Source organism: Chionomys nivalis, chromosome 1 (assembly GCF_950005125.1).
Source record: "Chionomys nivalis chromosome 1, mChiNiv1.1, whole genome shotgun sequence".
NCBI lineage: Eukaryota > Metazoa > Chordata > Mammalia > Rodentia > Cricetidae > Chionomys > Chionomys nivalis.
In genome coordinates, this window is record NC_080086.1 from 51,134,267 (window position 1) to 51,206,355 (window position 72,089).

At 45.0% G+C, this 72,089-nt stretch overlaps 1 protein-coding gene across 1 annotated transcript; it reads left to right on the forward strand.

The window, feature by feature from the left end:
• The first annotated feature begins 15,415 nt into the window (after positions 1 to 15,415).
• On the forward strand, positions 15,416 to 58,247 carry Eif4e3 (eukaryotic translation initiation factor 4E family member 3). Its single transcript, XM_057790981.1, has 7 exons — positions 15,416 to 15,614; positions 30,290 to 30,362; positions 42,112 to 42,206; positions 43,606 to 43,666; positions 47,231 to 47,297; positions 51,359 to 51,514; positions 56,516 to 58,247. Exons 1-7 carry the CDS (start codon positions 15,490 to 15,492, stop codon positions 56,560 to 56,562), a joined length of 624 nt encoding a protein of 207 aa, XP_057646964.1. The 5' UTR covers positions 15,416 to 15,489; the 3' UTR covers positions 56,563 to 58,247.
• Positions 58,248 to 72,089: the final 13,842 nt, after the last annotated feature.

Below are 72,089 nucleotides of genomic sequence, written 5' to 3' on the forward strand. Positions count from 1 at the left end.
GTTTATGGCCTGGAATATGCTGTGTCTTGGCTAAAAAAAAAACTTCACATGCACTTGACAATAATGTATTATGTGTATATTGAGTGGAATGCTGTATAAATGTCAGTCAGATCAAAGTGATTGACATTTTGTTAAAATCTTTCTGTTTGTTTCTCTACTTTATTGATAAGTGCAAGAGGAGTGTTAAATCTCTAACTCTAGATCTCCACATTTCTTCTTGACTGATAACCATTTGGTTGTGCAGTCTAGAGAGCTGCTGTCAGGGCACTGGCGCTTCTATGTCACTGGTGGCTTCATTGCTGGTATGAAAACAAACATCCTTAGTTCTCACACTTTCTTATGTGGCATGACACGAGAAAAGCTATTGCTAGAGCAAATATTGGTCACATGTGCGCATGTATTGGTCACACACGTATACACACGTGCACACACATGCACATGCATTGGTCACTCACACATACACACACACACACACACATGCAGAGAGAGAGGGAGAGGGGGAGAGAGAGAGGAGATTGAAATACCAGGCCTAAATTGTGGACAAAAATAAAAGTTACATTGATTTGTTTCTTGTTTTTTGATCATATTCTGAGTGTTTTCCTGCTATAAAACTATTTTACAATAAATAAAACTGAGAAAAGTCTCATGTCTGTAAAGTTGAAAACTATGGTAATTAGTTTTTAACTGTCTTTTTTTTTTTTTCAAATGACATCTGGCAGGTAGCTTTCTACTGAGTCTTGTTTGTTATCCAGTTCACCAGTCACTACCATGCAGTTGGAATGTGGTCTGTTTCCATTAATGAGAATACTGATATCATAACATTTATTATTTATTTATTTAAGATTTCTGCCTCCTCCCCACCACCACCTCCCATTTCCCTCCCCCAACCAAGCCCCCCCTCCCTCGTCAGCCCAAAGAGCAATCAGGGTTCCCTGCCCTGTGGGAAGTCCAAGGACCACCCACCTCCATCCTGGTCTAGTAAGGTGAGCATCCAAACTGCCTAGGCTCCCACAAAGCCAGTACGTGCAGTAGGATCAAAAACCCATTGCCATTGTTCTTGAGTTCTTAGTAGTCCTCATTGTCCACTATGTTCAGCGAGTCCGGTTTTATCCCATGCTTTTTCAGACCCAGGTCAGCTGGCCTTGGTGAGTTCCCGATAGAACATCCCCATTGTCTCAGTGTGTGGGTGCACCCCTCGCGGTCCTGAGTTTCTTGCTCGTGCTCTCTCTCCTTCTGCTCCTGATTTGGACCTTGAGATTTCAGTCCGGTGCTCCAATGCAGGTCTCTGTCATAACATTTAAATCCGTCTTCTTGCTATTTGTTTTCTGCTTGCTTTACTTGCTCTCCTTTTCTGAACTTCAGTCTTTCTTTCGATTTCTTTTTAGAGCCTTGGTTAGATTATTTGCTATACTTGGCTGTGATGTTAGCATTTTCCTTAGGGTCACAGCATGCATCTGTAACTTATCACAGCCTCTCCTTGCACTGCAAAAGAACCCACAGCATCCCCAAGCATCGCCTGTGTGTGGCTCTCACAGGTTTCTGTTATGAAACTCACAACCCACCGCTGTTCCAGAGAAGTTCTAAATATCATTTGTGGGCTTGTGTTTCCTTTCCTCGGAAAGGCTCAGTGACATTCTCATAGTGCTCATCTCCTGGGGACGACACCTTTAAGCCTTTGGCATACTTCAAAGTAGCTTTCTTGTTTCTCCTGTTTTTGTTTTTGTTTTTTTAACTTGATTTTTATATTTCTCTCTTAATATCTCTACGGATGCCACATTAACTAAGTTTTGTTGATATTTCCTTATTTTTTATGCTTTTTATTTTTTCTTTTGTCTGCTTTGGGTTGACTCCCTTCCCCCTCTTCTCTTCTTCCTTCCATCCACCCTTATTTTTAGGAGGCAGGGTCTGAGACTGGCTTGGTCACTCTGGATGGATTCCCCTGCTATTGGGCTTCTGAGTGCTAGGATGATAGGTGTGAGCCACCATGCCCAGCCTTGAGTCCCTTGATGGAGGGATTTATGCTGTTGGTGGAGGTCTTTTCACTTTTCTGGTATAGGCATCTCATGCTGTGAATCCCTCTCAGCAGTGACTCAGCTGCTTTGACAGATTTTTCTCGCCTTGCATTAATTCTGGTTTTTGTATATTTTCAATTTAATTGATATTTTTCTCAGTGTGAAAACCGTTTAATTTTCAAGCATTTGGAAACATCCCGTCTGTCTGTCTGTCGTATGTATGTATGTGAGTTATGTACATACTGATGTGGGAGTGTGGACATGTGGGAGTGGTGTACATGCATGTGTGTACATGAAGGCTGGCAGCTGACATCCCGTATCTTTCTCAGTTATTCTCCACTATTTGGGGAGACAGAACTCTTAGTGAACCTGGAGTTCACTGATTTGGCTGGGCTGGGAAGCCAATGACTCTCAGGATCAGCTTGGGTTATTTATGGTCTGAACCCTGCTTTATGCCGTCCACCAGGTCCTTATGCCTGCACATCAGCCACTGACTGAGCTGTCTCCCCAGCTCCCAAATTTTCTTACTGCCTTTCTGTTACTGATTTCTTTTAAATATCGTAAGGCTTGTTCTATTGTTTAGTACATACTTTATGTTATTGAGCCATTGGAAATATTGTCTAGTCTGTAAAAATGCTGTGTATATCAGCTAGGTCGTATTGGCTGGTCTTGTTCTTTCCTTCTATACCTTTGTTGGTTTTCTTCCTTTTACCAGGAGTGGGAGGCCCACATCCCCAGTTGTAATTGTAGGTGGCTGTTTCCTCTCCTGCCCATCAGGCATAGCTTCATGTATCTTAAGGCTTTGGAGCCCACTTGCTTGGAGCACAGGTATTTAGGTTGAGACATCGTCCAGGCAGGGGATGCTTCCCAGTGTGCTGTTCTCATTCTTGTTGCCAACAAACTTTGCTCTGCATTCCCTGACATTAATGTAGCCACTTCCATTGCTTTCCCTTTCACATTGTTGTGGGGGAAGAGTGTCTTGTAAACAGCATTTTGTTGGGCTATGGTTATTTTAATTTGTATGTGTTGTACATGAGTGGATATACGTGTGTGTGTGTACCTGTGGAAGTCAAAGATCAACCTTGGGTGTTGTTATTCCTCAGGCACAGTCCACATGGTTTCTTGACATGGAGTCCCTTGCTGGCATGGAACTCACAGCTAGGCTAAGCTGGCTGGCCAGACAGTCCCAGTGTCAACCTGTTTCCACCTCTAGAATGATTGGCAGATATTCCAGATATCTGGCCATGCACCGTCTCCCTGCACGGGGATTACAAACATAGGCCACCGCTCCTCTCTCTTTTCTGCCTAGGCTCTGGGGATTGAACTCACACTAGCAAGGCAAGCTCATTACCGCTTTACAGACTGCAGTTTCCTCAGCTTTTTGTTTCGCTCATGCTGCTGCTTGCTGGTTTCAGTATCTGAGCTCCCCGCTGGTGTTGCTGGCTCGGGTGGCTGCACAGTAACAGCTGTGTCCTTTGTGTTTGGCTGGTGGTGCTGTCTGTGAGCTTCCTCTCTTGTCAGCTCCTCCCTTCCTGGTCCTCTGGCTAGAGAAAGCCCTTTCTTGCAACTCTTCTTTCTGTGCTCACGGTCAATCCTGGGTGCCACTGTCTCCAGCTCCAAGAGTGGGGAGTAGGAAGCAAGGAAAACCTAGGGAGCATCCTGCCATATCAACCCCGGGTGTTGAGGCTGCCTCCTACCCAGCCTCACTGTCATCTTGTGGTTTATTTATGGCAGTTAGGGGCTCTGGTGTGCTGGATGAGAAGAACTGGGAAAGCATGTTCACCCTGTCTTTCTGGTAAAGATTCCTCGCTTTTGCAATTGAACAGTGTTTCACTTGATGCAGAGTCCCAGATGGGCAGTCTTGCTTTATCTTCTCATTAAGTTGCAGGCATTGTTCTTTTATTCCACTGTCTTTGCACCCGAATTATCTTCCCTGAAAAGAACTCTCTAACTTTGTTCGTGCTCTTTTCCACATAATTTTTCTGGTATTGAGCTACTTGATTATGTTTTGGTGTGATTTTTTTTCATTTGTTTGTGCTTGGGCTTCATTGAGATTTTTAAAAATTAATTGATTGACTTTTAATATGCTGAAAACATAATGTAATTTTTACACAAATCTATAAATGAACTCTGAATATATTTCCCCATTCTGCTTTTATGCCAGGCAAGCACTGAGCCATACCATTAAGTCCTACTAATTGAGATTGTATCTGTGGGCTTACGATGTGTAAACAATCCTTCTCCAACAGCAGATGACTCAACTGAGTCTATGATAAATAGCAACTTTCTTTACCTTGTAGCCTGATGTGTCCTCTACTGTTTAGAAGGTGGGTATCCACGTTCATCAGGTATAGAGAGGTGTGTTCCTCCACCATACTGTTTCAAATGCCCAGAGACACAGTTGAAATACGTGACCAAGTCAGGAGCTCAGAAGACACAGAGTTACTTAAGGAAGGGAGGCGTGTGGAGGAATGGGCAGGCTTGGAAGCAGGGAGTTGAGTTTGAAGACCGCATCTGTTGCTACATGTCAGAAATGTTATTAAAATCTGGAGAGTCCAGTGTATCCGACAGGGTAATGTTACTTGCCCAATAAGCTGATATGTGGATTATGTAAGTGAGTACAAGACATGGATGGCTAAGTACTGGTGAAAATGGAGGTGTGTGTGTGTGTGTGTGTGTTCACACACCTGTGCATACTCATGTGAATGCAGAAGAGGGCATTGGGTGCCTTGCCATAATTCCTTGAGATTTGGTCTCTTACAGAACCTTGATTTTGGGGGGGAGGAGGCTAGGCTTCCTAAACAACATGCTCCCACAATCTACTTGTCTGTGCCTCTCAGGGCTGGGGTAACAGTGCTCAAGTCACCCCAGAATTTACCAGGGACTCCAAACTCAGGTTTTCATGCTGGTGTGGCAAGTACTCTCTTAGCCACTGTGTCATCTCGACAGCAGACCAGGCTGGCCTCTGATCCATGATCCTCCAGCCTCTGTTTCTTCAGAATATCCTCTGGCACACACTGTCGTGCTGACAATTATACTTATTAAAATAATTTGAACTTCACAGCAAAATTTGGTGGAAAATACAGGGATCTTCCTCCGCATGCATGCCACCCCTCCCCTTAATGCCTCGTCTCACACCAGAGTGCATCTGTAGAGCGGAGCTGTGGGTAGGCCTGCTTTTCATCCCGCCCGGCTCCGGCATGGTTAGCTTTACAACCGAAATAACAACACACAAATTGTATTCTTTTAAACATTGTCTGACCCATTATATCTAGCCTCTTCTTGTCTAACTCTCATATCTTGATTAACCCATTTCTATTAATGTGTAGCACCATGAGGTGGTGGCTTATTGGGAAGATTCTAACCTGCGTCCATCTTGGCTTGGAGAATCATTGCGTCTGCCTTCTACCCAGCATCCTGTTCTGTTTATTCCACATACCTAATTTTCTGTCCTATCAAAGGGCCAAGGCAGTTTATTTATTAAACAATGAAAGTAACACATAGACAGATGACCCTCCTCCATCATGCATCCTCTGAAATAACGGTTGTTGGAGCATCGCCACACATCACCACCTTAAGCTCTGCTCTTAGTTTTATGTCTGCTAGTTTTTGGCAGATACGTAATGACATGTGTCCACCATTGTGGTAACATAGAGAATAGTTTCATTGCTGTAAAAGTCCCCATGTACTACTTGCTCATCTCTTTCTTCCATCCATGAGCCCACTGATCTTTAACTGTCCCCATAGTTTCCTTTTCCAAAGTGTTACGAACTTGGGTTCACACAGTGTGTGGCCTTTTCAGGTTGGTTTCTTTCAACAAATAAAGTGTGCTTAATGTTCTTCCATGTCTTTTAATGGTTTAAAAACAAGCACACTTCTCTTTAGCGGTCAGTACTAGTCCACTGTCAACTCACCCACTGAAGGTTACCTTTTCATTTGACTTATGGCAGTCACGAGTATAGCTGCTGTAAGCGTTTGTCTGTGGCTTAGTAACTCAAATAAAGAACTGGGGTGCCATTGCTGGGTCTTCTGAGAAGAGGACTCCTTGCTTCATAGGGTGCTGAGGGTTCTTTCAGAAGGCCCAGGAACGAATGGGAGTCCCCGCTGCTCCGTATCTTGGCCAGCATTTGTTTGTATCAGGGGTCAGTTTTGAGGTTTTAGTCATTCTAATAAATTATGTCATTGTTTAAATTTGCGGTTTCTCAGTGACATAGGATGTTGGGCATATTTCCATATGCTGCTTGCTGCCTTTATGTCTTCAGTGAGATGTCCACTGTTTGTTCTCTTTCTAGTTCATGTTCATATTGAGTTTAAAGTGTTCTTTATATATGTTGGAGCAGTTTCTATTTTTATTGTAATATGTTATTATTGTCCTGAGTGCCCGCACCAGGGATGCTTTGAGACCTGTGCATAGGTGAAAAAGAAAATCCACATATAAATATTTCTCCTTTTTTGTGAGAGAGATAGAGAAATTATTTTTCACTTGGAAAAGACAAAGAAAAGAAACATTGTTTTTCTAGGTTGCTTTGATCGAGAAAGATCTTCAGGCTGCCTTGTATAAACAGCCTGTACTCCATGCTTCCAGCCATGGATAACGAGTGGAAACTGCCACCCAGCCCAACATTCCCTCCCTTTTATGGATCCACTAGGAATTCAGGGCTGACATGAGACCTGTTAGCAAGTCACCTTAACTTCCAGACAGCCATTCAAATTAGTTGCTAATGCTACTGAAGAAGAGCTTGCCCTGTAGTGGGTAGGAGGCTTTATATTTTACTGTCTGACTCTCACTCTTCCAGCTTCACAGTGATGAGTTTATATTACAGGGCTCATTTTCATTTTATGTCTTTTTATTTACACACCAATTCTTTTGGAAGTAATTTTAATTCTCTGTTTTATGAGAGAGGTGCTCTGTGTCTGTGCATTCTTATATAAAAGAAAGAAAATGATTGTTTTTAATGCAGATTTGAAGGAAATATAATGGATTTCAGCTACAACAATTTCTCCTCATTTAGAAGAGATGAACACCTAGTTAGATGAACAATGTCATTCCTCCTATAATCGGAATACGTCCTGTTTCCATGACAACCTGTACTTACCAGATTGCCTGGTAAAAGTATTTTGATTCTGTCTTTGATAAAGGACTTGACCACTTTCTTCATTCTGACAATTTAATTCTATTCTGGTCTTTCCCCCCTACCTTTAACATGGGCTGCTTTTGAGAGTTAGGGCCTCGAGCCCATTTTAGAGGTGAATCTCCTCCAAAATGAAAGGAGAGGCCTCCCCAAGCAAATGCTGATGACCACAGGAAATGACGATGCTGCCAACGGTCAAGTCATAGTCATTTTCTGGAATCTTCCCATTAAATTAAATCAACAGGCACAATGCCCCACTTATTAAGATGCTGTTTGATCTGTGAAGGAATGAGTCTACTGTTCATTTCCATTTGGGCTCTCTAAACGGGAAGCTCCTCTCTCTGCTACTAATTTATGTCTGTCTTTATGAATGGTCTGTGTCCTCTTACAGCTAAATTCTGTTCTTGAAAGTGCTATTAATGATTTTCTCTCAAAATGAAAAATAGGGAATTATTTGCATCATTAACAATGCTTTTTCAAAATTTGAGAAATAACAGCCCTACATTTTATCGACAAGATTATGTTTAATGTAACATAAAATATTTAAGTTCAATATGGTAAGAAAACATGATCCTTGGGCATTTTAGGAATACAGGGAATTGAACAAAAACATGGGAGTATTCAGTCTAGTTCTGAGGGGTCTATTGGGTTTGGGAGAACAAAGTGATTACTTGGTATCCCCAAATAATTGTCAACTATAGCAGTTTTTTATGGCCTGAAAAACTCAATATGAAGTCACCAGAGGGCCACCAGGTATCTCATTGTCTATCAGACCTGATGTTTTGTAACAGACCTCCTTTGTTAATAGGTACAGGGTGATAGCCTCTGAGAGTTACTAAGAAACTTTTAAAGCAATGGTGCAACCCACAATGTAACAGTATGTGTATATTATGTAACGCAGGAAAATAAAAACAAGTGAGACATCAACAGGCCTCTCTGTATCTATCATTCCTGTTGGTATTTGCTCCAGGTCAGGAGACTTCCTAACTGTAGAGGTTCCCCCAACTGAACTCTTTGTCAGCGTCTTCATGATTAGCACTTAGTAGGGAAGTTATAGGTCTGAAAATGTTGCACAGATATATTATTTTTTAAAATGTTGCTTCATTTTAAATCTTGCTTTTTTTAAACTTATTGATTGCCCATCAAGTTGATGATGAATCCTCAAGCTTTAGTGTACTCAAAATTTCAGAAGTAAATGACTGGTCTGGACAGATGACTTGAACGTTAAGTATTTGCCCACACAAACAATCAAGTTCTGAATCCTCAGTATCTACATAACCATCTGAGCACGGACATCTGAGCAGAGACAGGAGGTCCCTGGATCTCTCCTCTCTGGCCTCCCAACCTAGCTGAATTAGTGAGCCAGCTCCAGTGAGAGACCCTGTCTCAAAAAGGTGGACTGGACTGAGGACTGCATATGTGTACCTATAGTTATAAACACACATTAACATATACACACTCACATAATATACACATGCTACCACCACCACCACCACACCAAGCGGGGGAAAGAAGACACGTGATTTAACAGGATATTTAAACAGGTGCTTTGATGAAGGAAGGTATCCTCCTCCTGCAGGGGTCACTATTCAGACATTTTCAAGTGCCTCGCCATAAATATTACTTTATAGTATTTTTTTTTTTTGAGGTCTTCAGAGGCAAGCTCTCACTTCGACTAACTGACCTACAGGCTGCTTCTAGCTGATCAGCTACTTCAATTTGTCAGGTTTTCCAGAGCAGGATACTAGGACATACCATTCAGTGCTCAAACCAGCACAGTCTTGGGCAAATAAGAAGGTCAGAAGACTTAGTAACTCTAAAGTAACTAACAGTTGATAAAATAGCTATGAACTGTTATTCACACTATGCAGCCTTTGCCAATTCCTCCAACATGACAAAGGAGAACATGTTTATCCCATCCACCAAGACTATAAAAGACTGGCCCCAGCAGCAAGAATGACAATGACAGACCACCATGCAGTCACAGCACAGGTTCCTTCCTTCTTTAAAGTTCCTAAGGCTCGGCACATGACCCTTATTAGTACAGCAACAACTCAAACAGCGTTAATTCCCAGCATCTCTTGTGCCAGTGTAAGTGTTTCTAAATTGAATATTTTGTGTCCCTGCTTGGCAATCCTCTGCATCTCTCTGTATCTCACACAATGAATGGAACTTTCCCAGACCCTCAGAGGGTGGTTAGAGATTGTGAATGGCAGAAAGGAAAAGTCTCAGGTATGGAGGAGATGTCAGAACCACATTGTGGGGACCAAGTGTAGAGTGGGCAAACTGGATCAGTAGATCTGATTCTCCCATGAGCCAGGCAGATGCTGGGAACTGGGCTGCAGGAGTGGGGAGGGGCCAGGCCTGTCCCCATGAGCTCTCATGTTAAGGCTAAGCTTAGACACACCAAGGGAATAGAGGCGGGTTTGCTTGGATTGTGTATATTTTCAAATATATTCAATATATGTTTACATATTTCCAAGAATATGTAAATAGAGGTATGTGTATGCACCTCTATTTATATACACACATGAGTATATATCCACATACATTTAGAAATAGACTTCCAACTGTGTTTGGAAAGGTGGGAGGAGGTACGGAGGATTCAGATGCTGGACTGGAGAATTCAGATCTCAGCCAGGGAGAGACAGCCATTTGGGGCCTTGGACAAAGAAGGAATAAAACAAAGCACATTGTAGGAGGTGAAAATATTGTTCATGGACAGGAGGAGGAGTAGACTGAGAGAAGACTATCACCATCCTTTATATACCTTTTTCAGTTCCTTACCAAATCTTGGTGGTGAACCAGCAGGTGGCAGACCTGTGCAGTGTGCTGGGACAGACAGAGGAAGAAGAGGGTCCCAGCCTTCCCCTCCGGGACCAGATACTCCCATGTGGCAGAGGCACTGTAGATTCAGGAAGCTTGTGGCATGGGCTCTGAAAGAAATAACCAACAGAAGGTGAAGTGAGAGACAGGGCAAGCTATGAGGAGCAGAGAGAGGGATGGTCAATAGAGGGACAGATACACTGTGCAGTCCTGGAGAAGTTCTGAGCTCAGGAAAGAGGACAGCTCTGTCATGGAATCGGTGTTTGGAGGCTTGGACCTAGGCTGCTGTGTTTGTTGTTCAGAAGACATGGGTTGGAGGTCGGAAGGCTGGCCAAGGGAGTGTAGCTGGTGCCCTTTCTGTTCTTTGTTGAAACTCAAGAAATGAAGAGCAGGAGTGGGTGGCATCCTCGAGAAGGAAGGAGCACCAACTCAGAAGGTGTGGTGAAGACAGGACATGGCCCACAACTGGCACATGGGTGGCGATGGAGTTCAGAATGCCCTGGCTTCGTTGCCCCATTTTTCTAGGCTCAGTGATCAAAAGACCACGTTCTTCAAGTCCAGTGTGATTTTCTTTATGCCTCTTTTCATTTGCCGCTCAGAATCAGACCCTCGGGGGCCATTAGAACCTCTAACAGTGGTTGAGGTCCATAACACTGGTTGAGCTTTTACTGTGTGCAGCTTATAACGAGGACACTCATACCAAAGGGAACTCATGTTAGCATCTCTTTTTCTTGGGTGAGACATATGGGCCCAGCAAGTTTAATGTCCATGGAGTGAAGCTAAATCCTAGTTCAAACCCAAGTACAGCCACTGTTGTTAAAGTACACTGTAGTCTTCCCTCACCCCATTAGAGTCCCCAACTAGTTTCATGCCCCCACCCCTCAAAGCTATGCCTTTAAAATCAAGCAACTGTGGTTTTGCTGGAGGTTCTTTGCAGGTCAATGCCCCAGGCTTGTGTCTTCTTTCACCTTGTGTCTGGAGAGTCTGGGGCCCACCACCTAGTGGCCACAGACATTTTTTTGTTTGGAGTTCCTAGGTGGAAGCAGATCCAGGTATTTAAAGCAAGCACCACAAGCTATAAACAGGAAACTTCTCAGCCTCAGAGAAGGAGCCCGGCAATGTAAACAGCATATTGCCAATGCGGGCTGCTGTGGGATTCCCCTCTGTATGCTGTGAATACCATTGGTTAATAAGTAAACTGTCTTGGGCCTGCGCAGGGCATAGAGGTAGTCAAGGGAAGCTAAACTGAATGTTGGGAGAAAGGAGGCACAGTCAGAGAGAAGCCATGTAGCCCCACCGGGCACAGATGCTGGAACTTTTCCCGGTAAGCCACAGCCTCGTGGTGATACACAGATTAATAGTTAATTAAGTTAAATCAAGACGTCTTAGCCAATAAGAAGCTAGAGCTAATGGGTCAAGCATTGATTTAAATATAGTGTCTGTATGATTATTTCGGTTCTTGGTGGCTGGGACAAACAAGCGGGCTCCTTACTACAGAGGGCCTGCACCCATCCAACAAACACTTAACCTGTGACTACAGATCTAGCCATATACTTGCACACACCCTGGTCACTGGGACACAGGTTTCTCCTGTCCATATTGTTCCCTGGTGATCTCAAGAGCCTAGGATGGTGGTATTTGCAGATGTGCAGGCATTCACTGGGTGGAATATTGGCGGCATCTTTGTGACTGCCCTGTAATGTGTGCGTTTTCTCGTTTAATGATGGCTTATGGGATCAATGGCTTAGAATGCCCATTGCTCACATGTGGAATCTCGGCACATGGGACTCGGACTTTCTAGTCTCGGAGACTCCAAGTTTAAGTGCTGGGATCTACTCTGTGCTGAGTTTTATGTGTAGCATTCCCATTATGTAGACACACGGTAGAACTGTCTCCCATCAAAGAAACCACCAGACATTTACACTCGCTTTCTGACTTTGGAGTAGAAGGTTTACCTCCTGGTGCTGTGACAGCATGTGTAAGTGAAGGGACTGTCACTAGTTTGCCTTCAACGGTATGACTTGCACAGTCTCTCCATGCATCCTTCATTGTTCAAAGGATGGGACTGAGTTAGCATCCTTGCCTTTCCTTCCCTGCCAACTCCAACATTCTACTGTTTCTGTGCCTCCCAGGGAGCCGGATATGAGTGGAAGAGAGAGGACCACTTGTTACTAGGCAACCAGCACTCGCCTCACCCATGTTGCCATGGTGATGATGAAAGTTGGGCTGATGGGATTACCAGCTCCTGCTAATTGCACATGAGCACTCAAGGTCTCTGTCTTTTTCTTGCTTGCTCACTGGCTTCGACTCTCTTGTTCTTCTAGGAACCATAGAAAGAGCTTCTCTCTCATCTGTAGTCCTCCTGGGGCATCCCTGGTACACTAATGGAAAGCCACTGGAAATGGAGCTTGGCTGTGCCTCTGAGCAGCTGTGTGACCTTGGGCAAGTTACCCAGCTTCTCTGGGCCTCCATTTCCTCATTTGGAAAATGAAGGGGTTGGAATGCTGAGCCCTGCTGAAGGTTCTTCCTAGCTCTCCAATCCTTTGATGCCTAGGGAGCATGTCAGGGGAACAGACCACACTGTTACCAGGCAACCAGCAGGCACCCTGCCCAAGTTGCCTTGGTGACTGGATACTGGAGGGGAGGGGAGTCACTGCTGCAGCTAATTGCTTAATTATTTATGAGTGCCTCAAGTCCTCTCTGTTGTTTTTGTTGCTAGGGGCTGTGGGGTCACCTTCTCCTCTCTTCGGCCACCCCAAGACATCTGCATTGTGTGTTAAGCAATGAGAGAGCACCTTGGCCTGGACCTCAAGCGACCTGACCCACGTCCTAGTTCTGCTTTTGTAATGTCCTAGAGCAGTGGCCTCAGGTAAGTCAGTTCACCTCCCCAGGCCTCGAGTTTCCTTTCCTGTAGCAGTGCGTTTGTTTAGGGGAACCCTAAGTGCCTCATCAACCCAGAGGTTCTGGCTCCTGCCATCTACTTGTGAAGCAAGGAATACAAGTGAAATGTTCCTGATTTGTTTTCAGCGAAGTATGATTGTGAAGCTTAACGAGAATCAACATGTGTTCTGTGGGAAGGGGACAGAAGTGCTCGCCGTTGCCTGTCCTTGCCTTGGTTGTGTTGCCTGAATTCCTTACTCAACTGAGGCCACTTATATTTTACTCATTATGTATCACCAACTTCCCGAATAGATTTCAGGCCCTCACAATATAAGATACAGTTAGGCCATTATAGGATAAGTAGAGACTAATGTAATTTTGAGCACCTTAGAAGCTAAGGCAAAAGAGTGATATATAATGCAGAAAAACTTTCAGACTTCTTCCAATCCTAGAAGGGGATTTATCATGTGACTTTTTATTTCATAGGAACTGCGCATAGACATTTAAAACTAGACCTTTCTGGCTGAGTGATTGTCACAGGGGGTGGGGAAGAACCAAACTGCGACAGTCTGGCTAGTTCCGATCATTAGAAAGCAGCCATCCTTCCTACTGACATCTTAGAATTTCATACAGATAAATGTCACTTAGTAAGTCTGAGTCCTCAGAGTCGGGAGCTATTTATATCTCACATGCATGAATATGTGCTTATCTTGTACGACTTGGCAACATGTATCAGATTTTTAAATGCAGGCAGCTGTCCCCATCCCCCGAACTCATTCTGAAGTAAGCCTGTACAGATGAGGTTGTGATTATGAAGATGCCCATGGTGAAGTGAACTTAGAAAAGAAAATGGCTAGCAAGTACATACTGTTGGAGGCTACGTCTTTACAATAAGTCCTGGTGACACCCTGGTGGTGGAGTAGATCTGTGTGTTTTGATATGGAAAAAGGTTCCGAGACATAATGTTGAATAAGAAAAGAAAGTGCAGCATTGATGTTAAATGCATATTCTTCTCTATAAAAAGACTGGGAGATACGGTTTATAAATTGAGATGTATGTTTGTATGCACAGATGTGTATTTTTCCAGAAGCTGTGAGCAGCAGTTTCCTCTGGGAGGCAGATTGATTGCCTTGGGAGGGAAAAAGACCTCTCTCTTCTACGACTTATGTTTACTCTCTAGACCTTTATTTTTCATTTAGACAGGCAGGAGAGCCTGGCGGTGGAAACCCTAAATTCTAGCGTCTCAACACACCTGTTTAAACCCCGGCTCTGCCATGTTCTAGTCATGTGACCTGGGGTTAACCTCCCTACTCTGTCTCACATCTATAAGATGGGTGGACGGTACCCTCCTCACCACGTTACTGAAGGGGTACACAAGCTCATAGGGTAGAGCTCTCAGAAAGGCTCTAACAATGCAGTGTATGTGCTCTTGTGAAAAGGTTAAAGGAAGATCAGGCAACAGATGCATCTGGTCGGGTGGATCCTAGTACCTCAGTGATGGAAGACTCAATCAGATAGTCACATTTTCAGAATCTTGCGCTACATGGAAGTTGCATTTCAAGAAGGGATCGCGAAGCACGCAACATGTTCTGTTGTCATTCGATCTTACCTTGGCGAGTTCATGGGGAAGACTGAGGTCCTGGGTTCAGGACAACCTGTCATGAACCTATAAAGCCCCCCTCCCATCATGTTCTCCCTCAAGCAGGACGCAAAATGAATGCTGTCAGGTAGAAAATGGCTGGGTGACCAACACCGTGTCCCCAGCTGTTGGAGGCCAGAAAGGTACTATCTCCAAATGTGTGTTAAAGAAGTTGTCCGGGGCTCCTAGCATGCCTCCAGGCCTTTGCCTTTCTCGTGGAGAGAGTAACAGAGGCCTAGGAGGAGCCTTGTTAGAAGGTTCCTCTTATTGTGAACTCAGGAGTCTGATGGCTACAGTGACTTCCTGGATTTTCACACGTGTAGGCTGTTGTGTACAGAACTGCAGCTTCTGCTCCCTTCCTCTGCCATGCTTGGAGGCAGACCTGAAGAACTTTGACCGACTCTGAGGAGAGGGAAGGAAGATAGCCCTGGTCCCTTAAACACACAGATAGGCAACTTTATTCTCACCACTACGTATGTAAAGCTTCAATACTCCACGGTCTCAGTGTTGCCAGATTCCATCTTTGTCTAATACCTTGTTTCTGCACTCTCAGACGTTGGAGCCTCTTTATCTGTTCGGTCATTGGTCCTCTCTCCATCTATCTGCCATTTCCAACTGTGCTTCCATCTGCCCTTCCATCCGTCCGTGCCTCCTCTAGCCATCTGCCAGCCTTCCCATCCATCCAGCCTTCAGATTGTTGGTATGTCAAGCCCGCTCTCCTTCCTCGTTCGCACTGTTGGACTCTGAGACTCTATCCGCGCTGATCCATTGACCAGACCTTCCATCTGCCCTTGGTCCCAGCTGTGCGGCCAGCCGGGTGACTGTTCTTCTGCCCTTCTCCCTCGGGTCCCCTGCTCGGCCCGGGCGGGCTGGCCTTTGTTGGGCTGGGGCACGGCCGAGGCCGGCCGGGGCGGGGCGGGGCGCGGGGCGGGGCGGGGCTGGCGCCGGGAGACTAGCAGGCTCTCGGGTCCTCGCGTCCGCGGCCTGGCCGGTGGAGAACATGGCGCTGCCCCCGGCCGCCGCGCCCCCCGGGGCTGGCGAGCCTCTCGGCCTGCCGCTGTCGGCTCTGCAGCCCGAGGCGGGCGGCGTCCCGCTGCACTCGCCCTGGACCTTCTGGCTGGACAGGTGAGGGCCGCGCCCCGCCGCTTTGTCTCGACCGCGTCCTCGCCCCACGCGCGCTGCTGCCGGGGGGGTCTCGCGCGGGCGCAGCCAGAGTTTCGCACGTCCCGGATAGTATCCAGCCAGCCTGGCCCAGAGTCGCGGCGGACCGGGAGAGGCTGCCCCGCGTGTCCCCCGGGGCGCTGGGCTTGCTGCGACCTTTGCGGCGACTGCAGTCAAAAGTCATGAGGGCCGGGCTGGGACCTCGCTGCGGGCACCTGCGCCTCTGGCCCAGGCAGGGGGTCTGGAGTGGGCAGGGGCTTCAGTGATTAAGGACAGGTTTGTGGGGGGACAGCTCAGGTACCCTAGCCTCCGAGAGGCCTCAGCGGCATCCCTGTCTAAAATAGAAACTTCTCTTACCATCCTGGGTCTCCATCCTGCCTTGTTTTTCTTAACAGTGTTCAACGCCATCGTGGTCTTCCAGCGTAAAAATAAGTTCTTCAAACTTATTTTCAGTTTGTTCCCAGTCCTTCATTGCTTGCCCTGAGCGAGATGCACAGAGCAGGGGCAGACTTTTAATGTATGCAGAGTCCCGCACCTAGTACTGTGCCTGAGTGGTGGTAGGATACCTCGTCTTGTTGCGTGGATAGATGCGTGGATATCCTGTCAGCTTAACACCTGTCATCTGTGTGAGTAATGATAGCTCAAGTTGTTTCCAAAAGTGTGTGGGAAGTTTTGGTAAAAACTGTGTCTACCATAGTTTCAGAGTTAGGAGGAAATGTATGTGACAGTTTCCGGAGAGACTTCGTCTTACAGTCTACACTGATATTTTTTTAATTAATTTTTTTTCAGCTTAGCACCAAATGTCAGCCAGTTTCTTTTTAACTGGTACTGCTGTTTTAAGTGAAGACATTTCTTTTCCTAATGGATTAACACCTACCTCAAAGAATTGACACCTAGAGCCAGTTTGTTTTCCTGGGACCCAGAAAAGTTGGGGGTGGGGGGGTGAGTCTCGTTTGCAAAACATTTTCACTTTCATTCTGAGATTCCAGCATTTTACTGTCATAACAAGAGTGACTTGGGGGTTTAGCAGTCACTAGCAAAGTGAAGTCATGTCTTTGTTTGCAAATGAGTGCTCTTACAGTGCAGTTGTTACCTGGGCCTGTGGTCCAAACTTCAGACTGGCTGACCAGGAGAAAGATGACCAGGATGGAGAGAACTCCATCTTCAGTAGATTTAGTCTACTTAGAGTGGCACATTTTAGGGCTAGTCTAAGGTATCAATGCTGTATTCCCAAATGTGCTATACAAAAACATCTAATGTCTTTTAACACAAGAATATGTAGGCTGGTGGTGTATCTTGGTGGTGGGGCACATGTGCATCACGAACCAGGCCCTGGGTTCAATTCCTAGCCCTGGGGCAGAGAGAGAATAGCCCTAAGAATAGGTAGCTCTAATAAAAGCACAAATTATGTCTTATATTGATTTGCACTTTCCCCCCTCTAAAAAGTCAATAAATGAAATGTGTTCTTTCTGTAGTGCCTGAACCTTTAATAGAGACGCCGCATTCATTTAGAAATTATAACTAGTTTCAACATTATGCCTAATCCGTCATCTCATAATTTTTATTGAACTTTATTTTACTTCTCTGAGACTCTATGTATTTATAGATGCTCCACTCACCCGCAGGCACACTCAGGGCTGTGAAAATCTCAAGTTCTAGAAGCTGGGATTTTCCCTCAGGGAAGTGACATTGTAGAGTGGGGTGAGAGGCCCGCAGGAAACCCAGCCTTCCCCCAGTCTGGAGATGCACAGCATCCAAAGGCCCTGCCACCTGGAGCTTTCTTCTGGCATCTACCTCCTAGCAATTCCCACCATCACCTCGCCCAGGCTCACCTAGCTGCACTCCATTGTTAAGGAAGTACGACTGTGGCAGTTGTCACACAGGGCTATTGTGAGCTATGTGTCAACTGATGGGGCAGAGGAGCTAGCTGGGCTGGTAAGATGCACGGGAGGTCCTGCATTCCCCTGCCGCTCCCCAGGCATAGTGGTGCAACCCTCACAAGTACTCATGCAGTGCTCATAGTCTGACAAGTACTCGTGCAGCACTGGGGAGGCAGAGACCATTGGATCACTAGTGCTCACTGGCCAGCCAGACTATCCTCACTTGGTTTATGCTCCAGCCTAGTGAGAGACCCTGTCTGGGAAAGTCCAAGGCAGACAGCATTACTGAGGAAGGACACCTGGCATTGACCCCTGGCCTCTATATGCATACACATGCATCACGGTCTGCAGGACACCTGATATGAATTCAGTATTAGGAAGCCAACATCCTACGTTCATTTCCTCACTAGGCAAATTGGAGGACCCTTCAGAAGTTATATGCATGAAGTCCTTACTTGGTTGAAAACCAGTGGGCTATGTGACTAAAGATGTAAGTATGTGGGCCAGGACACCCAATGAAGAGACTTCTTGCCCTTCAGTGGGTGTTTAGATCCTCTGTCCCCTCTGTTCTTGCCTTCACTCCCACTAGTGTCTGTGTTTCCTGGCCATTGTATGGCGACCTCCTTCCTTGTGTTTCTCACAGGACCCGACCCTCGGGCCTGTCCTGCGCAGGGAGGGTTGCCACCCAGGCTCGAGGCAGGCTTGCAGCTCCTGCTGGGGCAGATGACAGAACACCACAGATAGAGCCTGCAACCCGTCTCCACTTCCCATGCACCATGCCACCTTCTCAACTGCTCGCACAGCCGTCCCCTGGGGTCCTCTGAGCGTAGATATGAGCAGTTAACAGTTAATGCCATCTCTGTCCTTCCAACTTCTCAGCCCCCGAATCCTGGAGGCGCTCTCACCATCCTTGCCCAGCATAGAAACTGAAGAGTAACTGGGAGACTACGCTCTTCAGCTCCCACTGAGCACTCTTACTGCCCGGCTGCCCTCCCTCCTGCCTCTGCCCTGCACTCCTTGGCTGCCTCGCTCTTTCTCTGATATCCCAAGCATGGGCCTTTGCCAGTGTTGCTGCTGTCCTGCTGCTGTCGCTGACTGGACTACCTTCCCAAGTCTGCTCTTGGTGTCCTTCCAGTTTCTGCTCCTGTGTCACCTTCTGGGTGAAACCTTCCCTGACCACTGATGTGGAAGGGCACACATGCCTCCCCATGTGTGTCCCTGGTGTGTTACATTTTGTCTTTATAATCTTCACCACTGGCTGGTCTCTCTCTAGAATGTGAGCCTATGAGGGCATAGCTCTGATTCTGTCGCTCACTTCTTGGCTTCTAGACCTGGCGTAGTGTTCACGGTGGCATCGAATTCTTACCACAGCAACTGTGCTTTCCTAGGGTGGCTCATTGCACTCTTTCACGTCTGTCTCTAACCCTTAGTTATCTTTTCAAGTCTGGACACGTACAGCCAAGAACCAGGAGGTCCACAGTCTGGATGCTCTCTTGATTACTCCAAATGGAGCTGATTTCTCTCCAGCGGCTTCCTCCTCTGCTCCCCTGTATTGCTTCACATCCCCATACTACTATCGGCATCTCAGTGTTGTCTTCTGTCTGGTCCTTAAATCTTTTTTTATAAGTACCCTGTTCTATCCATAGCTATAATTTTGTAGTCTTAATGACCCTTAGCAAACTTACTAAAGTCTAAGACATCACCCCTCACTCACTCTTTCTGCTGGCCCTGGTAATCTGTAGCTCCTGCCTAACCCTCTGGAGTGCTGGAATTTCAGGCATGAGCCACCACACCTGGCTTTATACATGAGCCAGATTTGAAAAAAAAATTACATGTTTTTAAGAAAAATCTTACTTACAGGTTATGGTACCAATTTGTGTTTTGCTGTTTTAAGTTCAAAACTCTCCTTTTGGCCTGGCCATCACCTTCTCCAATTCCAAAGTACTGCCATTTATTTCCCCCGCCTCCCAGTAACAGCAAACTTCTGGTGCTTGTCTTGCTAGGGACTTCACTGCTAATGACCTTTGTCTCTTAGGTTCCAGCTGTTTGGGATGCAGGATGACTCCTGGTCTACCTAGAGGTCCTGGCTGACACAGTGTTCCTGAGTCATGGTGCTTACAGATTCTGTTACTCTTTGTTTCCTCCACAGCATTTCTTTCTAGGCAAGCATCTTATTATGGTTAGTTTATCTTTTGTCTCTTATTCTTGATGGTGATATGCTAATATCTTCAGGTCTGTGACCAAAGGGAGTGCCTGGGACATAGCAGGTGTTGTATATTTGTGGACTTATTGTTGTTGCTTTATTATTATTGCCGCTGTTGCTGTTGTTGTGTATATGAGCCTTTTACTTAATACATGTATGTCTGTAGAACACATGCGTGTCTGGTGCCCACAGAGGCCACAAGAGGTTAAAGCTGCAATGTGAGTGCTGGGACTTGAACCCAGGACCTCTGGAAGAACAGCCATTACTCTTAACTACTGAGCAGTCTCTTCAGCCCTGAGCTTCTGTTTTGATCACAAACATGAACCATTATCTACATCTACCACCCTGTCCAGCTTAGCTGCACCAAATTTGTGTGTCTAAAGGTAGAATCCTCTCACTCACATCAGAATCCCCAGCCTGGGCTGTTAAAATATTAGTTTCCACCCTGCCCAGGACCACTCAGTACGACCTCTAGGTACATAAGATGATGAACTTGTCACAAATGGTCCCTGTTTCTAAACTGGAATGTCACTTCTCTATGCATTGATTCTCTGAACTGAACACATTGAAGGGAATCACTGATAGATGAGAATGAAGCCATGGCCACAGTGTGGCCGTCCCCCTAGTGGGCCACCTCACATGCCACCTACATCGGGAGCATGAGTGAGTGTTCAGGAGGATGGCATTCTAAGGAACCTGCCTTAGAGTGTGTGACGCGTCCTGATGCCTTCTCATGGTGTGGACCATCACCATGAATCTGACACACGGAGGTGGTGCCAGGCTTGAAAAGGAGACCCCCACATAATCTCTCTTCATTGAGTGACTTGTATGGATGAGGTCAGGAGAGGACACAGGAAGAGAGTGACTCACATTGAGTTACTCCTCCTTTCCCCTTCTTGTTCTTATATCTCCACAGACTCTCTGAGTGGCTGTGGGTTTTATTTTTGTAGAAGGTTTTGGTATTGATCTGTCTGGCAGTCAATGTCTTTCCCTAGGGGATGCATGGCTTCTCCACATGTGGACAAGTGGATACTTCTTGCATAATAGCCCAGAGCCTTCAATATGAGCTTCATCCTCACTTTGAAAAGTTACTCATCCTTGGCTGGTAGTGACGGTTCATTAAAAAAACAAAAACAAACAAACAAACAAAAAAACCTGTCTTCCCACTTTGCATATTCTAGATGCTATTGACTTATTCTTAAACCCGAGGCAGCGGGCAAGAGTAGCGATGCTGCGTGAAGATGTCTCAGGAGTCAGTCAGTCCTAGCGGGGTCCGTGAACTTGTATTGTCTGCACCTGACTTCTGGCCTCAAAGGATTAATTGTAAGTCGAGATGAAAAGATCCCCATGGCTACTGTAGAACAGGAGTGACAGCATTTGGAGGAAAGGAGAAATCAAAGCCAGATAAACATGTAGAATGCTGGGCTTGCGTGGACAGTTTCAGCAGATGCATTGCTGTCAACAAGCTCAGCCCCTTTTTATGTGTGACTCTCAAACAGAAAACTGATGTAGCCGCAAGCCACAGATCTATCTAAAAGTGATTACAATGAATTCATCTTTAATGGGGTGAATGATGTACGAGGGGCGTACTTAATCATGGTGCTGGGCCTGGGTGTGTTTTCTGACAGCTGAGCCTGATGTTGATGGAAATTGCTTGGGAAGGGTGGATTTCGGCGGCGCGCCCCGGCTTTGAAGCCTTCCCCCTTCAGATTTGTTCTAAAATGAAATAATCTCCTGCAGGACGTGGAATATTGTCATCAGCCATGTTTTTCACCAAGTGTATGTGCAGTGGGCATATAATTGGAGACATCGTACTATACAAAGCTCTAAACTGTCTTTCCCTGTCTTAGCCTGTTAATATGACATACATAGTACTCCTGTATGTTAAACAGTGACCCAAGTGCTGTATTAAGTGGGAAATCCTCATGATACTGCATTCGATGTCCCAGTGACATCTTACAGATGAAAATGCCGAGGTCCAGAGACGTGTCCTGCCCGAGGTCACGTAGCAGTGCAGGAGAGACACGGGACTGGAATAGAGTACTGGGTGGCCACTGGTGATGTGAGCCCCTGACCACTGATCCCTGGGAACAGGACTTCATTCCCTCATGTCTCCTGTCATGCAATGGCATGGGTTTAGAGGTAATTTCTTAATTTCAGCCATTTAACTTCAAAGATGGGGAAACTGAGGCCTGCTGTCATGGGAGATAATTAAGCCAAGGACCCCCTGCATTAACATTTGCAGAGATAGCTGGAGGCTAATTCATTGGATAAAACAATTGCTGTACAAGCATGAGGCCCTGAGTTTGAATCTCCAGAACTCACTTCATGCCAGCCATAAGAACATGTCTCTGTGATCCAGGTGCTCACATGGGGAGCTAGGAGACCGGCAGAGACAGAAGAATCCCCAGAAACTTTCAGGCCAGCTAGCTTCAGAGTGGGACGCAAAGCCCAAACAGATACCAACATGTAACCATCTCACATTTGAATCTGTACTCATCTCATGCATGTCACAGGCATACGTGCACACACATACACACGGGGGGGCGGTTAATGCAGAGAATAAAGAGAACCGAGTCTGAAACCCCACCCACATCTAAGCTCCCAGACAGGACCATCCTTCATAATCATTGACCTCGTTGCCTTGGTGATGTCTTTGGGTGGTGCTGAGGACTCTGTAAGTGATTTTTACATTTTGCTCATGACGCTGCTACTCACTCAACTTTATTACCATACAATGTGTTTGAATCTTTTGTGATGGTTTATTCAGATGATAATGGCCAGCATGACTTGAAAGGAGTATTGGAAACCCCAGTGACTTAGCATGTCTGGGACCTAGACTGTACCTACCTCTAACAAGCTCCCTGGAACTGCTGCTTGTGGACTCAGGTCACCAAGGTGCATGTAGAGTATGGGAAACCTTGGCGGCACATTTGCCTTGTGGGACGCTTCACTGAGTATCTAGATGGCTGAGAAGTGGCGCCAAGGCCATGGGTAAGTCAGTAGGAACTGGCTCCAAGCTCCACCTGCTGTGGCCATATCTTTAAAGGTGCACTGTAGCTCTATTCCAGTTGGTCTTAATAATAAAAACCCGGAGTCAGAAATTGGGGTAAATGCTAAAAGATCAGAGAAGTAAAGGAGCCAGCCATTAAAGAGACCTTTTACCTCTTCCGAATCCTTAAACCAAAATGGGCAAGATCCTAGCTCTACAAATCCTCAGACTGAATGCACTGAACCCTGTCTCTGGCCAGCCATTTCACTCCTGTCTCCACTTCCCTAGTGCTAGCATAAAAGGTGTGAGCTCTGTTCCTCTTTTAGACTGATTCAATCTCTGTAGCCCAGGGTGGCCTTGTACTCACAGAGATCTGTCTGCCTCTGTCTCCTGAGTGCAGAGATTAAAAGTGTATGCCACCACTGGCTGGCCTCTATGGCTAACTAGTGTGACTGGCTCTGCACTCCGATCTTCAGAAAAGCTTTACTTGTTACAGCACAAAGTATCACCACAGTGCACCTTCACGGAGAGTTTTCGTTTGGGATGTCCAGGTCAGGAATGCAAGATGTGGCAGCTGGGCCCGTGCTGATGCAAGGTGGCTTCTTCAAGACTCAAGATGTCAGCCAGCTGTGGCTTAAGTCTCAGTTCGGCCACTGCCAGCTGTGTGTCATTTAGTGAGCTCCTTTACCAGCCCAGCCTTAGTGATCTTATCTGCAAAGTGGAGGCGGAGCGTGACGTGCATGTACAGAAGACATGTCATCTCCTCAGTGACTGGCACATGTAACTCGTAAAGAAATAAAGAGGACAACACGATTTCAGACATTGGAGATGTCAGTGAGGAGAGCGTATTCTTGTGAAGAGTCCCAGGCATCTGTTTTAGTGAGTAAATGTGGTTTGTAAGTAGCTTATTAAAATCTTGTGTGCCAGTGGTGCTCTGGTGCCTGGGACCCATTTAAGTAGAACAGCTGATCCAGTATTACTGAGTTCCCTGCATCTTCCTGACACCAAGTGAAAAAAGGCTTTCACCAGTTTTATAAAACACAATCTTAAGATCCCTCTGTGTTATCCTGCTAAATCAGAGACACAGGAGTAATAGAAAAAGGGAGCTTGAAATTTGGTCTTAAGTAACACAAACAGCTCTCTGACATCTTCACATTAATCATTGACTTGGCAGGCCCCAGGTCCCTTCTGCCTTAACCAGTAGTTTCTTAATTAACTAAGTTCACAAGGGGACAGCTATGGCTGCAGCCTAAGACTGGGAGAGTCTGGTGGGTGTCCTCACTGCCGGCGGACACAAGAGGCTCTCCGCTATTTGTGTGGCCTTTTTCCTGTTTTTTCTTGGTATATCTGAACGGGTGACTTTCTCATCATGTCTGTCTCCATCTCTTCAGAGGGTGACATCGGTTAACTACTGCTGATTAGATGCATTTTAGACACACTGTGTAAGAGACTTCCACCAGCACTAACTCGTGTATGCAGGCAGAAAAGCAGTAGGTACAGGCTATTTCTAGAGGGGAAAAGTGGAGGATGAGGCTAGTGGCAGAACTGGGCTCGACCTGGGAGCTGTTGATTATGGGGGGTAATTAGTCTCTATAATTTTCCTCTCTGGGCCTTTGTTGGGCGTGTTGTCTTCCTCCTATGCCCGTCCCTTAGCAATGATCTAGAATGTTCTTCCCCCAAAGCTATGCTACTTGTATTGCCAGGCATCGATCTGTACGTTGGCTGCTTCAGTGCAGCAAAGGACGGAGAATAGGCAGGAGTAGTTATGTAGGAGGAGCGAGGGATTTGCCACAACACCTGCTCTGTGGGTCGCCATGCTGACAGTGATGTCTCAGTCTCTATTGAGAAATAGTGTCGTCCTAGGAGGAAGTCAAGAAGGCTGTGGCTTTAGAGACAGCAGATGAAGAATCCAGATCTGCTGCTTCAAAACGAGCATGCAGAATCTGTTTTCTGCTTCGTAAGTGTAGGTCGTGATGCCAATCTAGCAGTATTGCGTTACGAATCAGTGCTCATACATGATCAATAAAGGGGGCTGGGATTGCATCACAACTGTTACATAGGGCAAACAGATAGAACTTGGATAGAACAATTCAAAACGTGGAGTCCGATTCCAAGGGCATTATCTCTCTATCCTGTAGATTCCAGAGAACTGGAATACAGGCCTGATCTTAGGTTGTGTGATGACCCACATCTGTGGTCTGCTGGGAATGACCACTGTTGACAACCGTACTCCCTTGTCAGGTTTCTTTCCCCTCTTCTCTCCTGGGAAAATAAAACAGGTCTCTACTTTGTTCCTGTGCTTCCAGGAACTTGGGGATTCAGGATGGGGGATTCAGAAAACAGAGGTGCCATATGTAAAACATATTTGCCACGGGACAAGGGCTTTGCCTAGAATGATCATCCCTGTCCTCAGCTCCAAAAGAGGTAGTAATGAATCTTTGTAGTGTGATTAAATCTTAAATTCTCCAAGACTCTTCCATATCTACATCAGGCCTTTCTACACTATGTATTTTGAGCCAGAAACTTCTAGATTGTGGGGCATTGTGTCTTGTGCATTATGGGAGGTTCACCTGTTTATTTATAGCAACACAAAATGCCTCCCAGTGTTGCCGTTGATCATCTGGGTCACTGCTGTTCCAGATGAACACCCTAGTCTGCAGGCAGAGGGCTTCGATTAGTAGTATTATAGTATTCTGTATAGAGAAAGGGATCGTTGATATTGGTAGATAAAAGGTACAATAAAGATGGATGTTGCATATGTGGTTGGTTTGGGTAAGAATGTCTTATTTGAAAGCTAATATACATCTTTGCCCTTCAGTTGCTTATGTGGCAGTAGCCTAACTCAGTCTGCATTGACAAACGGAACAGTGCTGAGGATGTAACCCAGTTGCCGAGTATGTGTGAGGCTCTGGGTTCAGTCCTCAGTAATGAAGGGGAAAAAAGCAGTCACAATAGATGACAGCAGATGAGACACCTTGAATCAGCAAATCCAGTGCACGTTGACCTGCTTACAAGGCAGGTCACTTGAAAACCTTGGCTGCTTTGCCCTTCTAAAATGGGCTCTGTGACTGTGGCTCAATCTTGCTTGTTAAGGAAGCCTTAGGTTCAAAGGTGAGGTTGAGACACAGCAGTTGTTTTAGTGACTGTTGGGAGCAAGTTTGGTGACTAGAACAGCAAACCTGCACTGACCAACCGAGCTAACCCAGCCCTGACAGTGCTGTTGTATTAGTATGCAAGACAGATACTTAGAAAACCACCCAGCAGCTAGATGAGACCCATCAGATGAGAACCACACGTTCCTTCGTGAAGTAACTGGGAACCTGACTGTCTGCTTTACAGTTGCTGAGGTCAAACACCATGATCAAGTGTAACCTGGGGGAGAAGGGGTTTATTTTTTGCTTAGGGTTCCTGGGAAGCTAGAGTCCATCACAGCAGGGAAAGGCATTACATGGCCACAGGAGTAAAAAGCTTGCCGATCCCATTCCATCTGCACACAGGGAACAGAGAGAACAGGAAGATGGACAAGGCAATAAGCTTTCTAAGCCCACCCCCAGTGATGTGCTTCTATCCAGCAAGGATCTACCTCCTCAAGGTCCCCTCACCCCACCCCCAAAGAGTGCCACCAGTTAGGTACATTTCTTCAAACAGGGATAGTTTTCATTGTAACTACCACACTGAGTTCCTGTGGAGCCTGACATGTCCTCCTAGCCCTGATGCATTGGTATGTAGCTGTTAGCCTATCAGAGGATGGCTATGGCCATGGATGTTCCTGTTGAGTGTCATGAGGACCTTTCCTACCCCGCTTCGTGGGAAAGACTGCTTTAAACCATGTCTTCTAATTCACACAGACATACTTTTGAATTAAAAATAAGATTAAGCAAAAGTAATGGCCGTGTTGAGAACACACCGAGATCCCTTAGGAAATGACGCTGAATAGGGCCGAGGGGCTGGCTCAGAGGCTAAAGCGCTTGCTGTGCACCATGAGGATCTGAGCTTAGATCTTCAACACCCGTGTGAACGCCAGGCACAGTGTGCTTGTAAGCCCTGCTGCTAACCCCCCACCAGCACTGGGGAACTGAGACAGGAGAACTCTGGAGATTTGCTGACCACCTAATGTAGCCCCAACAGCAATCTCCAAGTTCAGTGAAGGACCCTGTTTCAGAAAAATAAATAAAGAAAAGTGGAGAAATATAGAGGAAGACATCTGACATCAACTTCTGACCTCTATGCGTGCACATATGGGTGAGCGTAGCACATGCGTGCACACACACATATCACACATGCAAACAGAAAAAAGGTAGCTTTTTGTTTTCTTTTAGAAATGCATGTGTGGGTGAGAGTTAGTGCTTGCTATACAGGCGTGAGGAGTTGGGTGCTGGTCCAGGTGTGCCAACCCAGTACAGCACACTGAACACAGGAGGATCCCAGACACTTGCTGATCAGCCAGCCTAGTCAGTTTATGAACTCCAGGTTTAGTGAGAGACCCTGCCTTCAAAACTACGGTGGAGGGTGATTCATGGAGATACCCTGGTACACCCATGCACACACAGTGTATACACTGAAAAGGAATTGTGGAGCTAGGTGCAGCTCAGTTGTAGAGCACATGTTTGGCATGTATGAAACCCAGGCTTTGTAATTGCTGTGATGTGACCTGGCAGCTCTGTGATGTGGGATGAGGAGCAGCCATCAGAAGCACATCACCTGGTTTTGTTAAATGTTTGCATCCTTGGGATAGTTGCCATGCCTCCCTGAGCCCCAGAGTGCTCACCGTAAGCACCACTGTAAGCTATAGGGCCCCCGCAGGACTGAATCACTCAGCAGCAGGAGTCACCTCACACTGGCTGCCCACCCTGCTGTCTCCCACTGGTGAGTACAGCCTAATTGCCTCCTTCCAGATGCTTCTCCTGAGCTCTGGAAACTCAGCATCTTCTGCTTGGACAGAGAAACAGAGACCTTAAGTGACTTGTATAATTGTCTCTTTTCCCGGAGTATCAAGAGGAGACCAGACTAGAAACAAGGATTGTAAAAGAGCCCCAGAGACCAACAGTGACTTTTGAAAGTTAAATGGTAGCTACCACCTGCATGTTTGATTTGTACAATTTGACATGATAATGTCCGAAGTGAATACTCACATAATATTCTAAGCTATTTTAAATTGAAGAGTAGCTTTGAAAACCAGTGAGAATTTCAAGCATATAATTTTATTCTGCAGAGTAAAAAGCTGTAGAATTCATTCCCTACCTTAGGCTCTCACCTGCTCGCTTCCTAAGTGCAACTCTGGAAGGAGTCCTGTCTAACGTGCTTGTAGGATCTGGGAATAAATTTGCTGGATGTACTTGAGAGAGCAGTCATCCAGGCTGCACAAAGAAAGAAAACCTAGTTGGATTAAGTGCCAGTTGATTTTCATATAAAAGCAATAGACTTTCAAATAGTCCATGCCTGGCAAAAAAAAAAAAAAGACTTTGAGTTCTTTCAGTTTTTTTTCCCTTAATGTCTTTGTAATCTGTGGGTGCAATAACCTGCTTTATGTAGCATATTTATCTTTGTCCAAGTAGATGCTGTAGTGACCACAGTCCAGACCATCCATGCTGCCTGGTGGGTTTCTTTGAGGTCCAGGCCACTGCTGTTCTCACCAGTGTGCTGGTCCCTGTGTGTTCATTGTCCCCATTTACTCAGGTCAGCTTAGGTGACACCTGATACAAAAAGGCAATTATGTTTGTGGTAGTGGTTTTGCTTTTCTTTCTTTTTCTTAAGTTTTTCAAGACAGGGTTTCTATGTGTAGTCCTGGTTGTCCTATAACTCACTCTGTAGACCAGACTGGCCTTGAACTCACAAAGATCTGCCTGCATCTGCTGCCCAAGTGCTGGGATTAAAGGTGTGCACCACCGCAGCTGGGCTCGTGGTTTTACTTTGTAAAAAATAAAGTCATAAAATTTGCAGTTAGGAAATAATTATACACTCATGACTTGATTATTAGAATTTACCTGCCTCATGGGTAATAAGACATCCTTGCCCCTAAACTAGTTCATAGTTGCTTCATTACTGACCTCTAGACAAGGGAGCTATGTTCAAAAATGCATTTTAATGTTTTGATTTGTGTGTGTATGTGTGTGTTGTATCTATGTGTATACCATTGTGCAAGCCCACATGTGCATGTGTGAAGGCCAGAGGTTGATGTATATCTTCCTCTGTTGCTCTCTACCTTATGTTTTGAGATAGGGTGGTCTCTCACTGAGCCTGGGGTTTGCCATTTCAGCAAGATGACTGACCATCAAGCCCTTGGGATCCACTTGTCCCCGCTCTCCCAGTACCAGAGTTACAGATGTCTGTCACCGCCACTGGCTTTCACATGGATGCTGAAGGTCTGGACTCTGGTCCTCATATTTACAGGGCAAGCACTTCCCCTCTGAGCCATTGCCCTCAGCTCTGAAGTTTTCATTGGTCCCTTATGGTCCAGAATGTGGGCAATGGAGCCCTGGCCCCAGGGTCTTTGCCATCTCATCACCTCTGCATCATAGCTGCTGTGGACCTTCTCTACATCTCTAGGATACGGCACATAACAAGTCTCTGGAAAGCATCCCACATTGACGACCCCTGGGACTGTATCTCTTAGGATCATTACTAGGGTCAGTGCCTGGTGAAGGGTGTTCTTTTATAGATTCCAGATCCTATTATGTCAATTGTGAGCAGAGTGTTTCCCCTTTTGTAGCCCTTGATTCCTCACCCACAGCCAGACACGGGCTTTTGAGCATTGTTTGTGTGCTGAAGTAGCATCTTGGCCCTGATGCTGACAAGGATCCCAGTGCCTTTGAGCACAAACTGCTAAATCAGCAGGAAGAAAGAGAAACAGTAGTGCTAACAGAACGTCTGACTGCATAAAGATAGGCACACCCCAATCCAGGAACTGTACTGGAAGGCCAGTCTAAGTGCATGTTTTTTCTCCCAGAGTATAAACCTGTAGTGTGTTGCCATCTAGTGGAACATATAGAAACTAGAGATTAATGTATTATGGCCATACAGTTCACAAGAGCTACTTGCATGAGCTCAAGGGAAACTACTGAGTGTTTGGTTTTATTTTAGGCAAGAAATTCAGGGATGAGGCCAAGGCTGATTGTTCATAGTATTCTCTAAAATAACTGAACAGTCCTCTGTTTCCTAGGGGTGTGTGGGTATTTACGACCAGGGGGTTATAGGGTTTTAAACCAATCACCCAGAAGAAAAGGATGCATTCTCATTGCCATTGGCAAAGCAGACAGTTTTTTTATCTGAAGTCCTGAACAATGCCTTCATGGTCATAGGATATTTTCATACCTTTTACTATGTGGTTTAAAAGTGTCCGGTACCTTTCTTAATTTTTTTCACAGAATAAAAATCCTATTAGGAGAAGAAGCAAACACATGCCTTCACAACAACAACAACAAAGTTTTAATTCTAGCCGGCATCTTCAGATGTCCTGTTTGGAGGCTTTAGATGTGTGGGATGCAAACCTGTGCGGCTATATTGGGGCATGTCTTCTGATCACTAACTGGATTTGTTTGCATCTCTGTTGTTTTGCTGGCGTTAGGTCACTCCCTGGTGCCACAGCAGCTGAGTGTGCCTCGAATCTGAAGAAACTCTACACTGTGCAAACAGTACAGGTGAGAGGGGAAAGGGACATCCTGGCTCACTCGGGGGTATAGGACTCCATCACCTACCATGAAATTTCCTACTGCTTTGGCAGCCCTTGCTCAGAGCTCCACCCTGGAGTTGTCCTTTAGGTCTGTCTTCATGGCAACTGTTTCTCTATCTACCCCAGAGGCAGGCTTTCTCTAACCCTAACTGAAACTCTGTCACTGAAATCTTTTAACGATGCGCAGAGAGGCAGATAAGAGTGAAGGTTTTAGAAGGCCTTCATCCTTGCGCCTTGTAAACGTCTAGGTGTCAACCGCATTCCGCCTCTGTTCATTTATGTTTCTGTATAACTGGTGTGTGACAGTGGCATCTACCTCCATTGGTCACTGTAAAGACTGAGTATGACCATGTCTTCACTGTATTTGGTAGGATATTGATGTTCAAGAGACCGCCCCCCAACAAGTCCGTAGTTCTATTTGACCTCTCTCAGTCTCTGACACTGGTGTGTGTCTCTGTGTATGTCTGTCTGTTCGTCTCTGTCTTTCTCCTTCCTCCTCCCTCTGTCTTTTCCTGTGTAGTATGCATTCCTGTGCACGTGTGTGCACTCGTGAAGATCAGAGTCTAACCTTAGATGTCATTCCTCAAGCAAAGGGTCTTTCATTGACTTAGAACTTGCCAAGATTAGGCCACCTGGCAGAGATCCAGTTGTTTCATCCCCCAGCTCACCATTACTGCGAGAAGACGTGGGCCCCAGGACACCTGCCTTTTTAAATATGACTGCTGATGAGGCAGGCATGGTGGCGCAGGCCTTGAATCCCAGCACTCAGGAGGCAGAAGCAGGCAGATCCCTGTGAGTTCAAGACCAGTCGACTGGTCTACAGATCAAGTTCCAAGATAGCCAGGGCTACACAGAGAAGCCTTGAAAAACAAACAAACAAAGTATCAGTGCCGGGATCAAACCTTCATAAGATTGGTTTAGCCGTTTCCCCAGACTTGTTCTTTCACTTTCTATCCCTAAAGACAGTTTTCAAAACCTGATTTACTTTGTTAATCCCATTTTCTGTTTATTCCTAAACAAATTCCACCAAGTTTCTTTCCCTTGGTGCCCTTTCTAGCTGTAGATACAAGGCTCTCGAGGCTACATCGTAGCCATGCTGGCTTACACGTCCTGGATGTTCTACAAGGCACAGTTTAAAAGCATGTGTCCTAACTTTTGTCATATCTTGTAATTCTATTGGATAGGCATACTGATTGTGTCCCGTGCAGAGCGGGCACAGACTTCCCTTTTCTTTTCAGCTCTTGCTGCCTGCATCGAGTTTAACAACTGCGCTTTCATACTCAACACAGCCCCAGGTTCTGGGTGGTAAGCAGCGTGAGTGGCGCCTGTGAACACAGCAAAATGGTGTAAGGACACCCCCAACCACACACCATTTCTTATCTTCTTGGGAAAGTGGTGAATATGTGAAAAAGAAACTAACAGTGTTGCTCTAGAGTCCCCGTTCGGTGCTGGTGCAGGGTGTGATAATGTGGAGAGAACCCCGCCCCCAATCCCCAGGAGAACTTCCGCTTTGCTTCTGTTTGGTGAACTCTTCCCAGGAGCCACTTAATAAACTGCAGAGCACTTGCTTTTAAAGCCTGCCTGCCTGAGGAAGTTCTTCACCCCGCGGGGATTTTGAGGGATTCCTCCTTTCTGCGCTCTTTTGTGCTGTGAGAGCCTTAGAACGGGGTGTGTGATCTCCCGGGACTGAGACTAGAAAGTGGTCTTCCCAGCACAGCATGGTAACAGTATTGATAACAGTATATGCAGCAAGGTTTGGGTCTGCCAGGGACCAATTTAAAGACCGGGGACTGACACACACCAGGGGACAATTTTCTCTGTTGTACTGAGGTAGAATAGGCAGGATGCAGATTTTCCAAGTTTAGACTTTTAAAACGTAAGGTGCGTGTACCCTTCACCTGTACACCCTCTTCCCACCAGACTCTCCTCCAGCTGCAGCCAGCGCTCCGGTTCTGCTAGTGTAAGTCCTTCCGCCTGAGCCCGAACTTGAGTCAGGTGGAAGCATGCAGTCATATTCATTCTCTGCTCTATCTGACCTCTTTTCATGCGGCCAGTGCTGCAGGGTGGAATGAATGAATGAGGAATGAATGTACGCACGATTTTCTCCTCTGTACACTGTTCTCATAAAGCTGTACCCAGCGGCGCCTGCACATTCTCAATGAAACAAAATGTAGTTCTTGGGAGGTCCAGGGCCAACCCTTAATCTTTATGTGTATGAAGCACAGACATGTACAGCCTACAGATAAGCACAGGGTTTCCCTGTGGTTTGAAAGTGTTTTCAGGGCTGATTTAGGGTTCCGTCAAGAGGGACAACAGTGAAAAGGAGGTTGTGAAACACCTCAAGTTCCTTATTTGTACAACTAACATGAGACCGGTGTCCGTTCCCTGAGGATGACTGAGGGTGGGACCGGATGCAGCTCTCTGCAGGGCTTGGGTTTATAGCCCCTCACAACATGTTGCCAGGTGTTACTAGTGTACTAGGATCTGCCCCTTTGCCAGCTAAGGTGTGGGCTGCAGAGAAGTCAAATTGTCTGAGTGCCGTAGCTGACACTCAGCAACGTGTGCACATTTTTATTTCTTTTTTAAGCCTCTGTATATCTTATTTCCTCATCTCTAAAGCAAGACCAATAGTGACAGATTTTATCATGCTGCGGTGAGGATGGAACTGTAAGGTGAAAATGCCCAGTAAGTGGCTGAGGCCAGTAGTACACTGTGTTACCACCCATCTCCTGTGCGGCAGCCTCATTGCAAACCCCCCTCTGTTCACGTAGGAATATTATATGCCACAGCATCACAGTCACGCATGCCAGGTGGATACTCTCAGAAGACACCACTAAAGCCTTTTATTTATTATTTATGAAAACAAATTTGACTTGTTTGTAACTTTTGGTAACTCAGCTGTGGTTGTCTTTAGCATCTCGCGAATGGTCCTTAGTGCGTAAGGAATAGCAGGGGCAAGAGCATTTGAGCACATGAGGACAGGCTTTCCTCTTGCTTTCTTTTTTCCCTGACTGTGTGTTTAAATTCCCATAGCAGGGGCTGGAGAGATGGCTCAGTGGTTAAGAGCATTGCCTGCTCTTCCAAAGGTCCTGAGTTCAATTCCCAGCAACCACATGGTGGCTCACAACCATCTGTAATGAGGTCTGGTGCCCTCTTCTGGCCTGCAGGCATAGACACAGACAGAATATTGTATACATAATAAATAAATAAATAAATAAATATTAAAAAAAAAATAAAAAATAAATTCCCATAGCATTTATTTAAACACTTGCCTAAGGATATGTGTCCTCTCCTCATTATGTCTCAATGAACCACGTGCTATGAATCATGACTTAACATCAGAAATAACCTCTTTTATTATGCTGAGGATGTTCTGCAAATCCAACTTTCATAGCAGGGGTGGGGGATGAGTAGTAGAAGATTACTATCCCAGGGAAACTGAGTCACATGATCCAAAATTGCCGTGGAAGCAGCTGCTCATGGACTCTGAGGCCGGAAGTTCCTCTGCTTCTGCGTCAGCTCTGTTTTTCTTTCCCTGTGTGAGAAATGGAGCTGAAGAGGCATCCAGAGGATCCCATGACCTCTGCCCGGAATGCTCGTTGCAGCCACAGGACTTCTCTGCTGAGAGTTAAATTTATCAGCTGCTTTCCTGTCTTCCTTAGAACGTTCCGCTTTTCATTTCAGTGTGTTTCCCACTGTTTGGACCTAGACAGGTTTCTCTCATACCTCTGCATCCTCAGCGAGCAAATTCAGAACAGGACCTGCCTTCTGAGCTTGCCCAGCCTACACTGGGGCAATCCAGAGCTCCCCATCCAGTGTAGATTGCACGGGAGGGCTGGCTTGGAGCACGTGTTTCTCAGCATTGCCTGCCTATAGACTTTTGACTCCACCTCTGGAAGCACTCTTTTACAGAATCCTCCCCAGACCACGGTAGTTCTTATTATCACCTTCATGAATCGCCTCTCTGGCCTCACCTTCCTGTGTCCTACCCAGGACATCTCATAGATAACTTAGAACTGAAATTTTCAGAGAACAGGAACTGTGTGTTTCTTCTAAAAGTAGAATTTCTGTATCATTCATCATAACCAGACATCTTTGTAAACTATATATATAGTTTAAACTATATGTGTGTGTGTGTGTTTCCCACTAAAGTTGAAAAAAATAGTGTAATAGCTGGAGCATATGTGCCTGGGAGATGGCTCAGCAGGTAAAGGCCCATCACCAAGCCTAAATTCAATCCCCAAAGCCCACATGGTGGAAGGAGAGAACCAACTCCCACAAGTTGTCCTGTGACCTCCAGACCGCCATATGTGGTGGGTGTGGGCACACGCACACGAGTGCATACAAACCCACACATACATGTATTTATTTTTATTAAGATAGCAGTGCATGTCCCTTATCTGGAGGTCAGGCTACCTGATTGTTCTGTGCTGTTGAAGGTCATTTAATCAGGGCAGCAGATTGCTTTCCAAAGCCCAAGGAACAAAGACTATTCCAGTACAAAGGTTTCCTAAGTCAGGGTTGATGGGGATGGTGGGAGTGATTGGTTCATCACAGGGAACCTGTCATAGGAGTATCTCGAGCCCCCTGGAAGGAAGAGAGACATCTGACAGGGAAAACAGCACAATGGACTTGAAGCCGATTTTCCTTGTGGTACCGTTCATGCAAACTCAATGCCATGTGTAAGAGGATTCGTCACTCATCATTTGCTTTATTCTGTATGTCTGATGAAATCAACATCTGCAAGCACAACCCAGAACTAGAAACAAGTCAGCTTGCTCATGGTCCTGTGCTTGCTTATGAGACTAGAGCTCATTGTGTGTGTTAAAGGGGTAGGGGCTAGGAAGTGAATGAGATTTTATATTACAAACTACAAATAATTTAGTCACTTCTGATGTAAAATGTAGAATATTCCAATGTTAAATTTTTTTCTATTATTATTATTATTATAAAATTCCACCTCCTCCCCTCCCCCCATCCTTCCACTTCCCCTATCCCTCCCTCTCCAGTCCAAAGAGCAGCCAGTGTTAAATCTTTTGGGGGTGCCTGTCTGCCTTTTCTCTTTTACCTCTGAGCTGTAGAAGCACCCCGGCACGGGTCAGCTACCCACTACCTTTGGCCCTGCCATGGCCTCAGGTCATGATGGCCTCCGTACTTACATCCAGACTTTAGTTCCCACTGCCTAGCGTAGGTCCCATATGCTTCCTAGCAATCTCCTGCTCCAGATTGGAAGGGGGTGGAGGGCAGTTAGGAATGTTGTCTGCCCTCACTTTACCTTCCCAGAACAAGAGGAGTTTTGAGGTTGTGGCAATCCCCTGATGCAAGATGCATCTCTGGTCTAGAGAGATGCTTAGTGGGTAAGAACACTGGCTGCTCTTCCAGAGGCCCAGGGTTCAATTTCTAGCACCTACACAGAAGCTCACAACCCTCTGTAACTCCAATTCCAAGGGGATCTGATGGTGTCTTCTGGCTTCTGTGGTCTTTACACTTGTGTGGTACATAGACATACATATAGGCAAAACACCAATGCACATAAAATAAAAATAAATCTTAAAGATTATTTTAATAATACAGTTCCCTAGCTGGTGTGTCGTCTTTCCTGTCCTTTCCACCTTCATCAGGAACTTCAGCATTGTGGACCGTGTCCAGAAAAGAGGTGTACACTGCTATGCTTGGGGTTTCCCCCGACTCTGGCTTTCCCCCACCTCCTCAAGGTTCAGACTCCACTCTTCTCTCCTCAGTTCAGACTAAGTCAACAAAGCCTCTGTCTGCAGTGTGATCATTTACAAACCAGCAGCTCTCTGCTCTCAGCCTGGGGTCTGCTGAGTTAAAAACATCCAGCCAAAGAGGCTGACTGCTGAGTTCCAAGCTCTGGCTCTCTCCATTGTCTTGGACTCGGAAGATAGGGAGCCCTGGTGACTAGAGATCCCTGTTTGTTCACTGTCTCCAAACACTTCCCACCATACATGCTGTGACACTGATTCCCCTTTCCCCTTTCTCATTCTTTTCTCCTCTCCCCCTTTTCCACCCCCCTTTTTCTCTTTCCTTCTCTCCTTTCCTCCCTCCCCCTCCTCTCTCTCTCTTCCTTTCTCACTTGCTCCCTTCTCTACTGAACTTTCCCTTACTCCTCTTTTCCTCCCCCTCCCTCTCTTCCTGTTTCCCCCTTTCCTTTATTTTCTCATTCCCTCCTGTATTAGTCAGAGTTCTCTAGAGTAACAGAACATATAAAATTAATCTCCCCCCCCCGCTCTCGCTCTTGCTCTGTGTGTGTGTGTGTTTGTGTGTGTGTGTGTGTATGTGTGTGTGTGCTCGCGCGTGCGAGCAGAGGATTTATTGGAATGACTTCCAGGCTGCAGTCCAGCTATCCAACAATGACTGGCTGTGAATGGAAAATCCAAGAATCTGGTATATGCTCAGTCCACAAGGCCAGATGTCTCAGCTGGTCTTCAGGATATGCTGGTATCCCAAAGAAGTAGACTCCAATGCCAGTGAAAAAACGAGCGGGCTCACAAGGCAAAGAGCAAAAACTTCCTTCTTCCATGCTCGTATATGAACTTCTAGCAGAAGGTGTGGCCTAGATTAAACATGTGTCTCCCCACCTCAAAAGTCTGGACTAGAAGTAGATTCACATATTTCAAACCAAGCAAAAAAATCTCTCACAGGTCTGGCCTCCATATTTGATGTCCGAACATGTCTTGCATCCTTATATAGACCTCACACTTGCTTTTAGTGAACTGTTGTTGAATCACCCGAGGAGGTAGCGTGCAGGGGGTGTGGGCTTTTGATGACTGTGTGACCTTTTCTGAGAAGCAATATCTTAAATCCAGATGTTAGACTTTACTGGACAAGGGTCTGACCTGCCTCCGTTCCTCAAGGAGAGCAACATTGATGCCAAAAGCCAGTGAGTGACCTGCATGCCAGAGCTGTCCTTCCACTTTAACTTAGTTTCGTCCCAGTGCAAGAGCAGGCATACAACTGGAGTCAACAAATGCTGACTGGATGGTACTAGCATCGACACCTATGCTAGCCCTTGGGTAATCGTCGCGCTTTGTGGGGTCGGGGAGCACTTAACCATCATTAAGAAGCATTGTGCTTAGCTGTACTTTAGTGCCCTCTTAAAGGCTGAAGAGGATTAATTATAAATCTGGTGCCTCTGGAAATCTACTTGCAAAGTCGAACCTGTAGTAACATTTCGGTGTTCCTGAGACAGTCATCGTGAATCATTAAACTTGCACTGCGTCAGTCCTTTGCTTCCTGAAGGGAAGAGCAGGGTTCTAGGACTGTGCATTGCTAGTTCCTCCCTCAAGCTCCTTCTCTAGCAGACATACCAACAAGTAGACAACAGAGGAGAGAAGTTTGCCACAACAGGAAGGCAGCTGTTCAGTGCCATGTGCTCTCTAAGTGGGTCCCTTCCCACAGGCATACCTGGATCGTTTGCTCCCATTGTGCATTCAAGGACAAACATGCACAGCAATAAACAGCTTCCGAGTTCAGTCCACCATGCATCTTGCTAGTCTGTCTTCTTCCTGCCAGATCTGCCAAAGTAAACAAGCTCAGGGATATTCTTGTTTTTATTCTCCTAAGGCTACAACCCTGAACAGGGTCCTTTGGCCTTTTCTCTGTTTTGAGATAAAAGAAATGTGTGCTGTGTGTTGATCTCTAAGTACTTCAAATGCTATGCAAAAGGTCAGGGCTGTAGAAGACTGGCAGGGATGTCAGGGGAGGAGCTTTGGAAGGGTTGACCTTCAGAGCTGAAGTTTACTATCAGCAGCATCCTCTTGACTTGCTCTTAGACAGAGCTTTTTGGTTTTGCATCATTTTATCCATGGATTCTGCAGAGGTCATTGCCATGTCTTGGGCTAGAGTTATGCACATCACCAAATTATGTGAAGATAAGGGCATCTGACTGATTGGAAGACACTGTCAACAGGCGTTCCTCCCCTTGTAACTCTACACATGACTTGTCTGTGACTCCTAAGACTGGAGAAAGATATGCACAAAACATATAGTAGTATCGTCAAAGAAAAGGGCTTAGTAGTTTTTAAAAATTAGGGCCTTGGGGATCAAGTTCCAGCTCTGCCTCATGGTACCAGCACAGACAGAAGCCAAGGTGTTGAGGAGATTTTACTTTGTGGGAACAGAGAGGGCATCAGCCCCTCCACAGGGACACCAGTCTGGTAGAGGATCTGCTACCACACTATGCTAATTTTGTGATTGCCTAAATTAGCACCATTTAAGTAGAAGACTTTTGAAGTGGATTCCCTGCTGATCGGTCTCCCAACACATATTTTATATAAAGCCTTTGATTTTTTTTCCATCCATCATTACCATCACTGCCCTTTATCCACCTGTGTGTGTTTGTGCATGTGTATGTATGAAGGCCAGAGGACTGCCTTGGAAAAGACACAGACTTGAAGTCCATATATACTACATTTTGGTACCTTATGGCCTGACTGCTGAGCTGTTTTCTGATCCCTCTAGGAAGAGCAAGGGAAAGGGGCAGGATCTGATATCCTTCCTCTCGCCTTCCTTTCCACCTTTAGCCCCAGGCAAAGCACTACAGACTTCTTCCTGGCAGAGTCTGCTATAAGGGAAATGTGGTTTGGTAATCACTTTAAAGGCTCTGCTAAGTACCATGCCTGGAGTGTATCTGTTAGCGAAACCCTTTCCTCTGAGAATGCATGTGTTTTAGAACTGTCTCCACTCTTGAACCTTTGGATCTGACAGAGGTTTATGTGGACATGGTTACATAGGAATATAAACTAAGTATGTGCATTTAAAAATTACTGATAATGGATCATAAGAATATTTATCTTAAAACAATTATTTGGCACATATGTGTGTATATCATTTAAGAGAAAAGCAAATATACATACTAATGAGATGGAAATGCTTAATTTTTATCTAAATGAATATATCTTTGCTGAATATTTGATATTGCAGAACAGAGTTTATTCAACATGTTTCAGAGTTGATAGACATTTGTTTTTATAATAATGCTGAGAATGCCACTTTATATAAACATGTACTACAAAATGGAAATAGTGTTGTTTTTTAAGATTTATTTGTTTATTATGCATACAGTTGGTGTGGGAGGTCCTTCTGTCTATGTGTTGCTTTTATTGGTTAATGAAAAAGAACTGCTTTGAGCCTATGGCAGGGAAGAACAGAACTAGACAGGGAAAGTTAGGCTGTATGCTGGGAGAAAGAAGGGCAAAGTCAGAGACACCATGGAACCACCACCAGAGTCAGACATGTTGAAACTTTGCCGGTAAGCCACTGCCACGTGGCGATACACAGATTAATGGAGATAGCAGTGATTTAAATAATATGGTTTCTGTGTAATTATTTGGGGGCTGAGCAGCTGGGAACTAACTAGCAGCTTCCTCCAACATATAGTGTTTTGCCTGCAAGTATGCTTGCACTCCAGAAGAGGGCACCAGATCTCATTCTAGATGGTTGTGAACCACTATGTGGTTGCTGGGAATTGAACTCAAAGACCTCTGGAAGAGCAACCAGTACTCTTAACCGCTGAGCCATCTCTCCAGCCTGGCAAAAGTGTTTTCACAACCATTTCAAAGTCGTAGGAAATGCTGTCTTAATCCCAAGTCAAAATTCATTTTTTTCCAGTGAAATGCAATCAAGCAGCTCAAACAGCAGTTTTAAAAAACAAAACATTCTAAAACATTTTTTTTATTTCTGTGTATGCATTGTTTTGTCTTTGTGTATATCATATGTGTGCCTGGTGTCCACAGAGGTCAGAGGAGTGCTGTGGGACAATGCTCTTGTACACTATAAAGATTTGTCACTCATATTGGTTTAACAAGATGCTCTTTGGCCAGTAGCCAGGCAGAAAGTATAGGCAGGGTAACCAGACTAGGGGATTTCTGGGAAGAGAGTCAGTCACCAGCCAGATGCAGAGGAAGCAAGATGAGAATGCTGCACTGAGAAAAGGTACCAAGCCATGTGGCTAAAGAGACAAGAATTATGGGTTAACTAAAGTTGTAGGAGCCAGTTAATAATAAGTCTGAGCTAATAGGCCAATGAGTATTTTATTAAATCAATACGAATGACAAATCTTTACAGTGTGTAAGAGCATTCTCCCAAAGCACAGGAGGGCATTGGATCCTCTAGATCTGAAGTTATAGATGGTTGTGAGCTGTCATGTAAGTGCTGGGAATTAAACCTGGGTCCTCTGTAAAATCAACAAATCCTCTTAACTACTGAATTCTCTCTCTCTAGCCATCAAACCAAACGTTCCAATCCAATACAATCCAAATATCTACTAACTTGATACTTATATGCTGAGGAATGATGGTAGGAAAGGGTTAAAAGTCGTGATATTCCATAATTGAACATTATGCTTCTACGGGAACAGAATAGTTCATATGTGATGGCATCCAGTCTTCCCAAATCTGAGTGGAGGTGACCCAGGCTTGCTCATTAGTGTTGCATTTTGTGACAGAAAGCCCAGTGCAGAGTGCACATATCGTGTGTTCAGAAAGAAGACTGTAGTGAAGTTACGTGAGCAGCACAGGCAAATGCTCCAAGAAACACCCCAGAATGATTGATTACTCATTTAATTTTGAATTAATTTTGTTGCTACCTATTAGAAACCTTATCCAGTTACCAGTATCTTTGCAACCCCATTTGAGGTCATGACCCATAGTTTCAAGAAGCCGAGTTTTACAGGGTCAACTTATGTATGTAAAAGTCTCCATTGATGATGAAATTAGAACTCATGAGGATCTTTTCATTTGTTTTATATGTGCGTACATGTGTACTCCTGCCTGTCTGGTTATGTACCATGTGTGTTCACATCTCCACGGAGGTCAGAAGAGGGCATCAGAACTCCTGGAACTGGAGTCACAGGTGGCTGTGAGCCACCTGATGTGAGTGCTGAGAACAGAACCCAGGTCCTGTGCAAGAATAGCAAGTGTTCTTCACCACTGAGCCATCTCGCCAATCCCCGATGAAGGTCTTAGAGTAAGATCATGTTGAAATGTAGAACACAAACTCTTTCTGTAATCTTTCCAATCAAATCTTCAAAAAAACAAAAGATCTAGGCTCCATATATTTTAAGGTTAGTGAATCAACATATCCATCTCACATGCTCTTGTTATAAGAGCAGCTGAAATCTCCATTTTTAACACAAGAATTCCTACTAGAAAACAACTTTTATTAGCATCAGTCCTTGAGGCTGTAGAGATGGTTCAGTTGTGAACAGCAGTTGTTACTCCTGCAGAGGACCCAAGTTCGGTTCCTACACACACATAATAGCTCACAACCATTCATAACTTCAGTTACAGGAGATCTGACATTGACTTCTGACCACTGCTGGCACCAGGAATGCACATGGTGCACATACATACATGGAAGAGTCATAGCACAGAAAATAAAAGAATCGGAAAAAAATAACTCCACTCCTGGCACTGTACATTACTGCTTTCCTGGTTTTATGGTCCATGTTGCTTAGCAGTGCTTCCTTCATAACTATAGCTTTCTAAAAAAAAAAATAGAACCTAGCCTAACATCTAGAAGGAACAATGTTTTAATGTTCTGCATTAAAAATTTCAAAGAGCTAATGAGAAAACGTCCACTCCAAATGGCTAGGACTTAATGAGAATCAATATTTTTCTTCAACACATTAATTATATAATGTACTGACATTGTTAATCAATACTAGGTATATTAAATGAAGTGCTTTTCTTTTAAAGATATTCTGGAGCGTATACAATAACATCCCTCCTGTGACCAGCTTGTCTTTGAGATGTAGTTATCACTTAATGAGAGGAGAGCGGCGACCACTTTGGTAAGTGTCAGTGGTTCACCTGGAGGTCGAGGTGGGCGGGAAATAGCTGGGCACCTCATGAGGACTCTTTTCCCCTGTGGCATGCCTCATAACAGAAGTGTGCCCTGCTTATCAAGGCCCAGGCTCTCAGAGGAGCCTGATGTAGCTTCCTTAATTGCTTGGTGTAGCAGTGAGGGCATTTGGACGGTTAATTCGTCCAGGCTGGGGCCTCTACTACCAGTGAATCTTTATATCCCTTAACCTTTCACAGTTACTTACTCACAAGTAACAAAATTCTGTTTCAGTTCATTTCTCAGTGAATGATAGAAATGTAAATCGAACAAAAGCAAAGTGGAATTTTGTGGGAGCCTGTGACTGAGAAGTCCACACATCTGGCTTTCCATGTTTCATCTGGGCTCTGACACTCTCCATGATGTCCCTTTGCTCTTTCAATGTTGGCTGCATTTTCAGTCAGGCTTTCCTGCTTCTGGGAAAATAGATCTCTCAAGTTCCAGGCTTTTTAAGCACTGGGGTTGAACCTAGAGCCTTGCAGCGTGTGTTAGGCAAGCACCCTACCATTGAAATACAGCCACATCCTTGCCCCCCCAGTCCCCTTTTTGAAGACAAGGTCTGACAGAGTTCCCCAAACTGGTCCTGAACTCACTTTGTAACCATGCTAAGCCTTGCACTTACCATTCTTCTCCTTCTAAATAGCTGGGGTGACAGACCTGTACACAGTCCTGCTAGCGTGAGCTGTGATATATGTGCTTCAAGTTTATCAGTGTCCAAATTCTCCTAGCACAATAAAATCTAGGGCTCCCCACTCACTGTGCATCAGCTCTCCATCCCTGGCCAATCATGAAATGAGGAAGAAACGGTCTCATGAGCAAACCTGGGATGCTAGTGTGTCTTTAAAGCTAACATATGGAATCAGTCCTACCAGAGGCCTCTTACAGGGAAATTGGGATGCTTTTCCTAGACAGGAAGTGTCTATCAAACCGTGGTCCACCACAGCAACTTAGCAAAACTGTGATGCAAGCTTCCATGTGAATTAAATGAGACAATAATAGGAATGTGCTCTAGAATGTGTAGATCTTCACACCTGCAAAACGGATACATCAGTTGTCCATCCCCAGGGAGTCAAGGAGGCCCTGGGTACCATCTCCTTGAGAATGAGAACCTTGTATCCCTGCACCCACCTTCGTCCCCATCACAGTTCATTCCATGTTGCTCCCTCTCTCATCTCCATTCCCTTCCTTTTTCATTCTTCTGCTTTTGTTCTCAATCATAAGGCTGGTGAATATTTACTGAAAAATACCTGTGCACTTTTGTTTTTCCTATCAGCTATTGTTAAACTAAATGGAAAAGGCAATACCCCCTCGTCATGGAGTGAAACATTAAATGTTGTTCTTTGATGTAGGGAGGAGGAGAGTAATGCAAAGGGTGGCGTGTGGAAGATGAAAGTCCCCAAGGACGGCACGGTAGGTCCCTGCTGAGCATCTCCCAGAACTGTCTTGGCATGGGGTGGAGCATGTTGGGCTTCAGAGAACCTGTCCAGATGTCTCCTGGCAGCCCTAGGTTGAGAAATTCATTTCTAACAGTGGTTATGGTCACTTAATAGTGTCACCTTAAAGATGTCTAATTGAAAAAGCCAGTATTGTGGTGCACACCTTTAACCTCAGCACTTGGGAAGCAGAGGCAAGCAGATCTCTCTGAGTTTGAGGCCAGCCTGGTCTAAGGAGTGAGTTCTAGGACTCACAGAGAAACCCTGCCTCAAAAAAAAAAAAAAAAAAAAAAAAGAAAAGAAAGAAAAAAAGAAAAAAAAGATAAAGAAAGAAAGAAAATGTGTAATTGTGACTCTACAGAAATCATGCAGTGGCCTCCCTGTACTGTGTAGTCATCAAGGTCTAGAGCCTGTAAACTTTAGGGCAAAGCCAAAGGTCTTCATGGTAGCTGTTTCCCCATTAGGCATGCTTATATGCAAGCTGGTCTTCCACAGGAGATCAGGATCCTTCCCACCAAAGTCTCTGTCTTCTTGCCTAGAGACAGAAACACCTCCAGAAGGACCATGGCATGAAAATGGGGTACCTTAGGGGCTCCTCATTTCATCGGGATTCATGGAGCTGGACAAGCTTCGGTAGTTTAGTTTCCCCAGGAGTAGGCTTAAAAATTAGCTTACACAGTCCTGGGAAAATACAAACTCCTTTGAAAAGAGACAAAATAAATTATCTGGGCACAGAAGTGCATCCCTGTGATCCCAAAAGCTGAAAATAGAGGCAGGAGAATTATGAGTTCAAGTCTTACCTACGCTGTTCAGTGAGACTCTGTGTAGAAAACAAAAACATAAAAAGCAAAAATGGGTGGAGGGTTTGCAGGTCATTTGGTACAGTGCTTGCCGTGGAAGCATAGGGACCTGGGTTCCAATCCCCAGAAGCCATGTGAAAAAGTTGGTTTGGCTGTGAACATCTGATACCCAGTGCTGGGAGGCAGAAACAGGAAGATCCTTGGGGCTTTCCAGCCAGCTGGTCTAGCCAAAACAGTGACCTCCGGTTCAATGGAAAGATCCTTAGTGCACGCCTTTAATCCCAGCACTCAGGAGGGAGAGGCAGGTGGATCTCTGAATTCGAGACCAGCTTGGTCTATAAAGCAAGTAGGACAGTTATACAGAGAAACTCTGTCTCAAAAAAGCAAAAAAACAAAAAAGATCTTCATTCTCAAAAATAAGGTAGAGACATGATTGAAGAAGACACCAGAAATCAACCTCTGGCTACCACATATCCCTACACACACACACACACACATACACACTCAATAAATCAACCTCTGGCTACCACATATCCCTACACACACACACTCAATAAATCAACCTCTGGCTACCACCTATCCCTACACACACACACACACACACACACACACACACATACACACACACAATAAATCAACCTCTGGCTACCACGTATCCCTACACACACACTCAATAAATCAACCTCTGGCTACCACCTATCCCTACACACACACACACACACACACACACATACACACACACAATAAATCAACCTCTGGCTACCACGTATCCCTACACACACACTCAATAAATCAACCTCTGGCTACCACCTATCCCTACACACACACACACACACACACACACACACACACACAATAAATCAACCTCTGGCTACCACCTATCCCTACACACACACACAATAAATCAACCTCTGGCTCCCACATATTCCTACACACACACACACACACACACACACACTAAATACATAAGGAAGAACAATTATTAGAAATATGGACAGAGGGCGATTTTTTTTTTTTTAGTTTCTTCCATGTGATTATGCTCAAAGAATTACAATGCTTATGCGAGACCCCTCATGTGTACAGGAGTCATCTCCCTGTGAGCGCACAATTGAAGTTACAACCAAACTTGCTGGGAGGGGCTGCAGACCTGGTTGTTACAAGGCAAAGATGAAATACACCAGAGCGGCTAAGCGGGAGCCAGGCAAGGTGTATAAACCCCTCTGCCTTGCTAAGAAAGAGCGAGCAGAAAATAGGAAGAAGCTAGATGCTCTTAGATGTTCTTCATTTTCACTAAGCATGCTTCCCACCGTTCATGTGTTTTACTGCACTTATTTTCTTGCTTATTTTTGAGGCAATGGAGAGCCACCCTGGGGCTTTACATGTATGTGTCTTATTTGGAATTAGACTAGGAATCACCCTAGACTTGGAACTCTAGTGGAAGCCATCATGATGCCCACACCCATAGAATAGTCCTGTTCCCCCTTGCCAGCTCACTAGGCTGAATTTAGGCATCGATGCACTTTCTTGCCTGGGCTCTTAGGTTTCAGTCCCCCACTGGAAGTCTGGAAGGCTACAGCTGCCTGTGTGCAAAAGGGAGCGTGAAGGCTCCCTTTCCTTGCTCTCCCCTCTCACTCCAGCTCCATCACGTATGGAGCTCAAGATCAAAGTTGGACAGATGGGAGAAGGGAAGGGCTAGGAAAGAAGACACAAGCCTTTCTAGGAGTAAGGGTTCACCTTCAGCTCCCTAGTTAAATGCTGTTGCCTTGATTAAAATATAAGCAGCTGCTGCGAGCTCATTAGAATGTAATAATAAGCATTGTTACAGTTAATGTGTCCTGAGCGGCTGGCATATGATGCATGCAGCTGTTTATGGTGAAGTCTTAAATCTTGAGCCCTCTTGTTGCAGTTATTGACGTGTTATACTTGCAACAGCCTTACGAGGTCAGTCCTGTTGTTATTCCCTCCAAGATGAAAGCTCGAGAAGCTAATGGTCTGCCCAGGTCACAAGGAGTAAAGTGAGCAGTTTCTCCATTCAGACTGGGCTTTGGGAAGCCTCCAAGCCTAGGAGCCATGGCAAGGGGGAACCTAGATTTTTTTCCAGGGAAAATTTAGGAAAGCCATTGTACCTCCAACATCCTGTGAGTGCATTCTGTCTACTTGACAGCATTAGTATTTGTCCCATAGAAGGAGCTCTGGTGCTTCTCACTGGCAGGAGGCAGAAAGGAATGCAGGCTAAGCGTCACTTCCAGGGAAGATGTGTGTGCAATAGTACATAAATTTATCACTCTGTGCAAACAGCCTGTCAGCATGAAATGGAATTGTTCACGTCTCTAGCATTCAGTAAATAACAATGTTTCTTAACATTCTTGACTTGAGTAACATCTTAAGTGGTAACATTTTACGTACTCCATCAACTGCACTCGAGAAAAAAAGGATTTTACTAATGGTTCTCAAATGTAATGGGTTGGTGCACTGAATGAGTAAGAGTTAAAGACTTCAGAAAATGAGGTGAGTTGAAGGTTTATGCCCCCCCCCAGTTCTTTTGGAGTTGATGGGGGCTTCACTAGCAGTTAAGGCCCTGGGCAACTTGGGCTCCCGTACCTGTATGATGGCACATGCTCACTTTCATCTGGGGGTGTCTGTAGGTTCCAACTGTGGGTGGGGAACCTGTGTTTCTTTAGCACCTGATGATAACTGCCTAAACATTGTCTTGTTTTTATTTTTGTTCTCTCCTACCTCAGTCCACAGTTTGGAAAGAGCTGTTGTTAGCAACCATTGGGGAGCAATTCACAGACTGTGTGGCAGCAGGTAGGAGGGCCACAGCCCAATTACCCACACTCTGGTATGCTTGGTTCATGTTTGTTACTCACAGACCTTTGTCTTTCTACCTGCCTTCAAGGTGTTGCTTTTGTAGCTGTGATGTCATTTAGACTTGTTTCTGTGGCGTGGTGTTTGTTGTGAGCACCTTGTACATGTTTACATGTGTGTACAGTCAGCCCTTCCTATCCTCAGATCTTGCATCCATGGATTCACAGATCAGAAATAGTATAAAGCATGAAGAGGGTCTGAAGTAAACACACGCATACATTTGCCCTTATTCAAGGAACAGTACAGTGCAAACAACTTGCACAGCATTTGTGTTAAGAGTTACAAGTAAAAAAGAAATGTTTGAAAATCAATGTGAACTGGTGGTATAGCTCTGTGGTAGAACACCTACCTGGTGTGCAAAACACAAACTACAGCAAAATAAATATCTAAATAAATATTATGTGCAAATATAAGGGACTTAAGCATCCATGGTATGGAGGGGCTCTAGAACTTATCGTTCATAAATACCAAGGGCTGAATATATTACATCTATAAAAACACATGTGAATATATATACATATATATGAAATAATGTAGGCATATATATTATATATATATATATATATATAATATGACAGTTACAGACATTCATCCCATATAAATAGGCAGAAACAAAAGAGAAATCTTCGTCAGTGGGCCAGCATGGGTAGTAGATTTTCTGTAGCTGCCCATCTCCTGGAGGGGGAAAGTGTCTGCCATGCCCAGTGGGATCTGTGAGTGGATAGGAACAGTCCCTTCTTTCTCTCTCACTTTATTCCTTTCCCCTTGTTCTCCTGGCTCTGCTCAGAGAGGCGGACACTGGGAGACAAAGATGTCTCACTGTTCTTGCCCACAATCTCCCAGCTAAGGCTGAAACAAGAGCTTCAGGAACTCACCTTTGGAGAAGGCTTTGACAAGGCTTTCATAGAGCCCCTGTGAGAGCAGTGGGGTGTGTGTGTGGTGTGTGTGTGTGTGTGTGTGTGTATGTATGTATGTGTTAGGGCTGGAACCCTGGACCTTATGCAACTAGCCATGAGCTCTCACACCTCCTTCCCTCTGTGAGCCATCTTAGTTCACCATTGAGATGAGTAACTGCTTGTGTTGCAACCTCTTTCCTCCTTTGGGCACTCCTCCCCAGAACTTATGGGGGTATATTTAAAGTAAAGATTCGTGGAACTTTTTATTTTGTTTTGTTTTTGTTGTTGATTTTAGGGTTTGTTATTGTTGTTGTTTGTTTTGCTTTTTATTTTTCTTCCATGCTGCTTTTGGTTCTGGGTTTTATCTGCTTTGTTTGCTGTTTTGTTATTGTTTTTTGTTTGTTTTTTTTTTGGATTTTTGAGACAGGATTTGTTTGTTTGTTTTAAGTGAACTGGCATGGATCAGTTTACATCCAGACTTAGGCTGTCTCTGAGAGCTCTTATCACCTTGAAGGTTCCATGACCAATCTCACACTTACCTCATGGGGGTGGGGCAGTGCTCAGCCATTCCGCCTTTCTGTACTGCCTTTCACACCACTTTTACTCACTTCAGACAGATTGTGTGTTAAGACGAAATGGTTTTACCAGCTCAGGTTTCTTCTGTTTCAGTGGAGCAAAGCTAACAGCTTTGTACTGCACATCCCAAAGCACACCCTGTGTGTAGCTATAAAGACAGAAGTTCCTGTAAGTAACAGAAAATACCCAGTAGTGAGCAAAGAAGGCCAGTTCTTCTGCGGCTTCTAGAAAGGAGGACACTATTAACTGTTAACCTTCAGCACGTCTACTAACCAACTCTGTCTGTTGACGCTTCCAGCCCATCTTCCTCAGCCTCACTTCTAGAGCATCTTTAAACCACGACTCCTCCAGTCTCACTGTCTTCTGCTGCCAGGGCTCTGCCACCATCCAGGTGTCGCTGGCTGGTTCTCCATGTGAACACTATGGAGCTGCCTTCTCCTAAGAGCCCTGGGCTTTTGCCAACACTGTTTGCAAAAATGTTCTTCCTGTTTGTCAGAAGCCATGCCAGACTGAAATAATGACCATTTGCCCTGTTTGGCATCTGCTGATTACTTCACCCACTGGCAGCAGTGGAGGAAAGGATAATCCCAAAGGACTGGGGACACTCGCATCTCCCCTCCAAACTGGGTTCTTGGTGTCCTGGCCCTTCTTGAGAGTGAAATGCTGGATCACCTCTTTCTTTGTGTATTAATTTTATTTTCACATTAAATTTATCATCAAGCTCTGACAACTATATTATTTTAAATCAACGAACAAAACAGGAACAGTACTTTTCTTGGTGTCATGAGAGAGTCTGAGGTTGGTCATGAGCAAATGCAGTCCTGCTTTTGTTTTTACTTGTGTTTGAATGTGATGGGTGTGCAGAAAAATCCCAGCATTATAGCTGTGGAGCTTGGCAATCATGCCAGCTTAGTGAGTTTTATATATTAAGAAGCAAGACATCAATGTCTTCTTGCCTACCAATCTTCCTTCATCTTCCTCTCCTTCAAAGGATGCCGTCAGTTCAGCTTTGAACACCATAGTTTCATTTTGCACAATTTTGAACACTTATATACATGCTCATGAAGTGTTAGATTATGCACGCTCCCATAGCCATGATCAAATTCATTCATAAAGGAAAACAGGCAGAGAGAAAGGAAGGGAAGGGGGACATGGAGGGGAGGGGGAATTATTTCACAGAAAATAGTTTCTTTGGATAGACTGGGCATGCCACTATGTAAATCATATTCAACATGTAGGTCCCAGCAAGCCTCTTTTTACGTGGATTCTGGGGATCGAACTCAGGTCTTGGGTTTGCAAAGCTGAAACTTTACTGGCTGAGCCATCTAGCTGGTCACCACTACCTCTACCGCCACCACTTCCACCATCTCTGCCATCACTGTGACCACCCACCTAAACCTCATGTTGTTTAAAATAAATCTCATGCAGTAGTTTATGAATATTTGGGTTGTTGCTTTTTGTCTTTTTTTTTCCAACATGTTCAAATGCCCAAGTATAAAAATTGATGGCTTGAACATTTCAACTTACAGGGGATGGCAAATTAGCAGCATGTATTAGCTAAGATAGAGTTCCCTAACTGCAGTAATGCCTCTCTTGCGTGCTGCTTATTGGAGCAGAGTATGCAAGTACAGAGAGCTGACTCTGCTCCATGAATGTGTCATGAACATTCAAAACTTGGAGTCAAACGCCTCTGCTTCTCTCATTTTTGCTACCAGTTAATGTGGACGGAGCGACTGCACAGGAGCATTGTGGTACTTAGGCACGCCGTGCAGCCACTGTGCTCAAGTGTCTCTGTGGCAGCCCCGTGTTGGAGAAAGCCCACAGTGATCAGTGTAGGTTGATGCCTATTGATCATCCACTGTCGGTCATGATAGGGCATCACTTAGGAGACTCTCTTACTTGACCTGTAGTGCTGACAGGTGGCTGCCAGCTCTTTAACCCATGGTTCAGCCCAGTCAGAGGGGTGATTGCTAGAAGGAAGCACCAGAGGGCAGAGTGAATAGGAAAAGAGCAAACAAAGCAGAGGAGCCACTGGACACACGGTGTCTGGGTCCTGCAGGTTTCAAAGCGGATGGTGCTAACAGCCCCAAGGCCTCTAAAGGCTTAGCAGGAAGTCACAGAAAGTCTTACTGCTCTTAATAGAGAGGCCAGGCTTCAAGCAAAAAGTTCATCTGAGTTCACTTGGCTTTCAGAGGGCAGAGAATTATGCAACCTATTTTAGAAAAAGTCTCATCAAAACAGAGTCAGAAATTGACAGAAAGCTTTGGGTAACGTGTTAAAAAGGGTAAAATTACTTATCTGGAAAATTCATTTGGCTTGAACACTCTGTTTATCGAGTCCCTGGCTAAATATGATGCAGCGCTTGCAGCGTCTGTGCCGACTTGACTTTCTGCAGCAGTCCCCAAGGATGCAGTCGCTTCAAGTGCCCTTCTTACCCATAACTCACAGCTAAAGTGATGGGTGTTAGATGTGGCCAGACTGGCTTGTGGTTGTTTACTCATTCGTGCCTTTTCCTCCTCTTCCCCCCAGACGATGAAGTGATAGGGGTCAGTGTGAGTGTCCGGGACCGAGAGGATGTCATCCAGGTCTGGAATGTCAACGCCTCATTAGTGGGCGAAGCTACCGTGTTGGAGAAGATCCATGAACTCCTGCCCCACATAACTTTTAAAGCAGTGTTTTATAAACGTAAGTGCTTCTTTTCTAGTCACTTTTTTCAAGGTTCTTCTACCAGACTTCAGAGAGAGAAGCATATTGCAAGTGAGGCGAAGGCAGAACCACTCAGAGCTCTATCCATGCAGAAAGCAATTCAACACAATGCTCTTAAGGGGTTTTTCAATCAAGTTTAGTTTCAGAAATTAATAGGAGATTCTGTTCTTGCCATAGTATATGGATCCTAAAAGCAAACATACATCATATTTGTTATTTCAAAAATTTAAACCTGAGCTTAAATTTTTTCAGAGAAAATTTTTTTCTATTGGAAATAATAATAACAAACAAACACACACGCAAGTCAGTCAGTGAAATGGCAGGCAGATGGTCAGTCATTCTTTCCTACACAGAAGTCTATAATGTCTAACATCTGTATGTATAGGGGAGTTCAGGTATGATTGACAGGCCTACTGAAATGCCACCACTTCATCATTCTGGTGACTGTGGCAGAGTCACCAGGAATTCACATGCAGTGGTACATCAGCTCTTGGTGTGAACAGGTGTGTGGACCCATTGTTTCCATTGTGATTTGTGTTCATTGCTTTTGTGTGCTTTCTAGAAACAGTCATTTTTCCATAATGAAAACATCTTAGCACTTTTGGACTGGTGTTTGGTAGTTCACATGGTGGGCTACACGCTCAATAGTGAGTTAAGGGAACGATTGACAGCCCCACACACATTTGTGATGGATTGTCTATGTCCCCAACCATCCTGGGAGTCACAACCCCACTCTTTTCTTACTATTGTATTTCATTGAGTCTAAGATGCTCTTGATCATAGTACACCCTAGTATCTTAGTGTTTAAAGGAAGAAAAAGTAATCGAAGGTTTTTAGTTAAACCAGGATGCATTGTTGACTCTAGAGGTTTTGAGATTTGCAGGGGTACAGAGCAGGGGGCATCTTAGAATCTCCGAAATATACTTCATCATTGTCTCACTAGTCCTGGTCCTTGTCGAGAGAAAAAACACATTTAAATTTTGTGATTGCCCTTGTGCTACAGCACATATGAAAACGCAGGCCTCCCTGGGAGGAATTCTGTAGCCATCATCCAACAATCAGGGTCCACACAGGGAAATAGATCCTGTGCTCTGTGCTGATCCTTGGAACTGTGATAGAAAACTTAAAACGAAAGAGACAGAAAATACAGTGCAGTGTGATCAGGGCAGGCACATGGATACCGTTAGTGGTCCAGAGGGACATGTCAACTCTAGTTCACCCCAGTATCAAATGGTCTCCAAAGCCCGTAAGGATAACTAGCAAAAACTATAAAAGGAAATGTGAGTTAGTGCCAAGCTCAAGTGGGCCCGCACTTGAGTCTGCCCGCACCCGACTCCCAGGAGGAGAAAGCGGTTGAGAGTCGTTGGGTTTTTAGCCACACTTTACCAGCATGACCCTTGGCAGTCTCACTTTCTTACCTGTGTCCAGAAGGTTGGTCTCAGATGATCTCCAAGGTTCCTTCTTCTTTACAATTCTGTGAGCAAATTGACAGGTCACAAACTGGTCAGCAGCTCAGCATGAAGTCAGTGTCTACTTAGGTAACTAGGCTCCAGCTTTAGGGCCAAGGCATAGTCACATAAGAATGCCCAAGGGCCAGGGATTCACCACTTAGCTGTTGGAGTGGTGGCAGGAGGTGGGGAGGGGAGTTGGGGGGGAGTCAGGCAAGGAGAAAGGAAGTTGCACCCAGGCTAGCTGAATGACACCTGGATAGACATCCCGAAGGTAGGTGACAGTGTCAGGTGTGTGAGGCAGAAGAAACTAGCTGCAGCTCTAAGCAGAAAAGTGCCTTTTAATGACACCCTTGAACATTTCAAAGCTCAGAGTGTGCAATTTAAAAAATGGAATTCCCTGGGTTCGACACGAAGCAGGCTGTCCTTTCCTTGGCACAATTGCCCGTGTGTATTATAGAAGTGATCTGGGAAAATTGGGGTCTGGACAGAAGCTGGTTCACAGGGTAAGGGTCAGTCCTGGGTGAGCTAGGCTGGAAGGGGCCGGTTCATGCCACCTTTGTCTTATTAATGGGATCCTGGTGCCCTGGAGTTTGTAGAAGTTGGCTGGCTAGATGACTGGGATGCCAGGAGAATGCCAGAATAACCAGTCCTGACCTCCGTAGGAAGATGAAGAACTGGACAGTGGCACTTAATGTGATTTTCATCCAAGACTGAAGATTTGAGGGAGACACTCACAGTTTATACACACCTTCCCTGCTTCCATTAAGTTCCTTGGACAGCTGAAGGACAAAGGCCTTGATCTGGTGTGAGCGTTGTGTAGGACAGGGATTGGAAAGCCAGGGACTGAAACGGAGCCAACTTCTTGACTCCCTTTCCCCCACCCCCACCTCAGTCATTCCATGTGAACGTTGCCGAGAGCAGCCTCTACATTTTCATAGGATTGGGAAAAAGCAAAACTGTTTTGTAACACATGAAAATTATATCAGTACCAAGCTTCAGTAGCTTGGTTGTATAAGGAAGCACTCATTCGTGTCCACATTTTCTATAGCTTCTTCAGCCACCAGGAATTGTGTGGATTTCTACTAAAAGTCTGCTGGCTCCTGGATCTGAAATCCTCTAATGGTTTCCCCAGTTGCTTCGGGGGTGACAAATGGCCCTCAATGCCCAGATGCTCACAGTATTGCAGTGTATCTGCTCTTTGACACTTCAGTGCTTCAGCTGTGGCTGTCCTGAACCTCCCCTCCAGCCCCGCACACCTAGAGATGAGAAAAGCCTTTGCCTCGACACTGCCTTTGTGTTTATAATTTGCAAATCAGCATTGCTAACATTCTTACGGTTCCTCACACTGGCCCTGAAACATAGCATATTTCACTGAAGACCAATCTATGTTTTATTTGGTATCTGCCCTAAAACATCTTTATTAAAGATAGGAATTAGGGCTGGGGAGCTAGTTCTAAGGGGACCTGAGTTCAATCCCCAGAACCCACATTTTAAAATAGCTTGGACTAGGGCCCAAGGAGATGACTCAGCAGTGAGGATTGTGTACTGCTCTTGCAAATGACCTGAGTTTGGTTCCCAACACTGTGACAGGTAGTTTATAGCTGGAACTTCAGGTCTAGGGGATCTGACACCCAATTCTGGACCCCACAGGCAACTGCACTCATATACCCCCACACAAGTACATGTAGTTTAAAAATAAATCACTAAAGAAAATAGCTAGGGCTGGAGAGATGGCTCAGTTGGCAGCAGCACTTGCTACGCAGAATGATGACCTGAGTTCACATCCCAGCATCTGTATGAAAAGCTGGTCATTGCCACACACACTGTAACCCCAACACTATACAGGCAGAGAAAGGAGGATCGCCAGTGCCTTCTGGCCCTATGCCTGTCCCAAGTTCAGTGAAAAAGTCTGTCTCAAAGAATATGTCAGAGGTGACAAAACAGGACACCCAGTGTCCTTCCTCAGCCTGTAGACATGAGGCATAGGTAGAATCCGGTACCCATATAGCATGTACACATACCACACACATACACATACCACACACATATATGCATACACACACCACAATGCATAGGCAGATGCACACATACCATGCATGTCATCTACACACACATACACAACATATACACACACATACACATACAGAAAGCTGAGTGTGGTTGTATCTGCTTATAATCCCAGCACTGGGGAAATGGAGACAGGTAAATCTCTGGGGCTTGCTGGCCAGGCTATCCCTGAGCAAGATCCAGGCCAGTGAGAGATCTTGACTCAAAACATAAGATGAATAGCATCTGAGGAACAACAGCCAAGACTATTCCCTGTCCTCCCTATCCTTTCTGTCTCCCTCCCTGTCTCCTCCCCTCCCCGACACACATGCACTGCCCCCTGCACATGCATGTGTACCTTCACATGCAGACACATACTCAAATAAAGAACATATCTGAAAAATCAAATACTTAGGAAACTGAAACTCTGAAAGATAAGCAATTAAACTTGAGTAGATGCCAGGTCACCAGTCCTAGTCACCCTGGGAGTTAGAAGGTGCATCTTTCCCAGTGGTTTATCTAGAAGAATTGTTGCTTGGAGTAGCTACCCGAGATGATCTTAAAGGACCACTGACGTGCTGGCCTCACTCTTGGTGGTCTATATTAAAAGTAAGAATAGGAGAGAGATGGAGGTGAAGTGGGGCACTCAGTTCTGCCTCCCTTTATTGCCCGGATGAGTGAGTGGATGTACTTGCACTAAATAGCCCTGGCTGTATTAGACCTTGCCTCGTGGTGACATCTAGACACCATCTGACTTAAACTTGGCCCTTTGCATTGCAGCTAATAATGTGTGTCTCACGGGCCTCCCATTTCTTGTCTTCCAGTTTAAAAGATTTAGGTCTTTGAAGAGCATAATTGTTATTGTCAGTTTCCCAATTAGTAATTCCACAGGACAAACTATGAAACCCCTGAGGTGTAGGGTGAGGGCTGGGGAAAATACTAGAACCGTCAATTTTATGAAGCTTTATTTCCCACAGAAGGTGTTGAAAAGCAGGGGGCATGATATGACCCACCCCCCTTGTATGGTTCTGTTTTGTTTTGTGTTATCTTATTCTTGAAGGTAGGCTTGGGAATGGCTCTGTCTTGGGTCATAGGTTTCCCCCTTCCCATGCATTTTTGTGGGGCTCATTTTCCCTGTAGCGTTTGCCTAGAGCCCAGCATACCCTCCTCATCAGCTAGTGTGGATGAGTCATCCCCATCCCCCTCCAGGCACAGCAAGAAGAAGCAGGCAGCGTGCCCACAGCATGTTTATCCCTTGTTTTCATTTTCATTATTACGTTTCTCAGGAAATGCACGCCTTAGCTAACAGTTACTGGCAAAATTTTAAAAAAAGAAAGGAAGAAAAGAAAAGTTTTAAAAAAAAAAGGTATTTGAGTTCTCGCCAACATCTGGGGAGCTGAATGAGACGCCTAGAGGGGTTGGCCCATCCTTTGCTTAAAGTTTTCTTTCCTTCTTTTCCTTTTTGTTTTTTTCTGTCCTTTAGCCCATGAAGAGCATCATGCTTTTGAAGGTGGACGTGGAAAACACTAATTGCACTCTGTAAAGAATTCTTTATCCTTTGCTGATTGGTTTTGGAAACGGTCTTAACAGGAGGGAGAGTGAAGAGAAGACTTGCCGAAGCCCGATGCTGGTCCATTTAGAGTGGGTTTCTGTCCTTGCGGACAGGGGCGGTTAGGACTCCAAGCGGCAGGTGGGGTTGGGGGAGAGCCTGTGGGTTTCTGCCATCATATCCTTGGGGTTTTTTGTTTTTGTTTCTGTTTTGTTTTTTAAGAAAACTTTTTTTTTCTTTTTTACCTCTCTTAATTCTCTGTGCTTTGCACTCTTCCCCTCCCCGTAAGGTTCCTTATTCAGGGTAATTATTGTTTTCTGCACACCCTTTCATTGAGGCATAAGAATTGGGTTTCCCCTTCAGTAGCTCTACTGTACCTTGTTAAGGAACATCTGCATAATCGCCACAGGATTGCCTGTGAAACCACAGGGCACCAGGAGGAAGCCTAGCTTAGCAAAACCCCCTTTCTGATAAATTGTTGTGACACTTGCCTGCATACTGTGAGCTGGGCATTGGTTCCTTTGTCTGTGTGTTCCATAGAAACCATGTTCATTGATGGCCCGCACATCTTAAAACCCTTTTAAAAAGCAGTAGAAGGAAAAGAAATTGTTGGTTTGCCTAACATGAAAACTTTCATCACAATTGAGTGTCCGGCTCAAATCAAACTCTAGGATTTGGGGGCCTACTGTGCTAGTATTTCTAACAGGAATCCCAGTCTGGCCTTTTCAACTGAAGCAAGCCCCATGATTTGTCCAGAGAGGAAACCTCATGTTTGCCCACTTAGAACTTTCCATGTCAATTCCCACACCTGTGTGAAGTGATCCCTGTCATGTGTCCTCTCTGAAAATCGGTGACAACCCCAGCACTCACACAGTTGAATTTGAGTGTATCTCCTTCCTCTTAACTGTGTTATTAGCTGTAGGGTTATACTACCTAAGAAAACTTTTCAGAGCATTCAACTCCTTCCTGGGCTCCTGTTTCCCTCTCAACCTCGCCCCAGCTCCTGGTAATTTTCCCTGTAAAAGGGCCTCCCTCCTCTTGGCTTGGGTTTAGAGCCACGGGACCAGTGCAGTGTCTATGCCTATCAAGGAGCAAATTTTTAATTCCCCTTGCACTGTTGGCCAGCAGAGAGATGGGGCTGATCCAGGCCTTCCACGTGTATTTGTAAATAAAATTCCCCATTCCCATATTTTAAATGGCTCTCAGTAGCCTCTGTTTATCAAAGTCGTGGCCTCCACTGCATTGCTAAACACTCCGCCAAAATAATTAGCTGTCAGAGTTTAGGAGTTACTTCTTTTCTGAAGTCCCTAGGCAATTTCACTCATCTGGGTATTGGATACTTCTAGAAAAATCCCAGGATGCATTTGTCTAAATGACGTGTACTTCTCTGAACAGTTTCTAAACTTGTTTTAAAAGTATAACTCAAGGATTTAAAACTTATTCTGGACATGAATTGAAATTCCTTTTTATACTATAAGTATTTTTCTCATAGATTAGTAAAAAAGGATATAATTGACTTCCTTATTATAATTGTCATATATATATTTCCATAAGTAAATAAATTTTGAGGAATTTTTATTTTTGAACTTTATTTAAAGCATTTGTGATGACATGTTCAATTTTTTGCATGTATGTAGCTTTTGAAGTAAAAATAAAATAAAATTAAATAAATAGGAATGATAGGCTTACGTTAATGCTTCCGAGTTTCTATCGTTTATGAACATGAAACATGACAAGCACACAAAGTAGATTTTCATTCCATGAACTTCTGTAGCTGTTTCCCTTTGGAAAACACTAAACATGAACAGTATTTAGCTGCTTAATGTTCAAAACCTGTCATCTGGATTACTTTGAGTGGAGTTTGTCAAATTTTGCTTTGGAAATGGTTTTAATTGAATATTTAGTCATAATTGACTCTGTGAGAACTAATCTGACTTAAGCAGTTTAAAGCCTTTCACTGCCTCCTTAAAGAAGCCGATGCTCTGGGAAGACAAGAGGCAATGTTTGGGGGCATGTGACTTGGTGTCAGAGCAGTTCAGCCATCTTCACTACTGCTGGGGCAAGTGTCAATTCCAGTAGCTTCTTGGTCCTTTAGCCAAGTCCTGTGAGTGCAGCTCGGTCTGCTCTGCAAAGAACCACACAGAAGCCAAGGGCTTGCTCCAACGGCTTGCTTTCTTGAGGCAGAGCCAGGACAGCTGGTGGAAACCAGTGTGTTTTCTCCTCCATCCTATTATCCCAAATTGCCGTATTACAGGCCTTGCTTACACTGGGAAAGATGCACCCGCTGAATCAGGACACGTAGTAGCCGAGAAAGCCTTGTCCTTGAAGCGTTTCCATGACTTTTGTAAACACTTTGTGAATGTTTTTAAGGTTTGCTCTTCCACCTCAGCTATCTCCCATTTCTGAATCGACCCAGTAAACCTGCATTGCTGTAATTTAGATTCATGGTTCCCATGACAGAGAACAAACATGAGAAGGAAAACAAGATTCTGGGAACTCATAAGGTTAAGTTCTCTAGACCCTCCTTTGCTTTAGCAGCATGTCTACTCTGTACATACAGTCATAAAACTTCATTGTCAGAAGGAACTTTAGATGTAATTGCATCCAGTAGACACAATATACAGTATAGTAGCTGAGCCTTGACTGACTTGTCCAAGTTTGAAGGATGGAGGCCTAGACAACAGGAGAGCTGGACACCAAAGTCTGTGGATTGTAATCTACACAGGCTTCATGTGGGGAAGACAATGTGTCTGTCACAATTAACTCTCCTCCCCCAACAAGTCACCCTGATCAGCTCCAGTCTCTGCCCACTCTGGCTACAGTAACAACATACACTCAGACACTCTCATGTCAACAGCTGCTTATTCTTTCCCACTCAGTCCCCTGACTGAATGGCATTAGATTTGGGGTCTCGAAACCTGTAGTGTAACAGGAAGATGCTCCACTCCCCAAGCATCCCAACGTTCATCCTCACACAAAACTGACAGCATCCGCAACGATCACTTGGTGGCGCTGCCTCCCAGCTGTCGGTCAGGACCAGAGGCAGAATGAGTTCTGCTGTGTGTAGGGGATTATTTTAACATCTTGCTGCGTGCTGCTATAGGACGCTACAAAACTTTCTTTACATACAAATCATATTTAGCGATAGACATTTAATTCTTATACGTCTAATAAAAATGAATTACAGACATGCTTTAAAAAAAAAAAAACAACTCAGCTCCAAGCCTCTCCTTGGTCTTTTAAGTAGTTGTAAAAAGAAAAAAATAAACATAAAGAATATAGGGAGCGCTTTATCAATATTCGATTAGCATGGCTAATGATGACAAACTATTAGGCGTCCTTTCTTTTTAGATAATTATAGAATTCCTCTAAGAATGCAAATTTGCTCTTGCCTTTCCCTGTGTTCAATGAAAGTAGAGGACTGCCTGTGTGGGGTTTATTTCTTAAAGTTGAGATCACCTCAATTTACTCTTTAGAGTTTGGTGGCTCAGAGCCGTGCAAAGCCTGGAAGGGTATCTCAAGAGCCAGGAAGAGTCACAGAGGAGGGGCGGGGAAAGGGAATGAATAGAAAAATCCCTTGAAAAATGAGCTGCTGGGGCAGTAAGATGGGTTTCCTTTCACCCCTCTCAAGGAAAAACCCAAGCGAATTCCTTAATCATCTAACTAGACTACCATAGGTTAGCTTTATGTTTTGTTTTGCTTTGTTTTTTAATGAAGACTTCTTAACATTTAGTTAATCTGCTGAGGCTGGAAGTCATCATCCTTCATGGTGCTGACAGGAGTCAAAGTTTAAAAGAAAACCCAAAGACATGGAATTTGAGAGTGGAAGGGACCTTTGAGATCATTCGGCAGTGCGTCTGACTGTGTAGTGCGCAGCAGGACCACTGAGGCGCTAGCTTATCAGGCACGTTCCCCAGCTGCACCCTGGAGCTTTGGGCATCTGCGTTTTAAGCTAGCACTGTGCAGGTCTTTAGACCTCGTTTTGAGAACCTCTGATTATATCCAACCTCTGCATATGACAGGTGAGGCACAGATTCCTGATAGGAGGGTAAACACCAACAATCTCGGGGAAAACCGTCACAACTTAGGTAGAAGATGCTCATTAATAAGAACTTTGTGTCTATGACCACAGCAATCATAGGTAACCAATTTCTGGAAGTCCATAATATAAACCTTTAATACAGAGCCACGGCTTCTCTCTTTTCTAAATAACATTTCAGCCTGTTAAGAGAAGGAAAATTAATGTTCAGAAAAACGTAGCTACTCCATATGTGCGGTAACTACTTTTCTATAATGTCTTATGGCGTCTGGGGTTCAGCATCATTGAACAAGATTAAATGAATGTTACAGAGCTATAAAAGCGCATGTAAAATACCGCAAAACTGTTCGGAGGACTATCAAAGTAGCCTGGGAATGAGCTTCCACTAAAATTAATTGTCACTTTCTAAACGTAGCTTAGCCAAGCTGTTACTAAACTGGAGGGAGTCTTTAATACATGCAAGTGTTAAAAAGAATCAAATAGGCACTCCCCAAAGCATGCGGATGAGAAGCCAGAGGTCATCATGAAGTCAGTACTTCTTTGTCCATCATTGCTACTGAAATCTACAGTCTCATTGTATCTGTGTGTGTCAGATGTGCGTATTAGAATATCCAATGAACTGGCCTTTGGATATTCTATGCTCTGTGTCCTTCTGAAATCATGGATTTGCAGGAATGTGTGTTACATGTTATTGTTTTGGTTGCTGCCCGAACAAACAACAACAAAAAGACAGTTGACTTTATTCATAGAGTGAAACAAATTTCCAGTTTCAACTTTGACCATTAAGGTTGGATGTCTTTTTTTCTTGAACCTGTTTGGGAAGAAGTGTTTTGAGATTTGTTAAGCTGGCAACTTTGTGTTACAGAGATGATGCTGAAATTGCTTCTGAGTTTCGGGTGGGAAGCTAATGTGTGTATTGTCTTGCTCCGTGCAAAGAAGCAGTTCTTACTGGAAGTGTGAGATGGAAAAGCAGAGTGCAGTTTATCACTATGTAACAAATGGGCGCTACTGAAGACTTTGAAGACGTTAATACACACGGAGCAGGCTATTCTCAAGCGCAGATGTTTGGGGAGCGACTATTAAATTCCCTTCAAATTTCTCAGACTGTAACCAGGTAATGGAGCCTTCTCTCACCCACTGTGGGTGTTTGTAAACCCTGCTGACGCTGGCTCCTCTGGTATTCACTAACCCTAAGTCACCATGACCTTGCACGCACCCTCTGGGAGCATCTGTTCCCGTCGGATTTGTACACAAGAGAATTTCAAATTTAAACTCACAGCACACACTTCAGCTGGAGGCAGCTAGCAACATTTGTCTCCCGTTTCAAATCTTATCAGCTGGCTTGAAAGCGAGTCATTCTTTCAAGCCGCCGTCTTACCTGTGTAAGCCGAACCGGGTTTGCTTGCCTCATGTTGCAGATGGACTCGCGCCCCTCCCCCTCCCCCACCACCCCATTTTATACCATCTGTGCCCTATGCAGTCTGGGACCCCTTCACATCTGGCTACAAGCTGGTGTAATGCCCTTCCTTTTGATCTGGTCTCATCTAGTGATTTGCTCAGTATTTTTAAGGTCAGACTGAAAACTTTTTCTGTTCTGGTTATTTTTGATTTTATATCTGTGTGTGTTTGATGTTCAGATACATGTGAAAGTTGCTTCTAAGAGCCAGTAATTTTTATTCCAGCCTTTTGCAGCGATAAGGTAAGTTGAGCCTGTGTTCTTCTCACTCAAAAATGTAGTGATTTATATGTTTGGTGCAAATGTTTATTCATACCAGAGTCTTTGCTGTTTTTGCATCTGGGACCCTATCGCTATGGATTTATTATAGTCCTTTTTTTCAAGAAAAAAAAATTAGAGCGTGCTTAAGAGTTACTGCATCTCGGGACTTGATGTCGAGATCTTTCCCCATCTATCGCCACTAATTCTTACTCTGAATTTGGGTTCTTGTCATTTAAAAAAAAATACCTTTTCATCTTCTGAATTTAAAATCTCACGCAGTTGCATTATCTTGATCTTAACCGTGTTTCAGATATATGTATGGCGGTTGTCCTAACCCTGTTTGTTCCAGCACAGCTCTCTACCAGACGGCTGTGCTGGGAGCTCCTTCACAGTGCCCAACCTGTAGCAGAATCTCTGGCTCCTGGTTTCTGGTGTTTGAAATGAGTGCGCTTGCCAGAGGACTCACCTTGGCCTTGTGGAAAACATTTTGCATATTCAAATTCCTTTTTAAACCTTTTATTCAAGAGAGCTTAAGTACCTTAAGTCTACTACTTGGGTGGTTCAGGTGTCCCGCCTAAGGAAGAAGAAATGAATCGATTCTTCCTTTCTGATTGCATAATACATCCCTTCAGAGCAAACAGAACCACCTTCTTCCATTCATCTCTACGGTCTTACAGTAGGAGCAAGCAATTCAAGATTATGAGTGTGATGCCCAATTAATTTTAACACAGCGAATTTAATGAAATCTGTGAAGGGCAGGGCATAACACAGAAGACTTTAAAATGTTGCACTGCCTCCTCATATTGGAGTCTGATTTCGGTGGCTGTGCGTGCTCTGTTGACGTTAGCATCTAGTGGGTATGGATGTACTTTTGGAACTTGCTGTTGGTCGTTCTGTTCATACAGGCGCTGCCTTCCCACCTCACATACCATGTTTAGGAGGCTAAGACCATGCATGCATGCCTTTTCTTTCTCAGTGATTCTTTCAGTGTGATGATTACTGTTAAGAAAACAAAACAAAAGAAAAGAAACTTTTAAATGCTTCCACTAGTGAATGCACTAAAAAAATGTCTGGAATCCTTACAGGCTGATGGGTCTTTTGTTATAGGAAGAAAAGAAAACAGTAGCTTTTACAAGGCTCAGCAAGTTCAAATATATATCATCGAAATATATTTCTATTTCCCATCATCTGGCTAGGCTACGGTGCTGACTAGCTTATTTCTTGCCAGAGAAAATAAGTTTAAATCATAAGCATATTTAACTAGCAAGCATAAATCATAAGCCTTTCTAACCGTAAGCATGCTGAACTCTGCACAGTTTGTACAGATGGTGTGGTTGACTCTGTACCCCTCCCCACGGTGAGGATGTGGACAAGCTCCTACTCCCCAATTTCCTGTGCAGCTCAGGGAACTGAAACCATTTGTTTTACTGCGCATACAGGATTCTATAAAGTCTGGACCCAGAGCAAGGTTTAACATGATCCTCCTTTCCTACTGAAGAGTGATGGGGGTGAAGATGGACTCTCTTTGGAAGCTGTATCCCAAAAGTACCCAAGTGACAAAAGATAAGATGCTAGCTAGTTCTTTGAATGTGTCTTCTTTAAGACAAAAAAAGAAAAAAAAAATGGCTCGGAGGTTTATGGGCTTCAAAGAGCAACTTCCAGGAGGTTGACTTGATGGCATTGATGGCAGCTCTTTTAGACTCTGCACACAAAATTCTGCTTGCGTTTTGTAAGCCCCTGGCTGACCCTATGATTCAGTGTCTGGGCAAAGTTCAACATGCCTTGGCTGTAGGGTAGCTGTATTTCTATGCTCACACATATAGTGTCTGTAATAATATTAGCATGTATTGAGTGGCATCCCATCTAAGCACACAGATGACTCCCATTTTCTGTATGTGGAAGTGGAAGCTAAGGCAGGTGGAGGAACTTGCTCAGGGTCTCACAGTGAGTGCACTGCAGAGCTCAGACGTGTCTTCATTGTTCTCCCGAGTTCCTGTGGCTCTAGTTTGTTCCAATGCTAGACCTTGATAGAAGTTGAAGATTCCCAAAGGCAAGAAGTTTGAGATTCGTTATGCCTCCCCCCCCTTTTTTTTTTTGATCTGTAGCTTTAGGAAAAAGATGGAAACATTGCTGGCCTCATCCAAAATGTTCTCTTTACAGATGGAGCAATGATTCAGAGGCTTGAAACATGTGCTTAAGGTCACGTGAGCAGTTTGTAGAAGGGTCACCACTGGATCCCAGAACCAAGTCCAGTCTTTGCTGCAATGCCTCACCCCTTCTCCCCTCCAAAAGTACACATTTTCTCCCCTGCTTTTTGCAGCAGATCCTTGTGAGTCTTGAAAATAGTTTCCATCCCGGGCCCCCTCCATGCACTTGCTTATTTTCTCAAGGTTTTAACGGGGAATTAAAAACACTTACATCCGAAGCTTGCTTTTCTGTCTCACTTATTGAGTGCCCAATCTGTAGACACACATGCCTAACACTCTTCTCCAGAGAATGTACAAGAATAACACGTTTGACTGCTGTGGATGGCAGGTGAAAAAGAATTACTGCTGTAGCGTGTAGGCCCTTAAACATGTTCACGGCCAACTCGGGATTATCCCGGCACAGATGGATCAGGCAAAACTCACTTCCCACTGTTCACTGGTGACCTTTAGCTGTTTGTGTTTGTGAAGGCTTCTATAGAAGCCTACACAGGAGAACAGAGATGCTACAGCTTGATTCCTTGATCAGAGGACCAGGGTCCTGATGCAGGTTTTAGCGGCTTTCCCGCTTAGGAGACTCTCTGAATTGAACCCACCTGGGATGCACAACTTGGCCTTGGTTGTGAGCTGTCAGAAAGCAAAGGGGATGTAATGCAGGGAACGTAATTATTGGGTTCAAACCCTATTACCTGTGCCTAGAGCAAGTTACTCAACTGTTCTGAGTCACAGTTTCCTCTTCGTTTGGAGGGAGAAAGGAGCTGCTTTGAGACAAATAACATAGGAAGGGCGCAGCTGGGTAGAGGATTAGCAGGAAGCCCTTCTCTGGAGTCGTCCCTGTGCTGAGAGTGGCTGATACAGGGAGACTTGCTCACTTGACGCTGGAGGTGCCCACCCAGCTTCCCTGGTTAGGATACCACAAGAGCCATTGGTACTCTGCCCAAACCTACTGACCACTGTGCCTCGTCATACCATCTAGACAAAAGCAAATTGTCCCTTTCATTGGGTTCGGCGTACCTGTTTACCGAGCTGATTTGCCATGAGTAAGTTTAAAACCTAAATGAACTTTCCAATCAATCACTTTTCCAACAATATTATTGGCATTTCTTGGAACTATGCAAAGGAAGTGCAGTCTATAAAAAGGTTTTCTAGGCTGAAGAAATTCATGGTGAGATGGAAGCTCCATCCATATTGTCCACAGTGAATTATAGGCACCCAAATGTGTAAGGTAACTGGTGGACAGTCTCAAGGGTTCTTTGTATTATGCAAATGTTATTATTCTCATCGCCATTGTGTATGTGTGGAGGGGTATGCATGCATGTATGCACGCAGAGACTAGGGGCCACCTTAGGTTAGTTCCCAGGAGCTGTCTGCCTTGGTGTTTGGAGACAGGACCCTTTATTGGGACATGAGACTGGCCCCCTGGACTTGCCCGTTGCTGCTTGCCTAACGTGTACAACTACTCCTGGCTTTGTTTGTATGTACTGGAGATCGAACTGAGGTCAGAAAACAAGACATTTATCGACCGAGCCCTCAATTCCCAGGCTCCTGCTTGCATTTATTCTAGTCACGGACGGCTTAAAGGAAAGCTGGTGGGCACTTCTATGGCATATTTCTACATGCTATATTGACTCATTCCCTCATGAAGTGATTGCTGATCAGCTGTAGTGTGCCAGGCCCAGAAAACACAAACCTACACAGCACATCCTCTCGACTTGGTGGAGCTTAGAATTTCGAGAGAGATCATTAAAATGGGGCCACTAGACCTACAGAGGGGGAAGAAATGAACTCAAACATTGAGTTCCCCACTTGTGGTCTACAGTACAGACTCACTGAAACATTTGGATGTTGTCATAAGCAAAGTTTACTTTTGTTTTCTATTCAAAATATCCTTAGCTTTCTAAAGCTGAGTGAATCCACTAAGCTCCTTATTATTTTAAAATTCTCTAATAACAGTTTAGACACTGGAGTCAGTAACCACAAAGGCTGTTTGTAATTTGTTGGCACTTCCCAGACCTCTTTAAAAGCCGAGCAAGCCCCTGACTTTTGTTCCCTAATTCACTGGGTCTTTATGTATACACCTGAGGGTAACAGTCATAAAAAGGCCCATGCACCAGCATGTTAACTGTGGGGTTCTTGCGCGGTGGAATGTATCAAGATGGCTTACTCTGTAATTTTTAAAAGCCCTGTAACTTCTTATAAACCATCTATAGCACCTGAACAAGAAATATGACGCTAAGACCAGGTTTAAATATCTCAGGACCACTACCTTATGCGTTTTCAGCAAATCAGGAACTTCAAATCAGGAAGTGCTGGTTAACAAGAGCAGAGCTTCGTAAATGAGCATCTGCCCCGTGACCCAGCGGGAGACCCCTTCCATATTCATTCCGGAAGCGCCGGCTGACCCCAGTTTAGCACTATGGCTCTCCCGCTCTCCGCAGGCTTTTAAGATTGGCTGGAGGTCGCATCCACTACCCCTACGCTTTGTAGAGTGTCTTCACATGTACGGGGCCTTCCTTGCTCTGTAGCCCTGCTCACTCTCTTTTAACAAAGACAGCAAAAGGGAACCTTTCCCAGGGAGAAGCCCACTTAGAACACTCGCGTGGAAAAGATTTTGAAAGTCAAAGCAGCAGCATCCGTGTGAGCAGGCTGTTGTGCCTCCCTGGGACACCACCACTGAGTCCCCTCCTGACCTGGGCCTCCAGCCCAGCCCCATCCTTCCACTTCAAAGGCTTGGCTCTGAGTGGATCACACATTTTGCTTGATGACAAATTAATCAAACTTGATTTCTTGGATGAGATAGATACTAAAGAGCTACAACTCCCCACGGGCCCCGAAAGTCAATACGGCCCTTCTGGCTCCGATTAGCGTAACAAAAGGATATCTGAGAGCCATCTTCCTCCCGGCCTGGGCTGAGGGCTGGAGCTGAAAGGCAACGGGGCTTGTAAAGGAGAAGGACCTTATTAAAACACATTTCAGCTGTGGCCAAGTGCATGGCGAGCCCTCCTGATGACTTTGAGAGATGCCCACCTCGTCTCAAGAGCAGCGTTTCCGCTTCAAGCAACCTAGAGGAAGCAGTATATTAAGCGTCTGAAATGTTTATGGATCGCCCCCTTTTATGTTCCTGCCGTGAAGATGAGTTTAAAAAAAGAAAAGAAATCGGCCTGGGAGATCTGGCAAATGTTAGAGATAGCTCAAGTTTGGATAAGTAAATTTACTTCCATGGGGGTTAAAAAAAGAAACTCCCAGCGTCCAGGGAATTATTTATGTACCTGTGAAGGCAGGCCTGGGACAAGGTGAAGTGGTGAGCCTCAGAATGCGATCATCATCGCAGCCCACTCACATGAGGGAGCAGAGTGAGCCTTCTGCTAAATCGGGGAGCACAGGATTTCAACGCAAACCCCTCTCAGCAGCTTTGTCTTCCGCCTGTTCCATGGAGCATCCAAGGACATTGCTTGCCTCCTTCGTGTGATTGCTCTGTGGTCTATATTTAGAAGAATCACTGCTGCACAGAATATGGTCCCCTCACTGCTCTGGGGGTGCTTTATGCCTTTTCCCAGAAGACTTCAGAAAAAGGGGTTCCTACCTTCACTGCACACAGCAGTGAAGAGTCCATAGGTGGTCCCTTTAATAAGCTGATAGACTGCACCGGTCTATGTAAGAGCCGGTTCCTGTTATACAGGACTGACTTGGGGGCAGCCAAACCCTTGTCAGCAGCAGGCACAGGCGGGCAGGGGTACTCCAGGGATGGTTGAGAACTCTGAAGGAGGCAGTGAGGTCACAAGGATCCGATGCTTCTCATTCCTGACATTTGTCTTGAAGATCTTTCCCCCAAGTATCTTTCTGCTCCCAACTGCGGTGCCCAAGATGCTTGTACCATTCCAGGATGCTTAATAACTTAAAGCTGGGTTTTAGATTCAAACAAAGAGCAAAATACATGGAGTTCGGCCTCCCTCTCCCTGAGAACTCCTCCAGCACCATCTTGCCTGGTTCTCTGACATGTGCACTCTGTGCTGTGGCCACCCAGCCACATGTCCCTCTGGAGCTCTGGTCTGGATCCCCCACCTGTGTGCCCGTAAGGAGACCCTGGGGAGAGCCAAGAGCCTCCCACCACAAGCCTTTTCTGTACTCTCTAATGGGGAGCATCCTTCCTTTCTTCCAATACTGGGAGCTTGGGTTTTCCTGTGGCCTCCACCATGACCCCTGACCTATCCTACATGATATATATGACTTTGTCAGTGTGGTCCTGAGCATATCATTCTCAGGCCTTGGTCACAGTCCTGCTCATTCACAGCCCTTCACAGAGCTGGTTGGTGGCACAAGAGGCAACAGCTTTTCCCCAAGCTCTTCACAGATCCCACCCAGGTGAGCGGATCAGTTTCTGACTGTGGAGATCAGTTTCTCCCACACTCTCTAGACTCCAGTCTTGTGAGGTCTTAGGATGGGGGGTGCACTAGCTGGCTTCCCATTTGTAAGAGGAACAAGGAGTGACATGGAAGGAGAGAGGAATTAAAAACCTGTGGAGGCCTTAAACCAACTCCTCTGAGCTGGCCATGAAAGTCTGAGAATCAGAATCTTGGTATCATAGTTCTCTGGTCATAGTCCACCTAGGTGTTAGCTACAACTGGTTATTTTAAACTCATATTCTGAAGCAGGGTCCAGATACCAGCACCCCTTTCTCACAAAAAGTCTTTTTTTTTAAGGCTAAAAATACTACATGCTTGTTTTTTCCATTACAAACAATAGCCACTGCTAACATCACATTTATTCCCCCGTCACGCCCCTCCCCCACCCTGCAAAATGTTAAAATCAATTTCTAGGCTGTTGTGATATATGTGGTTGAAACTCCAGCATTCAGAAGACTGAGGCAGGAGGTTCGAAAGTTCAAAGCCAGCCTGGACAATCTTGGAGATTCTGGCTCAAAAATCTGAATATATGAAAAAATAAATAAATCCAAAGTGATAGTCAGAGGAAGCAACAAGCCCTGTGACTATGTAAAGATGTGGGAGGAACAGTGCAAGACATAAGATGGGTCACTAAAGATGACAGATAAAGAGATAGATAGATAGATAGATAGATAGATAGATAGATAGATAGATAGATAGGACTAGGTTGAGGTGGCACTACGGCCTTGTCCAGGTAAGCCTGCAGACATAGTTTATTAGAAAAAACCTGTCTCCTCCCCACATTTAAGATGTTCTTTACCGGGAAGGTAGCCATTATGTTTCCTGTCAGGGAGTGGGGTGTCTCCTGCCTACCCAGAAGGCTGCCTGGGCTCCACAGACAGAGAGGTAAAGAGTCTCTGAGAGTAATGAAGTCACCCTTAGAAGGTGGCATTCTTCATCTTCCCTCGGTTGGAAAACCATTGGTCCTGAGGCTTCATTGGAGGTTGCTAGGTTTAACTCTGGGGAGGCTTACGGGTGTTGTGATGCAGAGCGGTCCTGCAGAGCGGTCTCTGAGTCTTGTGTTGATGGCAGAGTTGTACTTGAGACAAGGTTGCCAGTGAGAGTTTCTGCTTCTTGAGTATGCGTCAGATTCCCGGAGTAGAAAAATGGGGGTTAATAGCTTTGATTTCTCTTTCACTCTCTCTCTCCTTTTTGTTCTGCTAAACAGGCTGTTGTGTCTCTTTGCTCATGGGATGGGGGAGGCTCAGCGGCCCTAGGATGTCAATCAAAATGAAAGAACTAAGATTGATAGGCATCAGGAATCCTCAGAACTAAATCAATGGGAATGTTCTCCGGTGCTAGTGGCATCACTGACTTCGGACCGTGCCCTGGCCTGGTTCTAACAAGTCTCCATAGCCCCTTTATGGAGATATTTTATTTAGTTTTAAACCTCTTTTAAAACCTCATGTGTTACAGACAAATACACGTAATTAGTTCAAAGCCTTGAACTGTTGGAGAACAGAATGTATTTGTCTGTGACAGTACAGGTTTTAAAAGCAGATCCTGTTAGAAGTGACAGATTTCCTATCTCTGATTTTTCTTACTTGCATTGTAAGAAGTTCACAATAGGTGACAAGTGTCTATTTTTAGCCGCCATGGCAATGCGCTGCTTCATTTTTAGCAGGTAAATAAAGCCCCAGGAACATGGGGTTCTTTGTAAGTCACCTCTCTGGTGCCTCCCATCAGGATGTGCATGGATGACCTCAGCAGCATTGCGTACAGAGGTCACTAGGGGCTGCCTGGCACTGCACTGGCTGGTATGGTCCTAGGAGCATCCAAAACAGTGGAGCCCTTGAGACTCGTGTTAAAGGCTGGCTTTATGTTAGGGAGTGAGCTCTCTCGGGGTCTCAGGTGGAGGCCCCTCATTGCTTTTAGGTCACCTTCTTCCTCACAGGGCTTCCATGACAGGTTTCTAAGACCCAACTGAAGCTGGTCCTCTAGAAGACACTATCTGCACCCCCCCACACACACACACACACTCCTGCCCTGTTATAGGCCCAGGTCCAGCAGTGGCTTTTCTTAGAGCACTTGCAGTTCCCTGCCAACCCTCTCTGACCTTTGTCTACCCAGGGCTTCCTAATTCTCCCTTTGAAATATTCAAAGCAGCTGGGAAGGAGGCCAGAAGCCCAGAGTCCCTTCTTCTGTAGTTTGGGCTAGAGAGGAGAGGACCCTTGTTCAAGGTCACAAAGCAGATGAGCTCAGAGCAGCATTTACTCCCATCTCCCGGCCACCGCCCTTCTCCATACACAACTATGATTTTACATCTGCCTAGGAAGCGCATCTCTGTATGCCGCACTCTGCTTTTATTTTCAGAACTCAATTTATTCTGAGGATGAATTTTTCACTTTTTTTTTTACAAGTTCGGAGGCAGAGGTAGGCAGATCTCTGTGAGTTCGAGGCCAGCCTGGTCTACAAGAGCTAGTGCCAGGACAGGCTCCAAAGCTACACAGAGAAACCCTGTCTCGAAAAAACAAAAACAAAATTTACAAGTCTCGAATTGCTAGCTTGTAACATTAGGGATAAGAGAAGGGAGGGCCACTGTGAATACCTTTATTATAACAGTACTTTGTTGTAAGAGATCCTGACCCCCAAAAGCAACTAAGACTCTCATTAAAAAACAAACCAAAAAAGCAAAGGGCCTGGGCAGTGGTGGTGCACGCCTTTAATCCCAGCACTAGGGAGGCAGAAACTCGGGATCTCTTTGAGTTCGAGGCCAGCCTGGTCTAAGGGGTGAGTTCTAGGACAGCCAGGGCTACTCAGAGAAACCCTGTCTCAAAACAAACAAACAAACAAAAAACAAAACCAAAAAGACAAAAAGAGAAAAAAGGTTTTTGACCTAAGTGTGAAGGGCTGTGCTCTGTGTGTTCCCTGGTTCATCATCCTTAGCTTGACTCCCCTGCCTGCCTTGGCGTTACTCTATCTAGTTCCTAAGGAAACCATGCTGCATGACCGCATCCTTCGGACCGTGTTCTGCTAGCCCCCAGATTCCTCCAGTCCTCCTTGGGTGTAGTTTCGTATACAGTGTTGTACACTTGTGTATATATGTACACACACTCTCTTATTTTAAAGGGATGGGCTGGCTCTTGACTCAGAATCAATATTTTAA

What these genes read in the sequence shown, in the direction of transcription:
- Eif4e3 (XM_057790981.1), top strand. Translation starts at nt 15,490, where the DNA reads ATGGCGCTGCCCCCGGCCGCCGCGCCCCCCGGGGCTGGCGAGCCTCTC. An exon ending in GGAGAGCGGCGACCACTTTG is followed by an intron (nt 42,207 to 43,605) that starts GTAAGTGTCAGT and finishes TCTTTGATGTAG; the next exon opens with GGAGGAGGAGAGTAATGCAA. An exon ending in TAAAGCAGTGTTTTATAAAC is followed by an intron (nt 51,515 to 56,515) that starts GTAAGTGCTTCT and finishes TCTGTCCTTTAG; the next exon opens with CCCATGAAGAGCATCATGCT.